At 40.0% G+C, this 72,089-nt stretch overlaps 2 protein-coding genes across 2 annotated transcripts; one reads left to right on the top strand and one right to left on the bottom strand.

The window, feature by feature from the left end:
* The first annotated feature begins 24,451 nt into the window (after positions 1 to 24,451).
* LOC124181996 (glucose dehydrogenase [FAD, quinone]-like) lies at positions 24,452 to 27,455 on the top strand. The gene is made up of 5 exons (XM_046568772.1): positions 24,452 to 24,517; positions 24,600 to 24,998; positions 25,543 to 26,005; positions 26,467 to 26,837; positions 27,248 to 27,455. Exons 1-5 carry the CDS (start codon positions 24,452 to 24,454, stop codon positions 27,293 to 27,295), a joined length of 1,347 nt encoding a protein of 448 aa, XP_046424728.1. The 3' UTR covers positions 27,296 to 27,455.
* Positions 27,456 to 29,149: 1,694 nt separating this feature from the next.
* Positions 29,150 to 60,861, bottom strand: LOC124182771 (pair-rule protein odd-paired-like). The gene is made up of 3 exons (XM_046570429.1): positions 58,748 to 60,861; positions 32,894 to 33,063; positions 29,150 to 30,510 (listed from the first exon to the last, which is right to left on the bottom strand). The coding sequence occupies exons 1-3, from the start codon at positions 59,628 to 59,630 to the stop codon at positions 30,199 to 30,201; spliced, it is 1,365 nt and encodes a 454-aa protein (XP_046426385.1). The 5' UTR covers positions 59,631 to 60,861; the 3' UTR covers positions 29,150 to 30,198.
* Between the last annotated feature and the right edge of the window lie 11,228 nt (positions 60,862 to 72,089).

Here is a 72,089-nt window from a genome sequence, read left to right as displayed (position 1 = left end):
TTCGCCCGAAGGCGGTATCTCAGTCTCGTCGTCAACCGCATCCTTATGTGTCCTCGTATTCGCGGCTCCCCGGACGCGATTCCGCGGTCTTTGTGCTTTATTGATGGGATCGTTAATACGTTATACCGATCAATGTTTTGCTTCGGTGTCGGGCCGACTATCCGTCGCGATCGGCGACCACCCCGCAGCGCGTCCAACTAAAGCGCGATTCTCAACTCGCGAATATTCTCTCCGATGCTGTCTATATTTATAGTTCGGAGGCATGCGATATTTCCACCTTTCCCTCGGACGTTGGGTCAAATAGCCGTTGCCTCGGCTTCGTCGTTCAAATATCTCGACCTCGAAATTTTGAACTGGGAAAAATTCGGCAGTCGCAAAGTGTTCACCGATTCTCACTTCCGCTTCGTTTACAAAAGAAACAGAAAACTTCCAAGATTGTGAGTCGTCGAGGTAATCGTATACGTGCAATCGATTGCGTTGTTGTTAAAAAATCGTTGTGACGATTAATCCTAGATCACATTGTGCAATGAAATTGACCCGTTGATACCAGTTTTTTGGATCAAGAAGTGGCGACCATCGCCACCAGAGTCAAAAACCAATGGAACGAAAACTTATTGGCGAGGCGAAATTTGGCGAAACTTTTTTTGTGAATTATATTGTGCGCGTCGCACAAGATTTTTCGCTCTGGCGCAAGTTTTTCAATCCATAATTCACATGTCCTGGATGAAATTTCAGGACACGTAATTATCATTTGGAAGGATATCTTACATGTACTAAATATTTTCGTATAAAAAAAATTAATTTTCAGGAAAATATTTACATCGCACAAGATTTGATTTTGCTGCTAAATTTCGGTTTTCGTCTGTTGTTTAACATAAGATTGACGCTAATTACTTTGGCTTACAAATCACACAACTTGATATTTTCATCCGTTCATTTCACGATATACCGCGCAACACAATTTTAATTGCAAAATATCTATCAATCACATGGTAATTTCTGCATCGCACAAAATTCAGGAAAGGTTAAACATCTTTCGATTCGCTTCTTTGCCTAATCACTGATACCTGTGATCGATAATGAGTCTTCGGAAAAGTGCTTCCAGGTTCTGGAGTACAAAAACTCTGCTCAACTTGCACAAGAATTTTTTCAATACCAAAACGTTACGCTTCAACGTATAACTTTTTTTTCAAAATTCACATTCTTTCATTGGCAATTTGTAGAAACGAGTTTTGGTATTTGGCTTTCGGTAAATACGTTCGTCGGACTGTTTTTCCGTCACCTCGAACTTCCGAGGGCAGATTTTATCCCCGATCGACTCGCGTTGATCCAGAGTATCCGCGGATTGGCAGACGCTGTTATACATATTGCATGGCGGCCGGGACATATTTATTGGCATCTCTATACACCGGAGCTAAAACATGATTCCCTCTTCCTCGCATGTATTAAGTATTTTGCCGTTTTTGCGCCATCTGCCAAGGATCGCTGCGTACGTACGCGGATCCGGGACCGTCAAATCCGCGAGTGACTATATAATGCGGCCTCTCCCGTCTCTCCGTCTTCTTCTTTATAGTTTTCGAATGACTAACGGCAGAATTATGACGGAGTTTGCCCTCGCGGTTTATTATACTTTTACCAAAGTGTAACTTTTTCTATTCCCCTCCTACTCGTTCGCCTTCCTTCGTCCTCTTTCACTCTCTCTACCGGCCAAAAACGGCAGTCCGGATCCTCGCGGATATTATTATGTGCCAAAGTTATGTGCCCTTCGCTCGGACCTAGGGATCATTAATTTATCTACTAGTCCGTTATACGGCCCCCCCCCCCCCCCCATCTCTGTATAAGCTCGACGAAACCGGGGTGAAAGAAAAGTTGGGCGCTTCTTTTCCCCATCCTCAAAGGCTAAACTGCTTCCTGAAAAAATATGATACAGAAAAAGTGTGCAACAAGAAGAAGCCGGAGGAAGAAACTCGCAAAATTTGACCCTATACCGCATCCGGAAAACTTTTCCCTTTCCGCGTTCATAAATTAATATATTATACACGTTGTTCTACCTCGGGATAATATTTTTTTTTTTTTCTCACGATCTCTCACAATTATTTTTCACCATAATCCGTCGAGCTTTAACAAAAAGAGATCCTCGATATAAACTGATCAAAAATCTTGTCACAATTTTTGAAATCTTGAAAAATCACGTGAATTTTCATCGATATTTTCGTATAAGTTATTTGGCAATATCGAGGGAAACGTGTTTCGTTATGCGTGACATAATTCACGAGCCTTTGCAATCGAGGGAAAAAATTGTACAAATTTTTACAAATCAACGTGACAGTTTTTCCATATTTTTTTTGAAAACTTTGACATGCGAGAGAATCATAGAAACGAAGAGCAAAATCATGCCACAATTTGCACATTTCGGTGATAATGATTTCAAAAATTTTCAAATTTTCAATTACTTGAAATTCAAAAAAATCTATTCATTATATTTATGAGCACTTTGAAATCCACGGAAATGTGTAATTAAAATCGAGTGCAATTTGCTGAAAATCTTGGCAAATTTAGTTGAAGTTCTGATAAACTTATCAAGTTCTACTCGAGTTGTAGAAAAATTTTCTAGATGGTGAGGTTTGCTGGCCGTATATATTTCAGTTACAGCCGAGTACCGAAATTTACGAACCGTATACGAGGTTAATCAAGTAGCCCCTCTTCGTAGCGAGCAGGCACAAACAAGCCCAGACATAATTTGAAGCCCTCCTCTCAGGGATTCCCCGATCGTTTAGCCGCCATTACGGTGTCATATTCCGAAAAAATAAGTGATAAGGAAGTAAAGATGTCCATTTATCAGTTTTGGTTGTACGAAGTTTTGCCAAAATTTTATAAATCTTAGGTTCATCAATGGCGAGTGAACCGAACTCGGAAATCGGTGTGAAATATTCGAATAAAGTTTTTCCGTGTCGTACGAATATAGAATTCAAATTATTGTATATTTAAAAAAGTAACAAAGTACTTCTTTCATTTTACGAAATCCTTATGATCAATTTTGACACCAACTGCGCTTCACGTAGGTTTTTGGCTAATTTTACAACAATCGTATGAGAATTGCGCGTAACTTTAAACGAAGTTCGCAAATGATGACAAATTTTGTACCACCCAAGATAATCTCAAAATATTTCGAATCAACTGAGATGAATAAAAATTTCTTGCTGTGAAAAAATCAACAGCAAGCAATATGGAAAAATTGAGCGAAAGCACTGAGAAAAATTTCATTTGTTATAGTAACTAGAAAAATTCAGTAAAACAGGTTTGAATATTGTTGGGATTACGAAAAACGAGGTACATGCAGCCATTTTGGGCTGTTGTCAATCCTTTTTTGGTAATTGCAACGCAAAATCAGTTTTTTCGGTTTACTCGACTTTTTTTTAGTTAAATTAAGCTTTAACATCAATTTATTGTTGCGCAAGCATTAAATTTTCGCAACAGTTACAAGAAAATATAGCAACAGTGATCGTAATGAAAAAGAATAGTAACGGATACTAGACTTTCCGGTAACAGCTAGAAAACTAATTTTCATTTCGTACCTGGAACTAAATATTTTTCGATTGTGGTAAAAAATGAAAATAGTTAAGGACTGAGCGGTAACCGGAACTGAAAATTCTCTCACCGTGTGATGAATTTTTTCGTCACAATATTGCAAGCGTTTTTGAAAAAGATATTGTTTATATATTTTCAAACGACTCTGTTCAGTGTTTTTTCTTCTGTTTCAGAAACAGTACAAAACGAAATTCGTTTTCTATTTCATTTATCGTTTTCTATTTCTATTACAACCGTTCGAGCCGAGATGAAATAAGTATATATCAATAATAAATCGAGCTTGTATTTAAAAAAATCGACTTACCGGAAATTCGGGACCTGGATGAAGGCTTCCATACTATTAATATTCCGGGACCGGCAGGATCGGGCGTTTTGGGCGATGAAAGGTGCGCATGCCTGGAGGAGCTGGATGGGGGCGACGTTACATCCTGGAGGATAATTAATTTGGTCCTCCGACCAAGTTGGCTTGCTGCGGTTGAGCTGGGTGGATTTTCCTCGTCCAGTCCGCGTCTTCCAAACAGCTCGCGTCGTAGACATGGGAACATTCTTCGCATACCAGAATCAACGGCACCCGCTCCATTGTCTTCCGAATCTTTATAACGCCCAGCTCAGGCTGCATCTCCGTTATTATTTCACCCACGATTCGCCTCGGAACAACCGAGAAATATCGGATGGTACAGAGAAGGAGGAAAAATTTTTCAAAACAGAAAAATCGTAACCAACCTCGATGCAAATAAAACATAAATAAATGCTGTGAATTATGAATCACACGATTAGTTACTTATGAAATAGATTCCTTCCAGAACTCGTCAAACAGGAATTTTTATTTTATTTTTTTTGTCACAAATCAAACGTTATTCGTACGTTGAAAAATATGAATATATGTAGTAACGATTTTGAGATCGAATTTCATAATGACGATAATTGTGGTCAGAAAAAAGGAAAGCGTACGTCGACTTTAATTTGCAAATTGTAGCTAAAATTTTTAGAAACTAGGCATTTTTTCCGGATAATATTAGTAGCAAAAGAAAACCTTTGAAATTTTTTCTACTGAAAGAAACTGATGAAATTTGTAACCAACTTCAGGAGAAACCAAATTTTTCATTTTGATAGATTAAATTCGATCAAATGACTTTAGAAATTTTTACAAAACGTCACGAGTTAAAGTTCTTCACTGATTTTGACTGAGATTTAAGTAATTTGTTTAGATCACAGTGTACAATCCAGAGACGAGAAAGAATTACACAAACGTTGCAATTTACCAGTGCAAAACGAACACTTTCACAATACTTCAAAAACGTTCTTTCTTATTTAAACGCTTCGGCACGTATTTACTGTTCGGTTAAATTGTCACCGAATCGTCACTCCGAATGAATTGTCGGCCGATTGCACGAATCCAAAATCGTAAACACTGTACAAGTAAGAAGCTCGTAGATTTACAGCATGCACTGCGCTGTTTGTCAACACCACAAAATTGAAATTCGTACCTGAGCAGTTACTTTCACCACCTTGGTCTGACAAACACTGAACAATCCTCGTGACTTTCGATGTTGTCACGTGGTCGGAATTTCCGCGTGCGTTAAAAAAAAAAAAAATGGTCGCGAATATCATCGAAATACAAAATTTCTTTCATTAACAATCAATTTCTGTTTACTATGAGCAAAAAAATTATGTTCCAAGTGTATAAAATTCTGCGCATTTCGAATAGTTTTTTTTTTTTTCTTCTTTCTTAATGACAACAAATAATATCTCAATTTGTTTAAACAGACTGCAGAAGGTTGGGTTTAAATGAACTTTACTTGAATTTGGAAAATGTCTTCGCACGGCAATGAATCTGTAAACATTGACGGGATAAAATAAGTCGTTTCAACGTTGACGGCGTAGGTAAAAAAAAAAAAAAAAAAAACGCAACGTAAATCGGGGTGCACGTTTTATACAACCGTATAATGTACGTATGTAGTAAATAATCACCAAATACATTAATATACCACAAAGAAAACCTACGAAGAAGAAGCTATAATGAATAGTGTTCATTTTTGTAAAATACAAAATGTTTAAATAAGTTGGAGTATTAGCCAAATGTTTACTAATTAATTAGTTGAATGATTTTTCTCCGATACGTAACGCGAATATTTTTTCAATTCATAAAATATTTACATAATTATATTGTCTGTTAAATTGCTTGTGTAAGATTATTAATTCGTTAAGTGATCTGCCGAAGAAAAGTCATCCGAAAACTTGTTCACAAATGTGCATTGCAAATTAACGAGTCTTGAACGCAGAATATTGTCTGAATTCTTTCTTTACAGTTTCGATATTTTGTAGAAAATTCATGTGTAATCTTCGGTGTAAGACTCGGATTTGACTTTGAATAATTTTTTTGTTTTTTTTTTTTTGTACAATCTTACAAGAGATAGAATTTTCTAAAAAAGCTTTCAGGCCTTTATAGCATTTTTCGCATCAGGGTCGAACAGAAAATATTTCAATGATCTTTGGTAAATTTTGTTAGTTTATGGAGTACGATATTCGATCAATTCAGATCACGGAGGCGTCGATTAAAATAAATTTATCGGATTAAAGTCAACTTGACTTTGAAAAAAAAAAAAAAGAAAAAAAAGAGACAAAAACTTGCGTTTCACAATTTCCCAAATGTTTATCGCTATCGACCCTTGGCGTTAAGGGGCTTTCCGATAAATCGCACAATTTAAAGGTGCCAAAATAGAAACATCGAAAAAAATATCGAAAATTTCATCCAGCGGTTTGCTTCAATTCACGTTGCTGCGTTTTTCTTATCGGGATACAGTTTCAGCCTGTTACCGGGATCCTCAAGGGCGAGTATAAATTCTGATGTCGCCATTATCGTTCTGCTTGGACCGAAAGGGGCCGCCGACGGGGATTGGGGATGGATACAGTGGATGTTCACGGAGGTCGACCGTGACGCGATTCTGTCGAGGACAGCGCGGTGCCGCCCTCACGATTACAGGGTAGCGGATGGGGCCGAGGACATCCGACCGTCTCTGCATCTGACAGGACCTCACCTTACTTATATGTGTATCCTGCCCCGAGCATCACTGCAGTCGTTTTCGTTTCGAGGGTGCAGAGGCTTCTCGATGTGTCTGAAAATGGAAGAAAGTCGGCATTTGGCGTTCGCTTCTTCCTTTCTCTTCGTTTCATAGAGACAAATTTTACTACATGGGCGCGATACGTTCTGGTTTTTTTTTTTTTTTTTTTTTATTTTTCGTCTTCGATCTTGGACCCTTGAATTTTCAGATGGAGAAAATTCTCTCGTATTTTTTTTTTTTTTTTTCTTGAGAAATGCAAGCTTCTCGCGAGGCTTCGTCGTCAGCCAACAATAAGCATGTCAAATCTCAATTCTTACGCTCTCACCGAGATTTGAAAAAAAAATAATCGAAACAGTGGACCTAATCTTATTTTATTTAATTTATAGTCAGTTAAAAACAGGTTTTTTCCAATTTTTATCATATTTTTTATTATCATCTCTACGTCCAGGATTTTCAGTTCGGATGAAACATTTCGAAAGGGTTGGCTTTCATCGTACGCACACTGTTTACGTGAACTACTATCGATTATTTTTACGCAATGTGGAGATGATTTTTTTTATTAAATTACAATTTAAATTACAATTTATAAAATAAGACTACTCAGTTCTGCGTAAGAACTCGAAATACTTTGAGTCTCTAACTTGCTCAAGTTGATCTTATTTCATTGCTTAGTTCTTTTTCTGGAACATCATATTCATATGGTTCACACCATTAATAAACACACAGGATAGTCTGAAACTTTGATTAGTTTGAATTTAAATCATCAGCCCTCTCAAAATCAGAACTAATACCTGCAAAGGGTTGTAATTTAGTTGATAATGTTTCGTACATTTCTCAACGAAATTTAAAGTACAGGTGCATCGAATTCGGTATGAGCTTTTTCAAAAACTTCGGAATTGCGCGTGTAAAGTTTGTAAAGTGTGTAAAGATTGAGAGCTAGCTGAAAATCGGTGATAATTTTTTCTCGAAAGCTGTTACAGGAGAAAAGAAGTCGAGGGTGATTTCGTCTAAGCTTGTAGACGCTTTTTTTGACGTATAATGGTAAGCGTAAAGAAAAATACTCGTAGAATGTGGATACGGAGCAGTGTTTGAGAATAATATACCGACTATATCGGGGATCAGGAAATTAAGATGACAATTATTATTCGGACCTGATGAATATATTTCTCAAGACGGGGGCGCCGCGCGGGGAACCGGCGGGCAGTATTTCAGCCGGCGTGTATACACGCGCGTGTATCTCGTGGCAGGCGTGTGTTGGTGGGTAAAGGTTGGCGGGGGGTCCAAGCCGAACATTTGTTCGCTGGTGAACCAGGGCTGCAGGGAGGACCACATTAACATTCCACCACCGAGAAAATTATTTATCGCTTCATTCGAGATCTTGAAATGTAAATCAGACATTCCTCTAATTTGGTATCGCGGCCTAGTAGGTACCCACCAATGCGCTGTAACTTTGGCCCACGCAGTCGAATTCCCACTCCCACCTTACTTTTCATCCTCGTGACAACGGTAAAGTATCTGATAGACGTCCGGTAAATAGGGGGGGATGAGGGGATGAAGTGGAAATGGAAAATAATGGATCGGAAGATTTTTGTGGTATTTGAGACGAAGGTGAATTTATGAACCAGAAGAAGAATCGACGTTCAATCAGTTTGTGAAGAACTTGAAGAACAAAAATAAGAATCGAAGTTGATGGAGTTTCAAAAGAACTTGAAGATGAAGAAGACTTCAAGTTTTACCGATTTGCAGGGAATTTGGTGAAGACGGATTGTGAATGAATAATTTTTCAAAATATGAAGAAGAAGAAGAATTAAAGCTGACGCGTGTGAGAAGACCTCAAGAAAAAAGATGAATTAAAGATTAATCAGTTTGTGAAGGACTAGAATATGAAGAAGATTTGAAGTTGAACCAGTTTGTAGGAGGGATCCTGACGAAGACAGATTAAGAAAGAACAAATTTTCATAACATGAAGAAGACGAGAATTTTAACCGTTGTAGCTGAGCAGACCTTGAAGAAAGAGAAGAATTAAAATTTAATTAAATTGGAAAGAACTTGGAGAAGAAGAATTTAGTTTAATTCAGTTTTTGAAGAACACGACAAAGAAGAAGAATAAAAAGAAAAAGACGCTAGTTTTAACCAGTACGAGAAGAACTTGTAAAGAATCAGGAAATACGCAGAATGTTAGAGTTCTAGAAAAACCTAAAAAAAGAGAAAAGGAAGATTCAAATTGCAGAATTTGACCAAACATTACGATACTAAGAAAGTCAGTAGTCAAGGAAATTGGAGAAAAGCTAACAATGAGAGTACAGAGGTTCGAAAAGAACGTGAAAAAGAATCAGAGTCGATGTCGAAGAAGTCTAAAAAGGACTCGAAGAACCTAACCAAACGTAACTCACTTTGAAGTAACTTAAACTAACAATTTCACTCGAACCGAAAGCTTCTTGACCAGAGAGTTAGAAACACAAGTGACTATTTGAAGTCAACGATATATTAAAGAACGCCACGGGAGCGATAACTTTTTGTGGAAGCGAGAAAGAAGAATCCCGCATAATCTTAAATCCTTCGGCGTAGGTACACTAGCCTTTGCGAAGGACTCGCGAGCTTGTATACCGCGTGAAAAACAAGAGAATTTTTTTCGCCCCTTCGGAGAGTGGCGTGCACGGTGGTGTAATTGGGGACCAAGATGGATGGGTACGGTATTTGCGGCTGGACGAAGGAATTAACAATCCTGGGACACGGTGCCAGCGACTCCTCGTTAATCTTTTCGGAACGGTGGAAGCCTCGCTGGTCCAAGGCTACCGTTGAACGCGCTCACTGCAGGACGTAATCGCCGGACAAACTGAGAGTACTCGAGACAATATTTCCTGACGATGAGAGCGAAGAGATTTACGCACCGCGGACGCAATCAGAACAGCAACCCTATCCTGTTCCTCTTCTTCTTCTTCTTCATCTTCGGGCTCCTCGTTCTGTCATTTCTGCCCCTCGCTTTCCGCTCCTTCCTCTTCATCTTCTCCGGACTCAACAGCGCTACCATTTCTCGGTCGGTGATTGGCTCTGCGGGGGGCAACGCGCATGTGCAGAGCCTACACTGGGCACATAACATTCCCAACCCTACAACGCGTTTCTGATGGACTTTGTACATTTTCGGTGACAGACCGCACGGTCTTGGTCTCATTTACAGCAGAACCAGTTATCAAGTCCGAAGACACCGGCGCATTGACAGTCGGTTAGTTCGTCTCTGGTTCACCTTTGCCCTTGGAAGGTGGGGACTATGATTTCGACCTTTGCGTAGAATACATTGTCTTCGACTGTCATCACTTATCTTACTGGTCTCCGACTACGGCGTTTCTGTTCACAAGTGTTCCATGCAATTCCAAATCTTTTGACCTTTTCACTACAGAAACATAGGGATGATATCGATGTTTTCATTAAGTCGATCGTCTTCGACTGTCATGAGCGATGTTGTGGATTTCAAACCATGGTGTTCTTGTTTCCGAACCTTCATGCGATTCCAAATCCCTTGATCCTCAGACTAGAGGATCATAGGAATGACCTCGATTCTCTTCAATGCGTGATGAGCAATCGCGTCAAGATTACGGTACTGTGCCGTTACAATCTCCTAGTCTCCGGACCGTTTCGCGCAGACTGATGATAATCATGCCTTGAAGCTTCATGTAAATTGGGGAATTGACAATGATGATGGAGACACCGACGGATCGACAGTTGGTTATTCCTCCTCAGGTCCTTCGTCAGCATCACTCCTTTCCAGTATATCCTTTATTCCCCGCAACACTGCGGACGGGACATGATGCATAATCGGCCGACTGACTACTCAAGAAGGAAGGTGCGCTGATGCGTCGGCATATTGGCTCCGCGGGATACTCTGCCCGATGCCCCTAATTCTGCCTTCACTGAGTCTCGGGCTCTCCGTCTCTCTCGACTGGACCCCCTTTTCTTATTCACTCTCATGAGCAGTCAGTGCAGACTGGGACCCTTGGCACAGCACCTCATGGCTCTCCTCCTCCTCCTCCTCCTCCTCCTCCTCCTACTCTCCTTCTACTTCTTCTTCTTCTTATTCTTCTTCTCTTGAACTGCAGCACGCGATCCTCCAGCAGCCCAGCGTGATTTAATACCCGCTGAACTACGCTTCTTATTTATGCTCACTCAGAAATAACTCCGTACCTTTACCTATACCTGCGCGGCACTGCAGTTCGTTCGTTCGACTCCGTTGGTTGGCGGGTACGTGTTTAGCTGTTAGCCGTACACAGCCACCTTCTCACCGTCTCCGGCTTAACCGAGTCTGCGCAGTCTGTTCTCCTCTCTGCAAACTAAGACAGCCTCGAACGAGCTTCTTCTCATAATTGCGAATCAGATTTTTCCTCAATCCGAGGACAGGACAACCGGGGTTATGCTCCCCGAAATTCGACATCTTCTACGACTAGAACCTCCAAAATACGATTAAAAAATACCATCATACAGGTTGTGATTTGTTGGAGGGTGGCTTCGCGAGACGCGCAATCTGTCGTCTGCTCGCCTGGGCTCATCTGTCTCCTCGTGCCACGACTTGGGGGAATCCCGATGCTGTTGCTGACCGTTCACCTATCCTCATCTGGTCACGATTCCAGCGGACTGCTAACAATGCGATTGGAATGCCTGTCTGCCGGATTCCTTTTAACATAAGTTGGGGCCATCTGGTCACGTCTATTAGCCGATCGCACAAATATCTCATCATTGTCAATTCCCATCTATTCAACCGTAAACAAATCACCGAACAATGATCGTGATCGGAACACTTTTGTCAAATGTTGCCTCTTCCAGTCGTTCAGAAATCACCTTGTTCGTCCACTGTTCTGTGTAACAATGCACTCGCTGGGAGTTGAACCTTCATTGATTCACCAATGTTTCATTAAATGACCACTCAGTGAAGAGTTTACAATCGATTTTATCGCTAAGCGAATAGCCGCAGCGAGTGACGTCAATGTTTTCATAGAACAGATTGTCTTCAACTTTCACGAGTGATTTTGTTAGTTTGAAATGACAGTATTCTTGTTTCCGAACGTTCACGCAATTCCAAATACCTTGACCTTTTGACTAGAAGATCATGAGAATGACTTCGATTTCATTGTTTGTGAGCCGATTACCTGCGGCTGTAATATCGTTGGTTTCACACTACGGCACCCTTCTTTCGACTAGACGAACATGGACATGACCTCGATGATTTCATTCTGCCGGTACTCTTGGACAGCGATGATTAATGCGGTTGGTTCACGCCATTCACCAAAAACTCTCATACGATTTCGAATACGTTGACCGTTTTGCGCAGACGCGATGAAGCCTGCAAGTCCCGCGTGACTTAGGGGAATTGATAATGATGATGATGATTACTTCCCATACGGGACCGTATGGCCTAGCATAACCCGAGCGTAACCTCGTGGAAGAAATGAAGAAGCTCGGAACGGAGTGCAGCGATAATACCGGACTGAAGGAATTTTAATTGCCCTTGCCTTTCTCGTGGATGGGCTGTGCAGGAGCAACACGAAGAGCTGCTGGCTGGCCTCTCCTGAGAAAGGTCTGGTAGCCAATGGGATCATATATCAACTACTGCTCCGGTAGGCAGAAACAAAATGGCGCCACTCGCGCGATTAGACATCCTCCTGCAGCCTTCAACGCCGCCACCGATTCGTGATACTACCGCGTACTCTCCTGTCTCTGTATCGTCGGCTTCTCGGCTCCGAATCGAACCACTCACCAACACCGCTCCGTTTTCATCCCGTCCCGCTTCGTTCCCTGGATTAATCGCTCCCTACTCAGAGAATTAACTCCGGTGGTGAACTAATTGCACCTTCGACGAGAAAAGAGATACGAAAGCGATTTTAAGGGCTGCTTCTTGGTGCTTTTTTAATTGCTTATCGGGATCGTGTCTCTGTAAATCAAATTGTAGTTTTATGGTTTATCGAAAGTTTTTAAATTCACTTCGGTTAAGTTTGGGACTTGTTTGTTTTACGTCAATTGTATTGTACGCTACTTTTCTTTAATTCGTCCCGACTGTCGTTTTAACCACATAAATTTTAAGATAATGAATTCTTCTGTTACAGATTTTATCAATGATGGAAGTTGGAAAAATTCGAAACCCATGATTGGCCTAAAAATATTTACATAACAGGTTCGAGATCTTGAGGAATAAACTACATCGTTTCTTCCCGAAGTCTAGACTGTTCTCCCATAATAAATAGTGATTTCTTTTTTGAATTCCTTCATCAGCTTCACATTCGATGGTTGTGGTAGACACCAACCGCTGAGATCGAAAATTCCCTGGAAAGTTTTGAAATGCTCATAAATCTATTAAATAAAATAACGTTTAATAATTAGACACAAGTTGGGGTTTGGTCTCAAGATCTCTCGAAATTGAATTGTAAGTTTCTTTTTACGTTTTCTTGAAAATCAGTACTTTCAATCCGCTGTTGAAATTTAAATTTTCGCAGCTCACAAAAACCCCAAGCATTCCAAACTTGTCTGCAAAGTAAAAATGTATCTTTGAGAAGCTTTTTTCTTAGTAGAACGCAATGCAATTCAAACTAAACACATTTCACATATCGTACTTGCCGCTTTGACTATTCTCAAAAATTATTTTACAACCATGTACTCGGAGTAAATTTGAATTTCTGTCAAGTTGTATGAAAAGTTTGAGTCATTTCGCTAGTTTGTATCAATACTTTGGATGCAGAAGACTGTGCAAAATCGATTTTCTGACTGTATCAGCTACGTATTTTATTGTTAGATAAATAAATATTTAAATATTCTGGAAAAGTTATCTGGCTATAAAAAATTTCTACTCCCGACGAGAATTATTATCAGGTACAAATTTCTTATGCTGCAACTAAACTTCTCTTTCTCTCTGAGAAAAGAAAAAAAAACAACAGAATAAATCGCTGACGAGGTTGTAATGCCTTCGGGTTCAATTAACCGGCCTGCGATAGTTTGTTCCAGGTGCGAATGCAGTTACATCCGTATTCTCAGGTTTTATTACGTCGTTGCGAACACGTCGAGGTAGGTGCAAGTGAGTTGGTCGTCCCGGGCGAGGAATACTCGCAATTAGCGATGTACGCGATGCAAATTTCGACCCGTATAGTCTGTAAAAATGTCAGATAAACATGTGCCCCGGAGAATCGTTCGGTACCGAGTTAACCGGCAGGTGAAAGACGCCACCTTCAACCGCCTCAATTTCGTACGCACAAAACGCGCGCGGAAATGGCGATAAGCCGATTCCTCGTGTAGCTATACTCGCTGTTTCCGCAACGTGTACGCGTCTTTTTTTTTCTACTATTTCACAAGATAAAAGAAACAGGAAATATTATCTGTAGAAACGTGTACGGAAATCGTACCTGAAACTTGCATTCGTTGATGGAAAGTTCACGATTTTGGGGGGAATATTTTATACAATGAGTATAAGATTGGTAAGTAAGACAAAAATTGATCAAACACCGATTTATTTCGCTGGCAACGAAAGGCGAGAAAGAAAATCGGTGATCGGTATAAACATGTTTTTTGAAACGTCGCACGATTAGAATTATTTTTTTTTTTTATGCTTTTTACATTCAATTTTTTTATCTCTGGAACTATTCCTTACGAGAAAAAATGTTTCTTATCGACGACTATGAATATTTTCAATATCTATGCGAGAGTTTCATTTTAATCACACTTGCGGCAAGAATCATCGCGGAAGAAGAATAGGAAAAAGAAGAAGATAAAGAAAGGAATCGATTCATAAATTTAAATATCTATTTGAAGAAAAAGAAACAACAAAAAACGTAACTAATGTATACACATAATATTCAAATTACAACTGCGAAACTGTAGTTGAAAAAGTTTTAATTGAAAATTCGGAAATTTGGAAGATTGCAATCGAAGCGAATGACTAGAAATTTGTTTTCTTATTCAACACCGTTATCCAAACGAGTTGTTTAAAAAAATTAAACCAAGCATCACGATCATAAAATCTAAATTGACGGTAATTCGATTTCATCTGAAACGATTGTAAGTCAAATAATTCTCAGCCAATGAATTTTTGATTCACCAGGTTATTTAAATATATATATTATATGTATATATTGATCCGACTTGTAAGAATCATCTTGAAGTAATCTGAAAAAATTGGCAATCGCCTTTGAGTCGAGGAGCAAGAAAAATAGCGTACGATTTTTGAAAAAAAAAATTAAATACAATTTCTTCAAGACCATCGAACGCAAGTGTAATAATTGTATCAGACAATGATTATTTTCAAGGGATAATAATCAGTGACGAAAGAATCCTATGCGAATAAAAATTGTAAGTAATTACTCGTCGAGGAAAAAAATCATATCGTGAGAATCGCGGCTGATCGTGAGACGCTTTTACTCGGTATCTTTTCGACGTTCCAATTGCAGCGTCTTCTACCTTGGCGTAGTCCATAACACCGTACCTGGCATACGCACCTTGCGTTGATAATGCAGGAGCTCGGTTTGTATATAACGTCAAGTTCAGTCTCTGCCCAAGTTTCCAGCCAGGCAGGCTCAGTCAGTTACTCCCGTGTGGGTGGCTCAGCTGTTCGTACACCTGCTCACCAACACTTAAACTTCCTCCTCAGGCGAGGCACGAAGTCCTTACGCTCAGCCTGCACTTTGCATACGAGCTTCTAAGCTCGTTGCGCGAAGCTGCAGGACTTTTTTCGACGAGCGGAACAAATTGACCACAGTTTTGAGATTCGAGTTTCTCTGTTGTAGAGAAAAAAGGAAGTTATTGCAATCACTTCGAATGTGAAAAGTTGAGTTTTCACTGTATCTCGATGTTCTCAAGTTTGCAGAATCGCCTCCAATCATTTTTAGATGAACGTATGTCTGTGTATGTATGGTTTGATTTTTGTCCGACGATGTCTCGAGAACTAGTGAACGGATTTCAATGATTTTGGTCTCGATCGATGCGGCTTTTCCAAACTTGGAACTAATTCGATTTTGGATTTGATCGGTTCAGTTCTCTTTCAATTATTTGAATAAAAAATTCCAAAAAATCAAATGAAAATGACGATATCTCCAGAATGGATGAATGGATTTGAGTGACAATTTGTACCATGAGGTTTTTTAGCGCGGTAATCACGAATCTGAAGTCACATTGTGAAATACAAGATGGCGATTCGACACGTTGGAAAAAAATCGTCATATTTTCATTCAGTATAGTATCCAAGAGCTTTAAAAGCCTCAATTACAGATCCGAATTTGTAGTTCGAAATTTTTTCTCTATGAACTTGGAACATGCAGTTGAGAAGGGCTGAATCATGCCAGTCTAAAGCCGATTGTTTTTACTGAAAATTACTTAGATTTTTTCCCCATATGAAGAAATTCCTTGTGAAATTTCATCCACTTGTCAAATTCTGGTTGAAAATGGTGTTGTGAGAGAATTTTCGAATTTTAAAAAATGGAAAGGTTAAATTTTTCACATTCAAATTTGTAATAACTCGTCCTTTCCTTTTTCGTCTCTTCCTCCTTGAAGGCGCAGAAGAAAAGAGAAAAAAGATCTGACGCATCCGCCCTTTTACTTTTCGCTTTGATCCAACAGCTGACCCTTTTTATCTCTGGCTGCAGGTCTCTTCTTGATATCCTACCCGGTTATTGTAACGCACTTGTTTCCCAATGTTCTATCAAAGATACGCGCTTATCGTAATTCTGAACCATTTTTAAGGCCCAAAAATTTTCTGTCCAAATATCGGTTTCGGGGAGTCTTTTTTGACTAATTGAGACCCAAGAAAATCAAAAAATATAATCAGATAATCGTCGGATCAACTGTTGAGAACATGTAACACAATTTTGTCGCTTTTCTGCCATTGTCGATTTTGAAGTAAAATCTATCGCAATAACTTAAAAGACCGCTAAGACTCGTACTTTCGTGAAAATCGTTTTCACTCACAAAATTCCGCCGATACACTGAAAATAAATAGATCGATTTTAGCAATTTTAAAAATGGCTTGAAATTTTTGCAAGAATCAAAGTAGCTGGCTACAGTCGGATTGCGGACATTGGTTTTTTTCTGAAATTTTAATCAAGTTTCGTAATTTCGGTACTAGCGTGTCGCAATGATTGTTGATAATATTAATGCTAAATAATATACGCAGTGTCATGAAAGTGTCAATAAATTAACAACGATTATTTCTCCAAAATTTGAAACAATTATAAACCTTGTTTTCTTCACAGCCTATTAAGTAATTGTTGTGAAAAGAAGAAGCAGTTGTTGCTGACCAGAAGAAGTTTTGCTGACGGATAAAAATAATCGAGAAAAACCTAAGAAAATTTCAGAAGCTCGTTGGTGTTTTCTGATGCCAAGTTTCCTAGCTTGGATAATGACGTCTATCGTACCGGTTAATTGCTTGATTGATTTCTTGATTGGCGTGGAGAGGAATTGGGAAGGAAATATTCCCCGATGCTTCGGATGGGTTCGGTGATTCGTCGAGGGTCAGAGGTCGGCTGGTACGGCGGGGCAGAGTAAACGGCATAAACATAATTAGTTCTCGAAGGTATCATTATATGGTAGCCATGCCCCTCCCACGTCAAATTATATGTTTATAAATCAGTTCGAAAAGGCGGCTAGCCAAGCCCTAGGCGGAGTGATAATAAAACAGGAGAAAACGAAACGAAGAGGAAAAAGGAAAAGGGAAAAGGAAAAGGAGGAGGGGCGGGAACCCCAGGTAGAGGAATTCTTATGCTAATGATTTTATGACCAGGGAAATGAATGCTTGTCATATTTTTAATCGGGTGTCCGACTCGAGTCCAAGCTCCAAACCGGCGAGCTCCAGTCCATGCATCAGCCGGGGTCCCGAGGGACTGACCGTGGATAATTAAATGCCCGTGATCATAATCTCTGTCTTTTCTTAATCGTTAATAAATAGCGGGTATATGTATATATACACGAATATCACCACGAATGCTGAACAAACACGAGGTGAATATTAATTATTTTTTTCTTTCATTCATACTTATCTCCTTATTTCTTTCTTTTTTCCACGATACATTTTCACATTTTACGTGATAGCTTACGGGTTTCGTTTGCTTTGGCTTCACACACTCCCGGAACAATTCGTCTGTAATCTGGATTTACGCTTGAGCCCGTGCCGTTTTTTGGCAATCGTGTTTGCACGAAATTCTTGAAATCATGAGAAGGTTGCCGACATGTTCAAAAACGGTCTTTCTTTTTGAAGTTATACTTCTTTAGGCGCGTTATGAAAAACTGATGAGAGTGAAATTTCAAGATGCGAGCGCATCACTGTAACACAAAATTAACAGGATGAAGTTGCCCACTCAACCGAATTCATTAAGTCACGAAAAATTTGTGAATATTAATGAAAAAATTGTGCTAACATACTTTTTCAAGTGCTCCAATATAATTGAGGTTAGTTATCCGTATGTATTATTTATTGATATAAATTAAAATATCATTATTTAATATAATTAATACTAAATATTATTAAATTATCAATGTTGAATATTTATTATTGGTTTTTTAATATTTACAAAATAAAGAAATAAATTTAATAGAACATTTAATAAAAAGTTCGTGACAAAAATTTAACAGATTATTTAAATATAATGTAAGACATCCGTTATTTGTTTTATTGTTTTTTAATGATGCCAAAGAAGTATAACTTCTCACGCGCGTACATAAGTACACGCACCAATTTTTTTTTTTAAACGAAGTCCCGGATTTTGGTAAACCGATAAATCGAGTGCAAATTCAACTTCGTCAATATTTCCGTGTCTTTGTATTCATATTCAGTAATTTCCAAGATATTATCATGCAGGTTTTATGACCAAAAACTACAAAAGTTGTGCACCTTGGATGTATAAATTTGAATCCAAAGAACACGTAGTGTTACTTCGTTTCACACAAATAATTAAAAATTGAACAATATCATTTCCGAAAGTTTACTGAATTGAATTTACGAAACATAGCTTGACTTTAAAAACAATTTATAAAAAAAGTACGTTTTTTCCTATGGTCCATCATAATTCCTTGACTTTTCCTGATAAATGAAATTGCGTGACTGTTACCGATCTGTCGCCACTCTGTGAATACTCAGTACTTGCTTTAAAAAAATCACAAAATGCCGTTGAGATAATTGACTGCAGGTTTTAGCAGCTAAAAACTTGATATTACGATATTTTTACAACAAAAAGCACTGGCACAAGAAAACGTTAACCTTCAGGCATATTTTTTCTTTACCTGTGGTTCAGATCTGTCTTATTGTTAGATTTGTCTTCTTGAAATTGCGATGATATTCAGACAAGTTTTCAGTGAATTGCATATAGCATTTCTTTTCCTAATTCAGAGAAAACATTATTCATCATTGCCATTATGCTTTTCGAAATTTTAATAGCAAATTCACTGTCATTATTGCGCATTCGTATTGTAGACTAGTTTCAAAATGATAAGCTATCGACGTGATTGCATAATGCGATTGGAATCCTGTTGTAAAACTTTGCGGTATGATTCGAAAAATCTAAAATTCGTCATTTCAACGTTGCGATAATGAAAAATTATCTAAACTGATCGGCAGAAAAATAACCATAACTTCTACCTCGAAAACAATTTTTCGAATTTTCGTAATAGTAAAGTCGAATCTTCTGCTTTTATATAACTTTCAGTTTAAAAAGTCCTCATTTTACGGCTTCCAGGATTTCACACATTATCCAAACTATCCGAATTTTGAATTTCTCAAACTTAATTCAGTTACGAAGCTTATGTTTCTCAAAAAAAAAAAAAAAAAACAAAAAAAAAGCAATTCAGCTCTTAATTCCGCAGATTTTGGAAACAATTATTCCTCAATATGTAATGACATGATATCAAAAACTGAACCCATGCATTCTTTTACCGATTTGATCGAGGCTGAGGAGTCCACTTTCAGGATCCAAAACTCCCAGCCCATTTGCTGTAGGACTCACAAGCGAGCTGGAGAGTAAGCTGCAGGCCAGCTATAAGCGAGCAAGCTTGAACGGTATAAGCAAGGTGAAATATTATGGCAGGGTCTCTCTATGTTAATCATTGGATTAGCATAATACCGGGTGATTTTTCAAGGATCATTTAGAAATGCAAATAAATAATTTATAATAATATTATAAGAGCCACATAGTGCTAGAGAGCGTTCACTCTCCATACATGTATCCATAACCGCGGGTATGTGATGTGGCAGACGATTTGAATATTAGTTTTAAGACGTTAATTCTTTCCTTTTTTCCTTTTAACACATCAATTATCCAGCTCTAGAGCTTATATTTGCGTTTTCAATTTTTGGGATTCTATCATATACAGATCACAAGATTTCACTCTGAAATCGTGTAACCGAATACGATATGCACGTATTTTGATGTGCGCGTTCTCGTTTCCCGATTATTTTTTACTCACGATAAAATATCTTCAACATTCACATAAAAAGTTACAATTATTCATGTACCTAAGTGAGGAACAAGCAAAGTGTCAAATAAAACCATACTCATTTTTCTTTTTTTTTCTCGCTCGTGAAAAGTGGAGATGATAGTCGATTACTCGTCGGTTTTGGGACCCAACAGCTTTAATGCCTGACTTTATGAATTTCACGTTTCCCAAGACGGGGTAATCGTCCTGCGCGCGAGCTCTACAGGTCTCTCTATGATTTTATGCCCCCTTAAATAGCTCGGAATTTACACAGACGTTTATTACGGTACGCGGGTATGGGTAATCGGACGTTTCCCTGCGTGCTCCACCTTGTACAACATATACGTAATACACACGCACGAACGTGGTTTGTCTGGAATTTTCGGCTTGTCGAAAGAAGATAGACGGAAATCCAGTGCACAAGATGTTAAGGTGCCGCTGAACTGGCTTGTCATATATATATATATATATATTTCGTGACGTCATAAGCACTACAGCGCTTCTGAGCGTTCAACGTTCAACTAAATGACAGACGAGCCAGTTCAGCGGCGCCTTAAGCTTTGCACAAGCCAGGCGCGTATCACGAGAGCTGACCGCGTTTTTTTCACAATACACATAGCTTCACAGATTTTTTTTTTGTGGGTATTGAGCTCTTCACTTGCAGCGGATATTGAGACGAATCCAACGAGCCCAAGATCGCTAAAATCGGATGAACCGTCCGTGAGATATCGCGCTTAGAGATTTTGGATCGGTAACTGCAACGAGATGTTGTGCAGCGTGAGGAACACAAGTCAGGCTATTCGCGCGCGATTAGCTTCAATCAAACTGCGATATCTCCGGAACGGTTCGTCCGATTTTAGCGAGCTTGGGCTCGTTGGATTCGTTTTGGTGAATTCTGTGTGCTGAAAAATACATGGCTACAGTTGGTAGCTATTCCGAAACAGCTCGCAGCTGTTGAAAACGTCTTCCACTTTGGCTGGATCAGTGTCTAATTTCTCTTAATGATTATAATTTGCGTGTACTTGTTCATTTAACGGTACGTGAACTTTGATAGCAAAAGATGGTAAATTATTTTTATTTTCTATATTTGTCCATGTTTGGAAGCACTGATTTCATCCGGATTGATTTGACTATTTTTGGTCAGTAATAATCGGCCCGATATGAATAGTTCTTCTCAAAAAAATATTACGGTAACTTCCGATTTTTATTCAGTAGGTTAAATTTTTTGAAGCAGTTTGCACGTTTGCATAATTATTCAATGCAGATATACAATCGAAGTGGACGTTATTGCGATTTCGCTAATCGAGTGCGTGCATGCATTCATTATGCGTGCGTGCGTGAGGAAACAAATTATTCGAGTTATCGCGTTCACCTTTAGAATCGTGACATGGCGTTATCAATAACTCTTATCCTCCATCTGAATAATAACGAGAAAAATAAAAAAATAAATAAATGAATACACAACGCGAAAAAAGAGAGAAAGAAACGTCGCAGTTGCGCGATGAACGGTGTTTAAATTGATCACATGTGCTTGTAATAACTAATATGTACTACATAGTCTGCCTAAAAAAAAAAATTTATTTTTCGTTTCGATCTCCAACTTCATGAAATCATAATTTTTGACATACTATTGAACCTCGCGAAAGAAAATCGCGGTGCAATTTTTTTAACCGTTGCCGCATCGAGATTTTCTATTCGCTATTATATTATCTTACAAGCTATGATTTCCTGAAGTGGAAAATGAAAAAGAAATACAGTTTTTTTTTTTAGGCAGTCTAATGTACGTATATTCAAGGAACGTTTTATCGCACGTTGTGTAATACGGACCTGAAATATGAACTCTCCAAAAGTTTGTACAGTAAACAGTAACACCTGCGTTCTCTGTTCGCATTGGATATTCCGGTGTTTCATTCTTATTATTAAGTGGAAGGTTAATAAATGGATTATCAAACAGAGGCCATGAAATTTTTCTTCCAACTAATTGCTGATATAATAACCAGTTGAGATAATTCCAAAACAGGAAAGGGTTAAATTGGAGCAGGTGAAAAAAATACTTGATTATATTTCATTCAAATTTTAAACAATTTAATGGATGTTGACTATTACGATTTTTACTCATACACAGACATCTGATTATGTGCATTTGCATGTTTGCATGTGCAAAATATGGCTATGACGGGATATTTGTAACGTTGTTGCATAATTTAGTACTTACTTGCCGATCGTTCTTATTTCGGTAGTGAGGCATGCAGGCGTGTTGGGCCTTGAAGGAATTAAGAATGTTAATTCATATACCAACGCACAGTTCAAACCCTGCCTCAAGAGATATCTCCAGAAATGGTGCCAAATTTCAAGTACTGTCGGATAACGTCAACTAACGTAGAGAGGCCGTTTTAGGTTTAGAAATTAATATCAAGTGACAAACGTCCCAAGCTAATGCTCTGTACGGAAAATCTAGAAAAATACGTGATTGTGTATTGTCACAAGAATTATAATTGACTGATCATTATGATTAGTAAAAATAAACGAATATCCAGATAAAAATTAACATTTTCATAGTACATACCTTGTGCATATTTGACCCTGGTTTAGTTTTACCATTTCCGGTATTGTTTTAACTCTTGCGTTCAATAAAGTTACGAAACGAAAGAAAGGTGACGCACCGAATCGATCGGTAAAATAGGACCTAAAATAGATTCGAAAAGGAAAAACGCAGGTAAATCGCGTGAAAAAGGGTTGAGCATGGTTTGATTCAGTGAAAATAAACGAAAACGAAATGAAATAAAGTACGGTCAGTAATAGAAAATGTCATCAATCACGTAATCAAGGAATCTAGGACACCTCGAGGTCGGTATCTGAAAGGATCTCGTAACTATTTCAAGCCCGACGGTAACTGTCGGTCGGTCTTTTTCTAGAAATCAATATTTGTATTATTAGATTTTGAAACGTTTAATGCGGGATTGCTTTTACGTTGATACATATATTGAATTAAAAGAAAGAAAAATTTCTCCAAGTGTAACATGCGATGCATGTACATATTTATAAATCGTGCCATATCGTCATGGGATTTTAGTATGTGACTATAATTATGTTTTACACGAAAAAATTGTTCACGCGACTCTGTTGGTTAGTACATACGTATTATGCGGTAATTTATGCAACATTGGTCATTGCTCTCAGTCATTCGAAGTCGTGTTGATAGTTGCGGTATCTCGACTCAAAATCGGTTCAAAGTCAAGAACAAGGTCTAGTAATTAAGTCTTGCAGTAACTTGCCAGTTGCAATCGCTTAACGCAGTCACGACCTCAATCACTCGCAATTCTTTAGACGACTATACGAGTGAGTGACCGTTAAAGCATCCTCAAAGGCCAGTTCTTGGTCTCGTCTCAATTCAACCCCTCCCAAAATTCCTGAGTACCCGGCCGCGTCCTCCAGCTAATCAAATCGTCCGCAGGGTTAAGCGTTTTATAGCTAGTCTAGGATCCGGATCGATTATCTCACGAGTCCATCTGCACTCGGATATCAGGATAGCAATAAAATACTCCCAGCTGATCCAGATCTTATCTCAGCTATGCTCAACGGCTTTGGGATGATTGAACTGCAGGGTTAGGCTCACAGCCATTCATCCCTCGATTTGACTGTCCCGAAAATTGAGTCATTGTGTAGCTCGAAACGTAGATAATGATTTTGGAACGTGTTCAGAGTGTGGTTCCTGCCGACTTCGGTCCTGAGAAGAGAAAACATTTGAATTTTGATAAATCTTTCTCTGGTAATACAGGAAATATCCAAATCAGATAAGAATAAGGAGAGCGGTTAGCCAAAAAGGCAATACAATTTGTAACAGCTGTTAAACTACGAAAGTTCAACGAAGACCGAGTGTTTTTTCCATCTATTATTAATCACGCATTACGTCATCCGACGATGGAAACTATTGACTTACGTGTGTAAGTCAAGCTGTGTGTACACAGCTATTCAATTACTACATCATAATTGAGCAAATAAATTGTGCCAGGAGGGGTGGAGATTTACCTGTCAGCTTTGCTTTAAAAGCTCAGCAAAAATCCTCCACTTCCACTCTGCATCGAGTCACAGACTTACAATAGTGGCATCAAATGCTAAGTGTATGTATAGCCGAAGATAAACTGAGTTAATTTATTGCAATACCTATATCCGCAAGTGTTATATTTGACGAGTCATTTATCACCATATTCAATATTTGCATATAAAAATGCGTAATTTTAAAACCGAAATAGTACTTCTGTGGTACAGAATTTTTCGCCTTTGTATTTGTAACACGTCGTAGTTTAACGAGCCGTGCCGACGACGAAGTTCACTAAACTTACCAGAATCATTTCACGCAGGTGAAATCGAATATGGATACGAAACAATTACCGAGGAGAGTGCCTGCCTCTCGACAGACGGCATCTGCACTGTTCTTGGTGCGAAAGTTCTCTACTCGGTGGAAACACGGTCCAAAACGGAATGATATATCTGCGAGGAAACCCGACCGACTAAAAGAAGCGGGTTGAGCTTGGTGCCGAAGGCTCGAGCTACGACGAGGTACTGCCGTATTTCCTCAAGGGAGAAGATAACGGGGAAATCGATGATGTTGGCACTGCGTATCACGCAACCGGTGGACCAATGTCTGTTGAACGATTCCCGTACCAACCTCCATTTGCGGCTGCGATACTTAATGCTTCTGTAGAGGCGGGTTTCGGCGTCAGCGAGGACCTCAACGGGGCCCACTTCACTGGTTTCACTATCGGTCAAGCCTCCAACAAGAAAGGCGTGAGACGCAGCAATGCTGCCGCGTATCTGCGACCGATTAGACACAGATCGAATCTTCATATTTCACTGAACACCACCGTCACCAGGGTGTTGATCGAAAATAACGCAACGTACGGAGTCGAATACTACAAGGTAATGCTGACCTGACCCCGAATTCTAGAACCAAGATATCCGTGGCACTGGTGACGCGTTCAAGGAATGGCAAGAGAAGGATGTCATAAATTGGTCGTCCGTATGTACGAATGGAATTCATTCCGTTTTGTGTGGTCATCAGTGGCTTCTAATATGATGCATATATCAGCCAAGGATTCCGTAGATATTTTTTATCGTGTAGAGTTTTGCTTTTGCTGAAACACGAGCTGAGAGTTGTAACGTGAGCACAGTATCTAACTGTTCTTCAGACATTCGTACATTGAATGTAGTACCCAATACTCGGCTATACCATCAATATTCGATAGACCGTAAGAAAAATGCTTTATACTATTCAGAGATAGATATCTCGAAACAGCGACTTCCAATACAATTTGATGTAGTTGAAAATATCAATCAACGTCACTAAAAGCATCACCCGGTAGAATCTTATTAGTATACACCAATGGCCTAGCGGACTATTTATTTTCTGCTATATTTCTTTCGAGCGTCGATCGGCAAATCACTAGTTGAATATCCTCCGCAGGACGGCGAGATGAGCACTGTCAACGTATCAAGGGAGGTAGTTCTCTCCGCAGGCGCCCTCAAGACTCCCTTCATCCTTAAGCACTCCGGAATCGTACCCAAGGAGGAGCTGGAGAACTTCGACATCACGGTTGTTAAGGACTTGCCTGGTGTTGGCGAAAACTTCCATGACCATCCGACCTTTCCTGTAAGCTTCACCTTGAACGACCTCGACGAATACGACGACAGCTGGGCTGTTGCTGCTGAGTACCTCACGTTCCGAACCGGGCCTTTGTCATCCACTGGACTGACTCAGGTTGTAGGCGTCTTGCCGAACAACGATACCACTGATGAATGGCCCAACGTACAGCTCAATCCTGCTGGTTACCAGTCAGGTTGCGCTCCTGGTGAAATCGACGCCCTTAAAAGCTCAGGAAAACGTAGCGTGAGCATATCCGTTGGATGGCAGCACCCCGTCAGCAGAGGTTCGTTCATTGTTAAAATCACTTTACCGATTCTTCAGAAGTTTCTGTTTCAAATTCCATCGAGATACGGCAAAATTAGGAATGGACGACTCAATCTGCTGGTTAGAGTTTAGACTGATGTCCGAAGGACAGAATGTCTTGCCCTTTCCAAAATACCAAGTGTTACATGGACTTCTGTCGATCACTGATTCAAATTTCGGGCTGTTTCGATGCTCCACTACAAAATTCGAATGCAATCTAACTCTCCATAACTTTTTGCACTCCAAATTCACGTTTGGACAAATTCTTATCGGCACAAAGAAGCTCTATTACTTCGTTACGCTTGAGCAAAATCCATCCTCAGCACCCGAGTACAGAAAGTTATGGAAAGTCTAGTGAGATGTGAAATCGTTCGGGAATTGTTCAAGCTATCTAGGGACTCAAGGGAACGAAGTTACCTATCATAAATTACCATTATGCAGGAAACATCACCCTGCGTTCGAGCAACGTCACTGACAAGCCCGTCTTCTGGGGAAATTTCCTGGGTGAGCAGGAAGATGTTGATGGTTTGGTCAGCGGTGTCAACTTGGCTTTGAAATTGGCTGAAACTGACGCCTTGAAGGCCTGGAATCTAACTTTGTCCACCACGACACTTTCCGGATGCGCAGACTACGATTACCCTAGTGACGAGTATTGGGCTTGCGCTGTCAAGTACGACACGGCTTTTGGACATCATTACTGTGGTACCGCCAAGATGGGCAATTCCTCCGATTCCATGGCAGTCGTCGACCCTCAGCTACGCGTTTCTGGAATCAGCGGACTTCGCCTTGCCGACGCATCTGTCATGCCACAAGTGAGTTTAGCGTCGGAGCTTTTCAAGCTTACATGTTTTGTAGGGAAAAATTGTTTATCCGGTTCTTAAAACCTGTCATTTCGAATTTGAGTCCAAAATTTTCGAGTCTTAAATTTCAGTTTCGGTACATCGATGTTGCGTGGGATTCCATTTTGGATTTCAAATTTGGAGTTCAAATACTGTTGAATTCATAATGGCGGTATCAGTGTTCTTACATAATTAACAAATACTGATTTCGATGAAAACAAACTGGTATATTTTTATCATAGTTGATTCCAAATCCTTAATCGTTAATTATTGATCTAGATTAGTTTGCCTGCTTTCTGTACACCCCAGAACATTTTTGATATCAACATCTAAAAATTAGATCTTAAACTGTGACCGCCTCTTACCTTCCTTCATCTCTCTAGGTCACATCAAACAACATTGCGGCACCCGTAATGATGATTGAAGAGTGAGCTGTCGACTTTATCAAGAAAACCTGGGCCTAGTAATTTTGGCCGTGGCATAGAGACTCTTGTGAATATTGATTATCTGTAATGAAACCATGTAAAAAAAAGTAAAATTTTAATTAAAGGCTTGTGTTCGTTACGGATCTGCGAAGTTTGCCGTTATTTTTTGATTTGAATTCCTTGAGAGAGCGTAATTGTCATAATGAGAAATATTCACTTTATTTGAAATACCCTTAAAAGAGAATGAAATATATTCTTTGTGCCCGGCAAAAATTTTTCAAAGAAGAGAAATCGAAATCATCGTAGGTCAAACATCAACTAATAACCAGCTCCTTACCAATGAAAGAAAACGTTTTCTAATTCTGCCGACTTTGATACAGCCAAATTTTTGGAATAGACCTTGAAATAAAGTAAATTTAAGTTTGTAAGCTTTTCAGAAGATCCTGACGAAAGTATTGCGAAAAACTTGATTCATTTCTTTTTCGTTTTCTCAATAAATAGATGATGATTCTGGTTCTACATAGAGCTTATTCAATGACGCATAATAACTATGTTCATAAATGTACAATATATATACTTCGAATCGTCAATATATTTGTAAGATCTTCAAAAAAAAAAACATATTTTGTTTTGCCCTAATCATTATAATAATATTAATAACGTATGGTACAATTTCGCTGGCTTCAAATTTCACTTTCTTAACATATAATATTATGCACAACAGAAAATAAGGGTAATAGTAATAATTATGATGATCGTAATAATAATAATGATGATAATAATAGTATCAATAATTATAATAATACCTAAAATATAATATTACTTCAATCGTAAATGATAGGGCTCCTATTTACAAGATATCACACATACAGCAGTCGTACAATAATATTTTACATTGAACACTTAGCTGATCAAACTTATTTAGGTATCTGCATAATATAATTTACATACACACACACACATATATATATATACATATATATACATATGCATGTATGTATAACATATTTAATGGTATTTACATTGTTAGATAGTTAACTCCATTACGCGCACGTGATTAGAAAATATTTTCTCTCTGAATTTTGTTATAATTTTGTTGCTATTATCATTTGTAATTTACTAATAATATTATTTATTTTGTTGATTTTTCAGTATTATATTCTGGTAATCGCGTCGGGAATCATATTGTGTATTTTTTGTAACGTAATAGCGTGTGCGTGTATTTTTATACATGGATAAATATGTACATAATTTATATAATCATTATTTACAATTTTTAGTTTGTGAATTTGCTGTTTTTTTTTTTCGATTCGTGCAAGCAGCGTCCAACATATTATAACGATGTGTATACTTATATATATATATATATATATATATATATATATGTATGTATATAATATATATATTTGTGTATAATTTTTGTAATATTTATTTATTCGTTTGCGTGTATATATATAGTAGATTCTCGCTTATCCGACCTTCGATTAACTAAGGTGCCGCATTATCCATCTCATTCGAACACTTCACATTAACTGAGGTGTACGATCGGATAATATAGAGAACCTCGGATAAAACGGTATAATCGGCTATGCTTGTGTAGCAAATAGTCTTGTATCGCTACTTTGTTTGAATTGGGAGCTGGAAACGCGACAGTTCTGTTTCTGGAATCAACGAGAGAATATAGCGATGGCTTGAGTTATCTACGTTTTCCGTATTATCCGAGAATTCACTTATACGAGGTAAGCTTTTTCCATATTACCTCGGATAAACGAGGTTCTACTGGATGTGTATATACACTATATATTTTATACGGAAAATTGCAGCTAGATATTTTTATTGTTATATCGATTCGTTTACGAGTTAATTCTGTTTTTCTTTTTGTTTTTTGTTTCTTTTCGTCTTTTTTTTTGTTTTTGTTTTTGATTAGCAAATTGAGGCACAAACATGGCTGAAATTGTACATCCGTTACAGGTATAGACGGGGATTAATAGCGTATTACATTTGAGTTAAAAAGAGCGAGAACATTATAAGACGGGTAGAGAATAAAAAGCGGGGGATTTATGAATTTTATTTTTCGCTTGAACTTCAGCGGGTTTTTATTAATTATGTAATCTTACAATCCCCTTCTCTTTAAAATCCTTCCATTTCCATACAATTGAGTAAGATTTAACATTCAGTTCGGACAGACGCCTTGTTCTTCCACGGTTGTTTAAAATGAGGGTAAAACCACAAATAGCATCATATCACATTATCTGCGCACGAACATCGTCAAAGCTAGGGCCCAAAAAGACTAGAGACAGAAGACCGAACTCGATGCCGATGACTGAAGCTCTGGAACTATCAGTCAATTTTTAAAACCAATCTGGACGTCAGAGTCTTTTATAATACAGAAATCTGTAGGATTATTGGTGGAGGAACGGTGCACAATAAATTTTCAAACGCGTTCTGAGAGGTTATAACATCTAAAAACCCGAAACAGATAGTAAATTGAAAAGTTAACTGGGCTAATTTTGGGCGCCTCAAAAATGTTAATGGAAACCGTCGAGATTCGATCTTGGCCAAGCTCGGTCTCCCGTGCATCGTTCGAAGTTTATTTTTGGTCTGCATCACGCTTCTCTGTCCACGCAGAGATCGCCTTCGATTATCTCGCAGCGCCGAAGGTGCTTTCGATTCGAAAACAGTTGTTATACAGAGTGAGAGTTTGTTTCCGAAGATTGAAAGCCGCCCCTCACACGATCTGCGCTCGATTCCTCTCTCCCGCATCAATTCTTCCCGGGGCCGAAATCCGCTCGGCTGCAGGACTCTGCGTCCATCTTTGGCTACTGGTCATCCTCTTCGACTGGGATGAAGCGTTTTCTGAGTTTTAGCGTCGTCGCTTTAACTCCTTGCGGCTATCAGCCAGGCCGCGGTTAATACGCAGTCGTCTGGTGGTGCATCAGCGGGTTAAAGTGATGGCTGAGATGGTGAGGCGGCGGTGGTCCCGGCAACGGGCTGTGCTGTGGCGCCACCGGCGGCTGACACACGTACCACTCCGTCAATTCCGGCCCTCTGGAGGCTGCGTGAGGCGCCGCGTTGCTCGGCGCCGTCGGAACCGCCGCCGGAGGCTGCGGTGACTCCGTGTGACCCGTCACCGAGAGGCTGCCGCCGCTGCTGCTGCTCTCTTCACCCTCGCTCTCGTAACCGCCTCCGATCTTTCCCTCTCCAAGCGTCATGCCGTGCACCTGTTGAACCAGAAACGTTTGAGGGATGAGAAGATGGATGACAATGGATGACGATTACATGGTGAGTCAACCCAATCAACTTTTGGCGGATTTCAAATCTCCGAAAACACATGATACGTAACGACTGTCGGACCGTACAGGATGTTTTCTGTGAAACTTGTCACTCAACTCCAGCGGAAAGGCAACCGAAGCTACACTTTGGGTGCGTTCCGAATCTAGTTGGTAACGCTTAAAAACTCTCTAGGACAGAACTCTCTAGTGACGAACTCGGCAGTAAAAGAGAGATAAAAAATTGATAGCATTCAGAGGTAATTATAGCGAACGCACCCTTTATATTGATACGTATTCAAAGTGCGGCTCGCGTGTCTATATATTTGATAGTGTTGATCGGCTGGTTTCACAGAAGGCTTCCGTTATATTCATACGGAAAGAAATCCCTCAACTTTTTTTTATGGGAATTTAATATTGTTTATGAGTTAGGGTACGAATTCACCCCCAAGTCGAAGGTTTTTTTTTTTATAAGGGTAAATGGAATACACCGAAACTTGAAAAAATATCGGGTTGAAGTTAGATTGATGTAACGATGCATGCAAAAAAAAAAAAAAGAAACGCAATTTTTTTAACTTTAAGACGATTTTAAAGGAGTTGAGGTTGCAAAATATAATTTACATGCTTTGCTTTATAATGATTACATGACTTTTAAACAATTCTACAATTGCAACGTAATGATTTTTCATCGAAATGCAGAGGTTACATTAACGTTACACGTCCAGCAATATAGAAAAACAAGATTTCGAATGATCGCAATCGTAATTTACCACTTGAGCTTAAAAAAGCAATATGGCGCCCATAATTGCCATCAGCTGATGATTTTAGGTTACCTAAGCTAATATTGAGTCATTCGCAAAATCCGACAAACCTATCGGTAGTTTATTTCGATAAATCAAATCCACGAAGGTTAAAAAATACAATAAGGAATCAGTTTTCTTTTTAGATACAACTGTCTAGGATTTTTTATATTATTGTTTAACTTTTGTATCATTTCGATACTACGATTATAGAAATCAAGATAGTGGTTTTACTATCCTGAGTGGACAGAGTTTTGCGCAAAAGTGTTTCGAGAGTGTTAAATTGATATTTGAATTCTGAAGATGATCGACAATTTACCGCCTTATGATAAATTTCAAACTCAGTTATATATTGAAACGAGTGTTTCAAATTAGAAACACAGGGTAAATCTGAAATCTGTGTTCTACATTGTTTTCATAACAGTTGAAAAATATGTGATGCAACAATTGCAAGTCGCGGATTTGAAAATGAACGATCGTCTTCGGAAGTAGCAGCAGAAATAAATTGCTAAGAAATGCGCAGGCTAATATCTGGACGCTGCAATTCTGAATAAACTAAGATTTCTTTACCGTTAAGTCAAATAAATGTTTCTAATCAAATAAACGTACTTCGTCCATGTTTTCTTATAGTTCAGCGAACAAAATATCCGTCGTAAGGCTAGACAAGATCTGAGCAGGAAGAAAAAAAAGGGTAAAAAAGAGAGAATCATAATATTTTCGACTTAGCCGGCGTTTAAATCACGCGACTCGAATTCATCATGAGCGTCACACTTGTCCCAGGATTTGTGACTCGTTGTACAGTCGTAGCTTGCGCATACACCTCTCTCTCTGTCTCTCTGTATTCTTCTCTTTTCCCGCGATCTCGATCTCCGGATCTCGGACCTCTGGAGATTCTTCGGATCGAGGATGAGAGGCGTTTTCGATGCTGTCTGTGGTTCACGCGCGAATGGCTACGGAATCTTAATAGGAAATTACCCCGGAGCGGTCGGCCAAAATCAAGGTGTTCCACCGTCGTTCGTCTCCTTCTCAACGGTGGATTGACGCGCTCGTATCAAGAGAAAACGGTGAAACTTAGCAGATTAAATGTCTGACTGCGCATGCGCGCTTTGCCGTCTTTTTATGCAGGCTGGCCACCTCAAGCTTCATCTATCAGACTCGGTTTATTATGGTTATGGAGATGATGGGAATTTTTAATTTTTTTCGTCGCGTACCGATCTTAAATAGTTAATGTCGTGATTTAATGAGGCTATAAAAACTTATTTTCAAAAAAAAAGATGGCTGATGACTGCGACAATTCATCGTAAAAACGTAATATCAATTCGACACTTGATGCGGGAGAATTTGAAATCTCTTTCTCCACGTCGAGTAAGTTGGCCCCCCTGCTTTGCAATAGAATTTACTTATTTTGCGCATGCGCAGCCAGTAACTCAGTCTGCTAAGTTTCCCCGTTTTCTCTCGGTATAAATCTCGCAGTGAAGATTTTGCTCCCAATTTTTATTCTCACAGGTTTAGCAGCGATTGTTTCTTGCACGTACCTTCATGTGTTTGCGCAGAGAGCTTGGATGGGTGTATGACTTGTCGCATCCAGAAACCCGGCAGTTGTACGGCTTGTCCGAGGTGTGAACATGGCTATGTTTTTTCCGGTCACTGCTGTTCGCGAATCTCCTCTCGCACCCGGTATATTCACACTTGAATGGTTTCTCTCCTGGAAATAAACAAGAGAGTGGAAAATTTTAATTAATTATCGAAGCCGTTGCCTTTTTCAAACAAGATATTACTCGGACGTCTGACAGCTGGATCAGAATTCTCCGCAGAGTGTATTTCGAGTTTCTACAATAACCCGAAGGAAAAAAATCCTTGGCAAGGATTTATAACTGCACGCCTACTCCTAAGCTTGGAATCATAAATATTACTCCCGGGGATTCCTCCACGACACTGTGAGTATGGACTGAATTTTCCCCCGAGGAAAGGGCGGGAAATATAAAACGGCCCGAAGGATATAAGAGTAAAAGTGAGAAAAGGAAGGAAGTTGAAAAAAGAAAACTGCGGGGTAAAAAATATCGAGATTGAAGAGGCAAGTGGAAGAAGCTCGGAGAGGGTCAGAGCCACGGGTAGAGCGGGACTTTATTTATTTTCACCGGAAGTTGAGTGGAAAATATATTTCACTTGGTACAACCGCGCAAGCTTCGCGAATTTATTTTTTTTCCTTTCTCTTTAGATTTTTTCTTCTTCTTCCTTTATACAGCGAAAAATATGCATACCTAAATATGTTTCACGCGTTTCATTCACCCCGGCAAATGGTCCGTCAAGTTTTCTTCTGCAATAATTTTTTCGGTTCTGTTTCTACATGCTAATTTCTCGGATTTAGACTAAAAGATAGTCAGAACTGAACAGCGACGTTTCTATCATTAGGTTTTTTTTACTAGTATTCACCTCGCGTTTATTTAGTCGGCTATTGTCCGAGTTGCTATCAACTATCCGCTGTTTGTGTTCCCCAAGAGATACATTTGATATTTCGTGCATTTAAATGAGCTCTACAAAGTTTCAGGAATTTACTAACCCATTCCGCATTTAGAATCTATTTTCATAATTCATGAATGCAAAAATGCTTGCATGTAGCATGTAGCAACCAAAAGAAACAATGGAATTATTGAGCAGGGTTATTATAAGTGTTTCAGTCACTAGGGCCTTCAATTGCAAAAGTTTTATATACCCAAAAAATAGAGAAACAATAAAGTAATCAAGTAATTCTTTTTTCCATCTTTCAATCAAACGCAAATTGAAGCCACTGGAGAAGATCATTAGAAAATCAACGAAATTGAATTGCGTGTTAACACCCGGAATGAATTTTTTTTCTTTTATAGAAAAAGAAATACCGCGTGATAATTTTCTGTTTTGTCTCACACAAGTATAAAAATTGGATTCTTTTCTCGCCCAAAGAGCCAGTCGTAAATGTTTCGATATTACGATCATTCAGCAAGAGATTGGAATTGAGTTGAGGGTTGACTCGGAGTTGTAATCCGATGAGCGATCGAGAAAATATTCATATATCCACGAGTACACAATACGGTATACATATGCATGGGTACACATAGCAGTATATACCATATATACGCGTGTGTATACAGTTGGACAAAGGGTGTCACCGATTTAACGAGACAATTAATAACTTTTCTCAAATCTGTCCGGGGCAGAGAATAATCGGCTATATAGGGTGTATGGAGAGAGGGATCCCTCTCTCTCTCTCTCTCTCTCAATCTCTCTCTGCTCGAGGAAGCGGCGATGCGTCTGCGTGCATGTGTGAAATATATTTACACACACACGCGCACTGTTTGGCAAATAAATATAGTACGTAAATAAAAGTGTGACTATCCTTAGCTGCTTTGCTTCTATTCTCTGTCGGCCGAGGACGGCACTGCACTGTTTAGGGGCGGGGAGGGAGGGAGGGTCGGGTAGGCAGGGTCGATTGTGTGTGCAGATGGCAACAATATGCCGTGAAATATTGCAGCCGACGGCAACGACCACCGAAAGACCTGGCGTCGCGTTCTACGACGACCGCCTGCAACCCGCGCCTCTGCTGCCCCCTCAAGTTTTCTACCTGAACTACTCAAATCCACTTATGGGCCCTGATCGCCTGTCTTGTCAGAGAGATCGCGCTGGAATCAAAAAAACAATTTTGATAGCTGGATGTGGCCGGGTCTCGACCGGTGCCAAACATCGTAGAATAATTCTACACGAAAATAATATTCTACACGATTGTTTGTAATCACTAGACCGAATGATTGATTTTAATCAATTGTTTCTCAAGCGGAAAGTTAGTCCAAACGTCAATTAGTGCCATTATTCATTCGTTAATGAGTATGCCGAATGAAAATTATTCCGGTAATTATTGTTCTCTACAAAATGTCAGTATAAAGATAATGCAAAGTACGATTTTCTGCAGAACAACAGAGTGTGGAATACGATGGATGCGCTGAATAGAATTCATGTAACATGCATGTGAATTTAAAAGGCGGGGAGTAATGTTTCGTACGCAAGAACAGAGGTGCGTATAGAATAATAAGTACGATGAAGAGAATAATTATTTTGCCCTACATTTACCGTGAGTTTTATTCGCAGAACAATTACAACGGATAACTTCGCGCAAGTAAATTCTAATCGAGAATGAAGAAAAATCCCTTGCTTTACAATATAATTGTAATAACCTATGTAGAATAACAATCTTTCTTTAACGCAGGACAATTTTCGGTGTATGTAATCAACGATTCCTTCTAGAATAATACAGTGTCGGTATAAATTTTTTACAAACAGGCAATCGAATCTGGGAAGATAACGAAAGGAACAGTTTTCGTGTAGAATTATCGCGACATTTTGAGAAGTGACTTGAATGCCAGAGTATTACGCACAAATATTAAAACTGTTTACAGTGTTCGGATTCAGCGCAATGTTGTATTTCTTGCACGCTGTAAACCGAATTCGAAACTTGTCAAATTCGGATTCCAGCACACCGGGTGTGCAACCCATAAGTTTACCCGAAGTCTCGGGGCCCGCGTGCCCGGAGCAATGCGCCGCAGTGTTATGACTCTCAGAATGGGGAACACAATGGCCCAGATCAGCGCGGGATAAAATAGTTATTATAATCGTTTTAGCCCCGGCCCGGCGTGCCGTTCCTCGCAGCGAAGCGCGCAGCCCGCCGTCGGATTGGACGGTATGAATCAGAGGTTCCCGGGCTGAATATGGGGACCAAGACGCGTGTATGGGTGCCTATATACCGGGGCACAAATGACTGGATTAGAAAAATGTAGATCACTATCTCGTTTGGCAGACAGAATAAGAAAAGGTCGCTCAGTTTGTTCCGTTTGCTCGTTCCTGATCCGTCCGATGGCCGGCTTAATGGGCCCGATTCTTTTATGACTCGTGTTGTTCCGTAATGACCGCATGTATACACCGCGAATTTTGTTAATGAGTGATCGAATAACGCCTTGTTGTTTTCGAAATTGCTTTCGGAGCGTATCGATGATTATCGCGCGACTCTTTCTTGCTTCGAGTATTGTTTTTTAATTTTTTTTCTTTCTTTACGCGTATCTTTTAAAAAGGGTGCTTTCAAAACCTGTCATTTGAGACATTCATATATTTGGAACACTTATTGAAGAACCAAAATCCTGGCCCGTTACACGATGGCGTGATCTTCAGCAACGGGATAACTCGAGATTATTAATGATTCTAGTGATTGATACTCTTCTGTTTCCTTGCAGACAGTAGGAAGAGAGGATTTCTCGGTACATTAACAAATTTTTTTTTTTTTTTTTGTTTTTGCTGTGAGACTCGAAATCAGGCGTTCAGAAGCTCACGACCTCAAAAATATAATATGGTTGTAAAGTTCGGTAAAGCACGAGTGAATTTGCAATTTTTATGTGATGGCAGTAAATTATATTGTTAGTCGGAAAGTTTTAGAAGTATGTAATTTAAACAGAGCTGCAATTGACGGAAATGGTCTGTGGAATTGAAGAAATTCATTAAAATTTACCTAAATCTTGTCATTGGTTGTGTTTGAAATTACGCAAATTCGTAGCTTGGAGTAATGGTGCAATCCAAATTAACCGACATCATAGTTTATCATCAACGGTAAGCTGACGATGAGTTGTTACGTCTCGAGTGTGTAATTCAATTTGAATGAAAAAAGAATATCGCCTTTTGAATATCCGTAGGTACTTACCAGGAACTTGATTTGATTTGAATAAAGGTACCGTACGAGTCGACGGTGTAATAAAAACCGAGCGAAGTCACGGTTTGGGTTTAAAATCGAGCAAAGTGGTATTTGATTCCGTATCTTGACCTGGCTCAACTCTGGATTCATAGGTTGACGGTGTGGTTCAACCGAAGTCGTGTTTGCATTTTTTGCCGGATAGATTCGAAGGTCCGACTTCGAGACGAACTGGTTCCGAGTACCTAATTGTAATAGTGCCCGGTACCGTCTGACTCCGTGTAGTTTTTGCGAAGAGAATGCAGGGACGGTAATTCTCAGGCAGGGTTTTCTCTTTTTCCGAGAAATCTTAAGAAGAGAAGAAACGGATAGTCGGGCTGCAGCTAGAGGGAAAATAGAGAAGGCCGAGACGCCGCGCGCCGCTGCCAATGTGCCGAGGGTATTTTCATGCCAGTGAGAAGGCGAGTGGCTCTCTCGGCTCGTTGAAGAAGAGGATTTTTGGAAACCCGCGCCGAATGATATATGGGCGTTGGGCATTGTCCGGCGGGCTGCAGCGTACCGAACCGGCATAATGGATGATTTTCGCAACTATTGTGCACCGAGGACACTGCAGGGCCACGGAAACATTGTTGCCAACCTTGCAGCCACGCTAGTCCGACCCCCTCCCCCATTGACAGAGGTTCTCGAGTGGATAATCTTCCCGTTATTCGTTCGGCATTAGCTATCCCAGATCCTCATCGCGTATCTCGAGCCGTCTGAGATAAAATTGTAAACACAGACACAGGGCTAATTCCTACAGGACCCCTAATCCCGGCTGACTGACTACTTGCGCCAGTTCCGACACCTCCAGTGACGCGAGGATCGAGTTTAGATCGGTTTTAGATAACCCAGAAGTTCGAGATCCTTGACGATATCCGTCGGCACAGTCCACGAATTTTTACCCACCAGAGATATTGGGTCAAGATAAATTGACTATTTGTAAATTGTCCAGATATTGACTCCAGATTACAAACCGAGATACTGAGAATGCCACTTTTTTCATCTCTCAGAACCACCGGCGCATCTGGCTCACAATCAGTACAGTTTCTCTCAGAGGCCAGAAGTTCCTGTCACAAAACTCCAGGCTTGTGAGAGGTTTGGAACGATGCACAGAAAAGAAGATTCACACCTTGGGTGAAATTTTGACTAATTCGTTCCGAATCTAATTGAATAACATTTCAACGGTATCGATATCGATGATAATAAAGTGTCCTAAATCGACAAGATCAAAACTTAAAACAACCGAAAATAAGCAGTTGATCACTTTATCACTTTTTCCGGTCCAGACATTAACCGGTAGGACGAGGAAACCTTTTTACCTCACTTGGACTCTCTCTCCGTCTCTTTCTTTCCCTGATATTCCCTGGGTGCGCACCGAAGAAGCTTACACGCATGTGTTGATACGGATCGAATGTGTATGTTTGTATACACGCAGGTATGCACCTTGAATAGCTCCGAAAGAGCGAGAGGGCGAGAGGAGGGGCGGCGAGTTCATCGCATTGGAAGGAACAGACAAACACTCGAATTACCACACCAGAAACCATCTGCCGATCGCGCACTCCCATTCATAGCCAACATGGCGGAATGATCGGGGCACGAAGAGCGACGGTAGTCCACAAAACACGCACACTACACCTAGTTGCATTGCGGTTCTTTTTCATCCCAGTTTTCTTCCTCCCTGTTGCCGTTTCTCCCTTTTTCTCACTTCCTCAAGCCGCAAACCGCGCGTGGTTTGGTGAAAATCAAGTATACCTGGCTTTTCAACAACCTCAAAAAGCGCTAACCCCGATCATGCCTGATGACATCATTCTCTTATCATCAGAGTTTGGATCCTTCGAACAAATTATACCTCAAACGAAGGTCACCGGTTGTTTGCTTCGCGACCCCCCGCGCAGCGGCGAGCAATTGAATTCAATAAAAGTACCCCGGGTGGTTTTGTAATCCGTTGCGATTACCGCGGACTCTCTCTTCGTCTCTCCGACGGGGCGCACTTACGAGTATCCTTTTCAACCACGCGGCTCCGCCTCATACTCGTCCTTCTCAATCCTCTCCTACTACAGTCTCAGTCCTGACCTTACATCGACCATCCAAAGCTCAAGGTCAATCTTGATTCACAATCGATTAAACTCCGTCGCTTGTAACTCAAAGTGGCGTTAAGACGCACGGCAACAATTTGAGGAGTAGAAAAATGTCTCGGAAATTCGTTAAGGATGTTCAATTGTGTTTTCTTCATCTGGCATTCCGTGTTTAATCAAATATGATCAACAATGTCAACTTGGAAGGAATACCGTTTCAGTGACCAGTTTCACTTTGGTTCAGGACATTCGCATTAAGATTACGAAGATTAGTAATATTTGTAAAAATTCCCAAAAAGAGTTCCAGCAAATTTGCACCGATATTCAGTATTTTCTTGGTCCGGTGTTTCGAATTCGATGGACCGCGATTACAGTGCCAACTCGGAAAAACCGTTTCATTATAAACCGTGATTCCTGTTCAGAACTCGAAGGTCTTTTATAATATCCTGCCTCTTGATGTTCTTTAAAAAGCGCAGCACTGAAACAGCGACTCAATCCAGTCCTTCTTGTTTGCCGAGACCCGATCCGAACCCCGGTTGCGACGATTCGTCCGAAATCGGGTTCCATCTCAATTCCGGAAAGCCGGTAGCACCGGGTCAACGCAGGATGAGTTTGGCCGTGAAACGAGTCCCGGCTACCGTAAAGCAAGCCTGACTATGAGGGGCACGCATGCATGTAAATGCTTGCACAGGGATCCACCGACAATCAGTCAGTTTTTCTCTTTCAGCGTTCGCGTGAGCTTTTGGTCTTCTGGATCCAGACCGAGTGCCACCGAGCCGAGATCAGAGTTTGAGATTTTTGAAACTACCTCCATAAAAGATGGGGGTGCCACCGGAACGGTATGCGGACCGCGTATCTCGAGTTACCAGGGCCGGGATCAGGGCCAGTTGGAAAAATTCTGGTAAAGCAGTGAGAGCGTCAAGAACGTGACCCACTGATGAAAACGGGCCCTCAAAGTCCGGATTCTTGGGTGTCGATTTCCGGAAAATCTTGACCTCGGTGTAGTTGGTCTTCACGGGCCCCCTCCTCCATTCTCGCATTAAAAAAATTCTCGTAAATCTGCTCAACAGAGGCGACAAGCGGATCACCTTTTACGACTTAACAACGACGCCTCGTCTCGTCGTCTTGCCAGCTTGCCCCTTAAAGCACATACCGCGCTGCTGCTGCACAACTGACACGCAAAACGGAGCTGGTGTAGCTATAAATTTAAACACGTATACGGTGTCAAGATTTCTTCCTCCCATCGCTACTTGTCCAAGTGTATATAGTTGTCACGGTGTCTCGCGTATCCGTCGGGGAATCAGAGATGATTGTATATCTCTTAAGCGGACGCGAATTTTCAGCCAGCTCTTCAAGCTTACATTATTTCGTCAGAAAATTCCTCACAGAGATTCCAAAGAACATAGATTCTCTAATTTTCAGCAAAAGTAACAACAAATTTCAGGTTAGATCAGGAAAAAGCACTTGTTTCAAGGCTAGCGGTTTTCAGAATATCATAGGCTAGGTTAGGAAAAAACTTCCGCTTCAAGCTCACGAATCTTTTAACCATTACTTCAGGTTAGACTGAATTAGGAGAAAACGTACCTTCTTACGTCAAAATTTTTCAAACCCATTGAATCAAGCTCAACAACTTTTTAAACTTTGTTCTAGATTCAATTGTATTAGGAAGAAACCTGTTTTCTTAGGTTACGAATTTTCACAGACATCAAAATTAGGTTAGAATGGGGAAAAAACTTCTATTTTAACCTCAAGAATTTTCCAAACATCAGATTAGGTTAGGTTAGGATAGGTTGAAAAATTTAATAAACTATGAAGATCCTTAATAGATCGACATGGGGGGAAAAAAAAGGATAAATTGTATACACCCCGAGCAAATCACTATGACGGATGTGATTTCAAAAGTCAAAATAATTGAGAGCGAGCAGTGTAATAATAAACGAAGCCCGGAAGCACCCTTGACGTAAGAAACGAGGCCAGAGCAGTAAGAGTTCGGGGCGAGGGTAAGTGTTTGCAAATAGTATTGAATGGGCTAATTTTCGGTAGGGTCCTTGGCGCATGCGGCGGTCCTCGACACAGAATGAGCTTCGGTGGCCGGGGTATAAAAGCTAATACCCGAAGTGCTTGAGAGATGCGGAGTTTGCACGGCGTTTCATGCGCTATACCTACCGCCCCTTGAGGAGAGTCCGTAAGCTCGGGGTTTTCGCACACCCTGGATCATTGAAGAGAGTGTCTGTATCGCTGCCGCACAAAGTATTTTCCGAGCATTATAACCGCGTGCGGAGAGAAAAGAGTGTTTGCTTGCTACCCGATGCACGCACCTTCCCCTTTTCACCTCCTGCCAAACGTTAAGATGCCGACGAGGGAAAGGAGCTTCCTGCTTGTTAGCAAGCCATTGTCAAGCTCCGGGCTGGGCTAGGTATTTAGAAAAGATTTACTCTGTGTACCTTACAGTGCCGTCAGCTACAGTAGCCGGTCAGTATTTGGTCGAGTGATCATCCGAGATTAACCCACCCGGGGAAATGAATGTGTATACCTCGGACGAAAAATATACCTGACACTACCGAATATCACATGTTTTTCATACCGTGACGAGTTCTGGTAGCTCGGACAGAATTTTTTCTCACCAGAATGATGAATAAAACGATTATTTCTTATTTACATAACTCAGTCAAGGCCTTAACAGATCCCCGATAAATCCCGGTCACTATTATCGTCTAGAGTATCTTTCGTGCTTGTCTAATTGGAAATTTATTTACATACATACGTACGTACAGGGTTGTTTATTGCCTAGTGTTATTTTCCGTGCACTGGAGAATTAGCGTCGATATTTCTAGGAGGAATTGAATAAACCGAAAATCATAAAATAAGTGTGAAAATGCCGAGAACAGTTCGATCAATTTGGATTGCGATGTATCTGCACTTTTCGAAAAATCCATTTAATCAAGACATCAGATAAAGGAAAGCTGTAATCCATTATTGTGGTAGCCGTAATTATTTCCGATGAAAAGCTCGACATTTTACGAATATTCCCAAACTTTCGCTTGTCTCTGTATTCCGGTAACGTTGAAATAGAAAAAGAGTGAAAATGATTCGTCGGATAAAATTGTTTTCAGAGATAAATCGTAGTGAAATTTTTTTTTTTTCACGGTGAATTTAACACATTTTACACACGGCGCGCGCTATCAAGACGGGGCTCGGTTGTCTTCGCGCGAGTCTGGGAAATAAATAAACGGTGTATACGAAATGGAGAAAAATAAAAAGAAGAAAACAAAAAAAAAAAAAAAGAAAGAAAAACAAAACGTAAGATAAGAAAAGAAAGGAAAAGGAGAAAAACAAATGAGTAAAAACAAGAAATAATAAAAGACAAAAAAACAATATCGCAGCTAGCCACGGTGGATGATTTAGGGGGCGCAGGTCGGGGTCGCGGGTCGCGGGTCGGGCCCGTAGCAGGAATGCTGCAGGGCCCAAGAAGTCCCTTTCTCTCTCTCTCTCTCTCTCTCTCTCTCTCTCCTCCGCTGTCACGCTCTCTCCTCTCGTTCCCCGTATACCTCTTGTGGGAGTAGGATAAAATGATAAGAGAGAAGGACAAACGCATAGAACATTTACATAGGTCGTTAGTATGGCCCACTGCTTATGCAGTTCAGCCTGTACCAGGTCCGCTGCTTCAGTCTCCGAGAACCAGCACGAGGCGAACCGTACGTAGGTACCGCCGAATTCCCGTTTTCACAACCAGCCGTAAGGAGAAGAAGAAGAAGGGAAAAAGAGACTCGCGGAGAGAGAAGAAAGAAAGAAAAAGAAAAAGAGAAAGAGAGAGAGAGAGAGAGAGAGAAACATGGAAACAAAAATTTTATTCCCATACTCGGAAGGTCTGATCGAAATTGCGTTTCCGAAAATGTATGACACTTTGAAAAGAAACTTGGTGTGGACTTCTACAAACTATATAGAATTTGGTATTAAATAACACTATCTGCAACTGATGTCGAATTTTGGAATTCACCAGACAAATTGTTTTAATATACTCCACATCGGCTAATTTCGATCAATTTTTAACACCGTCATTTTTTACAGTCTACCGGTTACACGGTCACCTTAGTGCTATTAATCCAATTGTGGTCATATTCATTTGAGACGAGTAGTCAGAGGTCACGGCCAAACAGTGGTACGGATTGGTGTTTTGACGTAGATGAAAAATAATTTTCGAACAATAAAGTATACCTGGTTTATCAAAAGCTTCTGTCCGAAATTTGCTTAAAGTTGGATTTAAGTCACGAATTGAATATGTAGTTGAAGAGATTGGAGGTCGAGTCGATGAATGAAGAATATTACGAAGTTGATCACAAATGGTGGAAAAGTTTCTCAATCTTGGAAATATATTTCTTCCCGGAAAATAAGAACCTTTGCGGCGACTGTTGGTCCGGAAAACAAAAGAACAATTCCTGGGCCTTGGGTCAAGTGTCCCAAAACTGTGCGTGAAACTGGACAAAAGGCTGACTTGAGGGGTGCTGCAACGGTTGCGGCCTCCACCTTAACGATGAGAAAGTATGAAAATGAAAGAGAGGGAGAGAGAGAGAGAGAGAGAGAAGTGAAATGCACGAATCCCGGGGGACGCAGCACCGCGTCAAATTCATTGGATGCTTGGAGGTTTGACGCCGAGGGCACCAGGACTCGCATCGTAATTTAATTTCGTAACCTGATATCCAGCTTTTGTGCGTACCGTCGTGTGGTTATTAAGACCCGTAGGACGTTATAATTTTCTTACGGAATTCACGGCGCTAGGCTGGCTAATATATACGTATATAATACAGCGATCATCCTTGTCTCAGGAAAGAAATTCTTTCGCCTCATTCAGAAGCTCCAACGATTCTTTTGTCTCAAATTATCCAACGTCGGTATCTTGGGAAGTAAAATCGCGCTCATGCGCACCAAAATCATCTCGAGTTACAAAAAAAATTTCGTCCACACGGTACAAATTGACTTCACAAATTTGGATTCCGGATGTTTTTGGATTTGGATTAGGATCCCAAAGTTTGCGAAGTTTGTTGAACGAACACGAATGCTGCTGTTTTTTTTTGTTTGACGTCATTGAGCGTTTGGAAAACATTTAAATTTTACCAGGTTGAAGTTAGTAGCGTTGACGTAACGAAACATTGCATGAAAAAATCACTATTTCGCAATTTTATAGTGACTTTAAAGTAGTCAAGTTCTCGAAGTGTGAGCTGTTTTGATTTTTTGCGGTTTACTGAATTTCAGACATTCCTAACATCACGAAATAACGATTTTTTTAAAACGTGATTCGTTACAATATAACGTTAACAATTTCAGCCTCATTCAATTTCACCACTATCGATGAAGCGAAACTTGCAATACCGGACCGCATAAAATCGTAGGTACGTGGATCATGAAAAACTGTTCAGCGGTTGAAGAAAAACAACTCCGGTAAATTACGATTTAGACAATCGAAAAGATTTCATTAAGAGAAAAAACGTCACGCGCGGATCACGAGTAAAAGGGTGAGAATACGAACAAGTGAGTAAGAATCCGTAGAGCAATTGAGCGTCGTGATCGAGGATAAAAAATCGTAGGCAGTTAGGTTCGGTCGGATGTGGCGGGGGGGGGGGGGGGGGGGGGGGGGGGAAAGGGATGAGGAGGAATAAGAAAAACGATAAAACGAACGAGCGGTCCGGAGGATTCGCTGTCCGCTATATTTATGAAGACTGTTTCTCTAATGGTTTCGATGCGCTCGCACGCTCGCACGCTCGATGGTACGAGAGAGGCTCGAGGATCGAGCTCTCGGAGGTTGGAGCTCGCGTGAATTATGCTTCATGCGAGATGTCAAATTGCTCGGTATATCGTAAAATATATAAAACTCCGCACGACCGCCTCTGTGGGAACCCTTATCCGAATGTACGTGCATGCGCCGACTTCTCTCTGCGTCATATCCACACTTCGAAAATACCCCCTTCGAGATCGTATTGTCGATTTGCCAAAGATTATAAACATGTCCCTCGCCACTCGGCCTGTAACCCACCATTTCATCTTGGTGAAAAGAAAAAACCGAATCCAACCTATCCTCGTTCAATTTTTTATCCAATAGGCCGAAAGAGTGATTTGGGAACATTTGGTTGACTGAGATGTTCGTTCCGGTGCGAGTTGTACGCCTTTTTATTCATGTTTCGTAAAACTGTCGGATCGATCGTGTTCGCGAATTGAAAACAATGACCGAGATCGTATTGTCTTACTTTTCTTCTTTTCTTTTTATGCCGCAGTGCTATCTTCTTTCGGGATAATTATGCAAAAATCGTACCGTCAATTTGCCAAAGATCAACATGTCATCTTTGTGCTTACCGAAAGAGAAGAAAGGAATAGAGGAAAACCCGAACGAATATTGGACAGACTTCAAGTCAGTCAGTCGAAAGTTACCCTTCAACGTTTGTCAGTAAAAGCAGACTACTTGCAGTTTTCACAACGAATCGCGTTGATGGATTCCTATTTTGGAGTATGCGCTGAGAGAAATTTTTAATTCAGGTTACCGCTCAGTCCTTAATTATTTTCATATTTCACCAGAATCGAAAAATATAGTTCTAGGTACAAAATGAAAATTAGTTTTCTAGCTGTTACCGGAAAGTCTAGTATCCGTTACTATTCTTTCTCATTACCATCACTGTTACTATATTTTCTTGTATAACTGTTGCGAAAATTTACTGAATTTTTCTAGTCACTATGACGAATGAAATTTTTCTCAGTGTGGTTGAGGCGGGAGATTAAGATCAGGTTAGGTTAAGTTATGAAAATTATATGATACAGAAGTGAAAAATATCGAACTCTGCAGAGGCTACGAACCCATCAAACAGATTGGAAAATCTGGGAATTCATTCAACGGAGGAGCTCGAAAAACGTAGTGTTCGGGGACTCGCATTTGTACGTGTAGATTGTGCATGTATAAACGCGCGTTTAAATAGCATAAAAGTATAATGTTTCAGGACACTTGATATTTTCTCAATGATCGTCATTGTGCGACGACTCCTGGCACAGGACGACAGCTACCGACAAGCTACCGTTCTCCGCAGGCTCCCAGCGAATTCCTCTACCCCTCTGCAACTTCAAGTGGGTATGATTTACCCCCCTCTAGATATATCAAGTTACCTCACCACCGCCACAGCCATTGTGCACCATGGAAAATGTTTATCCATGGTAATAAACGTGCGCTTAGGTGTTGGGTATACTATACATTCACGGTTTCAAGTTTTTCAATTCCCATTACTTCCGATTTTACCACGTCGAACTTACCTTCTCTGGATCCTTTTCTCTGTGGGTTTTTAAATTTTATCCCATTAAGTAGAATTTGTATAATTAATACCGATTCAACAGTAACCGATTTTTCCTACCGGATTCGACAGTTTTCAAACGATTTTCTTTTTTTTCACAACCAGGACACATACATTTCTGAGGAATTTTAATCAATACCGATTTAATTGTAACCGGTTTTCACCGATTTCGAGTCCCGCGATCGCATTTTTTTTCTTGTTTCAACTATGGGACTAACGAAATTTTCCAGTGCTATCGAACATGCCGATTTACTGTCAACCGGTTTTACTCGATTTTTAATTTTTTCAATCGATCCTTTCTCTTCTATCGTTGTTAGCCAATCTCGTAGAATTTTGCACAAAATTGAAATCAATGACCTAGCCACTTTAACATAATCGGTTTCAATCGATTTCTTTTTCGATTTTTCCTCACGACTGCACAAACGGATTGAATCTTGATAAGATACCAATCGGTATCACTAATAGCTTGCTATATTTTCAACATTTTTTCGTCCGTGGTTCAGAGAACTTGTGAATAGAACTTTGGACATTTTTTTCCCAGCATTCAGAATCGCATGTAAAAAATGGAACTAAAAGATTTCCACATGCGGGAGAGAAATGTAGGCTCGAGGAATCATGTATACGCACAAAAAGAGTCCAAACAATGATCGAAGCTTTAAACGCGTTTTAGTCACGGTTAATTTGGTTAGTCGACGTTTAGCCGTTAATAGTCTGGAGACGGGGTTCGAATCGATTGGTATTTATTGAGCCCGCGTGACTCGGCACCTTGGGTCGACCAAAAATTCCATCCCCCACCCAAAAGAGGACGAAAAATAGAGAAAAACAACCCGGTGTCTGCGGGACTCGGCGTCACTGTCTCCGCTCTGTTTTCCTCGTGCCTTTGACTCACACATAGACACACACGCAGACGCATGCGCAGAGAATATGTCCATGATAATTATTGTACCGTTTTCTCCTGTGTGGTCAGTTCCAGCTTATTAATCACTCCTCGCAACCTCCGATCATCTAATGATCTACCGGAGGCGTGGCTGTGAGATTGCTAAATTAGATACTCAGTCCACAAACAAGATGGATTCCTGCCCAAGACCAAGAACACGAGAAAAAATTCGATTCGAATCAGAACGGTTCCATCGATGCCTTCCTCTTTATCAGTTACGCTTCTGCATCAAAAGAAAACTATATTTTTACTCTGAAAGTCAACCGAATTTGATCTCAAAATTTTTGAGAAATCGAATGACTCGTGTGGAAAGCTTTCAGAAGTTGAAAACCGATTAAAAAAGTTCCGCATTGGAGGATAATCCCATCGGGCATTCTGAAATCTTTTCTTAAAAAGTAAAAAGAAACGATACATCAAAGGGCAAAAAAAATTTCGAGTCGATTAGTAAATGTGTTTAAAAAAATGTTAAGCTTCGTCTCGCGCCGTGAGTTTATACTCGGAAAATTTCCTTAGGTACCTCAATTGCTGAAATAGTAAGCTGTAACGGAGATGCAAGATTTTTTTTCAACGAATCAGCGGTGACGCGGGTCTCGGTCCGCGTGTGTATAAATACCTACAGAGCTCTTAGCCAGTCGGGAAAGCTCGGAAAAATACTGGCAACTAAAAAACCAAACATTTCTGGTTATTATCCGGTGAACGAGATCTCGCCGCGGTTGAAACCACGACCGCTTATAATATCTACGCTGGGTACAGCTCGTCACTTTCAAGTAAACTATCTCTCCTGTCAGTTTACGTCTCTACGTAGTTACCGCAAGTTACGCTTCAAGTACACATACAAACACCTATACCGAGATACTTCTAAGACCCTGAGTGCCGCACCTTAACACCGTTGAGATCCGAAAATTGCATGGAATTTTCAACACAGGTTTGAATTATTTTTTTCAAATATTCACCTGTTTACTACACCGGTCCGAGAAATTCTCTGCTAATCTTTCGGTGAATAATTTTATACAAAAATTTGTCAAGCGCGGTGTTAAAAACGGTTAACTAAATACAACGTCCCAGCAGGTCATCCACTTCATATTTGTGTTATTTGTTACATTTCTGTTAGTGAATATGACTCACATTTTTGTCATTTTAACACTTAAATTGCCGTATCAACGTTTAATTTGTAATTTCAACTTTTTCTCACCTAGCGATACATTGAAAAGTAATGAAATCAACCTATTTTTTTCAAAAACCTCGCGTCGCGCCACATTGAAAGAAAATTATTTTTCCCGACCCGACAAGTTTTTCTTGGATTCGTTTATCACCAAAAAAAAAAGAATAAAGAACATTTTCCAAACGGTTGTTCAACTAGTATCACAAATTGACAAATTTGTTAAAATTGAAAACAACAACTGAAAATCATCAGAATTGCCAGCGCTTATTTCGTTTAATTTTCAACCTTTCTTACACGCTTTATTTTCTCATTCTATTCTCCAACGAAGCAGTTTGACTTTCGGCTGTTATCACAGTCTCACGTTTCAGCGTTAAGTCGGGGTTTCCAACCGATTTTATACCGCATCGACGGGTTGTTGCGTCAACGCGATTGTGCAGTCAGCCAACAACCCAGCTGTCACAGACTGTCAGTTCATTGACGGTAAACGTGACGCGCCATTAACTGTATCAACACCTCATTTCCGGAACCCTATATGTGTATGCATACGCCGTGTATAAGTATGCGTGTGCAACGTACGCTCGTACGTGCGTGATAAAAAGCCGCGATGCAAGAACTTGGTCCTCCTTTTCTTTTCTTTTCTTTTTTTTTCGCCTTCTATTCTAATTATCATTTAAAAATATTTGACTACTTGAATAAAACTATAATTACCATGTTTTTATTTTCTCGTATTTATTTTTGATCACGTTTTATTTATACACCTTCAGCTATTTCTCCCTCGTCTAGTTTGTTTATTTTTTTCATCTTGTTCTTAGGTAAGTTTTTTCACTCACGTCTTCGAACTGACAGCGCATTTACGGCATAATTAGAGTACGAAACACGACAGCTTTGCTTTTACTACTTATTATGGTGAAGTATAAACTTGGAAAATTTTTTCAGGATCGAAGTATCACAGAGAGAGAATTGAAAGACTGATTGGAAACGCATAAACTTGTGATAATAAGTTCTTTAGGTGTAATATTTTGATAGAGAAAGATGTGAGCTCGGATTTAAAACTCTTTTAAATCAAATTTATTTTCACAATACTAATTTTTTTGAGCTTGGATACTAGAAAATATTTTAGTGATACTATATATTGAAGTAATTTAGCCGACCTGCTGAAAAACCTGAATGGTCAACTGATACTGAATTTTTTTTATACTTTGATACTAGAAAAAGTGGTAAATGCTCGGGTTGATTTATTCAGATATACCAGATACTCGAATGCTTCGATGCTTGAAAACAACAGTGAATTTTTTTATTCCTGATTCTCAAGGAAATTCATCGTAAGGAAGGCCTGATAATCTATAAAATTATGAGAAAATCAATGTGTAGAAAAATTGAGAAATACCGATATAATAATTAAGTATTTTCAACCAAAGCGGGTGAAAACAAAGCCACAGCAATTCATTATTCTCCCTTTACTCTACAGTCTAGTTCCCCCCCTCCCTCATTTTTTTTTCCTTATTACGTTTTCCTCTCCCGTCTTAAAGTCGAGAAATTAGTTGAAACCCTTCCGGGGTTTTTCTAGCTCAGGGAGCGAGCGAGTATCGTGATGTAATTAAATTGGACTTGGACTGCGGTCCTAATTGGGACTCGATGAAGATGTCGAAGCCCTACGGGGTCAGTGTAGCACGGTATCTCGGCTCGGAGTCTCTTTTAACCCGAATAGAAATGCTGCAACCTTGTATATCCAAGGGCCTCAAACATTCGGCTGGGGCTTCCCGTCCCACAACGAGTTTGCGTTAGTATTTCGCCTCGGGCACCATTTTAGTAGACAGCCTGACGCCTACCAGATATAAGCAGAGACGAATACATATGTAGATGTATGTACGCACATAACTCTGCAGCAAAGATTCTGTGATACACCTATAAGAATATATAAATTTTACCCCTGTTCAAAGCATCTGCGAAAGTTGAAAATACTCGACAGAATGTCAAACAGAAATATAAACAAGTTAGATTGAAATTACGCAGTCATTAACGGAGTCGGAATTTGATTTTTTCATTCTCGCTTCGATACATTATAACGGATGGTTGATTTTTTATTATCGTTACCGCAGCCGTAAGAATACGGATATGCTGGCAGCATTTGCGTAGGCGTTGGTTGTACGTGAAAAATAATTTACGACGGCGGTGCGGCGGTGATTTTTAATGCCTACTGGAAGTGCAACAGAGCGCGCAGTGGAGCAAAAATGCAGCGCGAAAACGATCTGGTAGCGTGGAGACGTTATAAACCTATAACGTGGTTATAAAAATGTATGCATCGATCGTACCTGTACCTACACGTATTTTATATATCCGCCTACCTTGAAATACCTCTTCGATACTCTGCGAATTAAGAGAATTTTAGCGTCTATTCCCATTCGACAGATTCCAAAATAAGAAACCTCGGCGATGCATGATCGGATGAAAATAATTGTTCCACAGTTTTGCGCTCCTGTATTGCTAAAATAAAGAACAAATGGAATTTAGAATTCTACATGCACTCGTCGACTGGCTCGACACTGAAATATTTTTACGAATTTTCTAATAATCCGCGTAAAGTATACGATTAGCACTGTCGTTATTGTTATATTTTCCCTTTTCTCAACCCCCTGAAACTCGTCTTGAGAGTAAAAACCGCGCACTTGGCACCCCGCGGTGAACACAAGCCTCCACTCAGCCTCATGATATTGCGCGTTCAAATATCTTAGGTGCGTACTGTACACACACACACACACACACATATATATATATACCGGTTACGACGTACGCGACGGTAATGGCACTTCGGCGAGGTTAAAGGTTATAGGTATTCGCTACGGGGAAAAAATGTAGCGGGAATCTCAAGCTAAATTTTCAGCTTTGTTTTGAGCGTCTAGCATACTCCGTTACCGAGTCGTCGTTCAATAAAAAATGCTCGATAATTGGAGCGAAAATTCATTACCAGCATATTTTGATTGTAAGTAATTTCAGAATGTAATGAGCTATATAGAGACTTAAAACCATGCTCGGAACGAAGGATACGATTTACGCAATATTTTAAATTTTTTTTCTAGACTCTAGCTCGCTTCATTCCGCAGTTACGAACAATCAAGAGATGCTTGAAATATATTTCGGGTTCGATTATCTAGCATTTTTTGATAAACCGTAACTCGGGAACGGAGTGAGCTAGAGACTTTGAACAAAGCTTAAAATACAAGGTGCGATTCGTGCTCCATTCGAAGTCTCGCTTCGAGTGAAGAGGAAAAGTTACAAAGCCTGGGAGAGATTCATTCACGAAGAAAACCAGCGATGCTAGATATGTTTTACGGCGATATTCGAACTTCGCATTGAAAAATTATAAAAATATTCCTACACTCAATGTTTCGCAATTAGAAAGAACCTTTTTTCCGTCAATTTGTGCAATCTGCTGATATTGCGAGAGAAAAAGGAAGACAAAAATTGACACATCAACAATGCTGTACAATCAATCGAAGCTCTCGCGCCATTTCGATGAAAACGGAACACTCTGTGCTCGACCGTAGAATGAAGCATAAAAATCGTCCCTCTCTCCGGCTCCCTCTTTAAGGATGATCCGGGATCGGCGTGCCCGTTGACGGGGCAAAACAGTATAGCCGAGCCTCCGGTTAACGCTCATTCTCACACCCCCGTGGCCGTCGGCCCGTCGTAAGGGTGGCCGGTCTAAGGGGCCGCTCATCCCCTATCAGGATCATCTCCAGCGCAGTATTCGCTCCGGCACCCCGAGCGGAGAATCCCTGGGACCAATGGGAGACACGCTGGGGTGAATCCCATTGTCAAATCGACCAATCCCACCCCTCGTTTCCCCCCTTCGTTCGGCATATGCAGCGGATGACGTGTTGCGGCGGCACTCGACCCCCGAAATGGGGCGAAGGAAACTTTGTCGTCGTCGTCGTAGTTTTTTTTTTTTTTTTGGTGCTTTTTTGCGCCTGTGTTTCTTTCGTATGCATGTGTGCGCGCGTGTGTGTGAGTTTATGAATTTATCCGCTCACATGTGTGAGAGCCCGAGTATCACTTTGCTTTAATGGGTTGCTAGTTCTCGCGCTTGCTCCATCTATGGGGATTAGATTCGTTTGGGGGCGCGTGCAGCTTCGCCAGCACTAGAATTCTGTGCCCCTCTAAACACCGAATGGAGAGAGAGAGAGAGAGAGAGAGAATTCATTTTGAATAGAAACGTGAGATAAAGAGATAGATTGCTTATTTTCTTGTCGTTATTTATGGAATTTTTGGCATGGTCGTAAACATTTTTATCAGAAAGAACAGTAAATACGTATTTTGAATAGTTGCATGCGATAAGGAATAAACAAAAAAGAAAAAAGAATGAAACGAATATGAAAATATGAACTAAAAAAATTTATAATAATTGGATAATGTAATGAAATATAATCGAAGGTATTTTAATCTAAGAGTTGAAAGCGGCTAATTTTAATGACGGAATATATGGCTTGGATTAAAAATTGGATTGAGCGAAATAGGAATAGGAAACGCGAAACAATGCACTTGAATTTGGCAATCTTGAAAGAATAGTCCAGGTGCAAAAAACTGGATATCTTGAATCAATTGCTCAAAGCAATGATGATACTGTTTGTATTTGACATCCAAGTGACGTTTGGAGAGGACTAATTCCCTAATATATGTAGACGAAAACACAGATTACAACGCGAGGTTTTCCGAAAAATCATGCTCCACTAGCAATAAAAATCTACAAAAAAACTTTGTCACTCATTTTAGTTGACGGTACGTTTCGGAACATTATAGACTATCTTCACTTTGAATGAAAATAGATATTTCGATTTTTGTGACATTGCATGAGGTTTTGTATTGAAAATCAAAATTTCAAAATACCAGAGACGATGCAATATGAAGAAAAATGCAGAAGCTTGTTCGGGCTTTTTAAATACACTATTACGTTATTGAATCTTGAGCGTTGCGATGATTATAATCAGTATGCAATTTTTAATGATCAATTGAATAGAAGAGAATGACAAGAAGATGAGAAGGAAGAAAATGAGGCGATAAAAGAATAAACCCGATTTAACACATCCGCCTTTTTCTTCAACCTCAGCCGATCAAAAATGAGAACAAACAACTAAGAGAACTAAAAGAAAGAAAGCCTTGACAATATAACAATTAATCATATTAATCACAACCGCGTCCGTCACAGAAAAATGAGAACCGGAAGTAGGGATGTGCAAAAAGAAAAAGATAAATAATGCAATGCGTCCAACGGTACAGCAGTGTGTAATTAGGATAATGAAACATTAGGCATCACCCATACAGGTAGATTGTTTTCTAATTCCGTCAGCATATCACGGGTGATGAAGTTTTGTTTATATAACGCGACCATGTTTCACGCGTTTTTTCGTACACAAAGTATCCGTTTCTATGACGGTAGAGTCAGTCTGGGAATGCGCATGCGCCGAGTACAGAAAAGATCACTTTCAACTCCTAGGCTTGTTAAAACTAATCTTTTCTGTACTGCGCGCATGCGATGTTAAAAACTCACATTACGCGACCCTAACCTCAATTTCGTGCTTCGTGAAAAGAAGCCTGACACACTCTTGTTATGCGAAAAATCGTCAACAAAGAGACAATGGTGATTTAAAAAAGACCGAGATTGTCTCCTTGTACACTGAGAAAAATTTCATTTGTTACAGTAACTAGAAAAATTCAGTAAAACAGGTATCGTTAAAAAAAAACTGTTTGAATACCGTTGGAATTACGAAAAACAAGGTACTCGTAATCATTTTGCGCTATTGTCGATCCTTTTTTGGTAATTGCAACGCAAAATCAGTTTGTTCGGTTTACTATACTTTTTTAGCTAAACAAGGGTTTAACAGCAATTTATTGTTGCACAAGCATTAAATTTTCGCAACAGTTACAAGAAAATATAGTAACAGTGATCGTAATGAGAAAGAATAGTAACGGATACTAGAGTTTCTTGTAACAGCTGGAAAACTGATTTTCATTTTGTACCTACAACTATATTTTTCGATTGTGGTAAGAAATGAAAATATTAAGGACTGAACGGTAACCGGAACGAAAAATTTCTCTCAGTGTAAAAAAAATACTATTTCTGATCCTGTGCACCTTCCATGCCTGGGTCACGCACAGTACCTTCGGTGGGTGTTTATAACCTCGCCCTGTTCGATGCCTCACGATCCAGAATTTAGGGGGTGGATTTATGCAGGGGGCGCAGTGATCGAGGGCTGCGCAACATCGTGCGACGGGGCGGTAAAAAAGGAGAGAAGAAAACGCAGGACAACGAACGAAATGAGTATGTGCATGTATATATGCTATACGTACACCCGAATTGAGATTCATAAACAACCCTCGATACTCACGAATCGATTCACCCCTTGTTCCATGCTGCAAGGCTCGATGCTCGGCGATTAGCCACTCCCCAAAAACCCGTTATTTGTGTGCGTGTGCTGTGCCTATTTTCTTGTTTATTTATTTTCCAGGTAAACAGCCGCTCACTCAAGCGACTTGAAATCGTACACAGACGATATGTAAATAATTCTTGTGTTTTCAAACAAATCATCGCATATTAAGGGCTCAAACGTCTCCAGGGCTGCTTATTTCAAATCGATAAGTTGAAGTTTGAATTCAAACTTCGTTTAGTACATGTAAACAAAGAATTGTTCAAAAATATTTCAAAGCATACAGACTCTTTTTCACAGTTTTTTACTCATTATCATATGCTGTATGCCGATGTGTGTTTTTTTTTTTTTTTTTTTATTCTGCGACAAATAAACTGTCAAATTAAATAACGCAATAAAGAAATTCATCAACTAATTGACGAGAAGTAAAAACTACACAATATCAGATAGCGCAATCTTTGGCGAGAAATTCGTCGATTTCCAGGCATGATTTATATTACAAAATAAATATAGCAGCGGCGGTATTGAAATTTCTGTAAAACATTCGGCTCGATATATGTATATTATAATAGCTTTTAGAGAAAAACGATAACGAAAGATGACACTATTATAAAAAAAAATGGTAGTAGCTTTTAGGTCACATGATTAATTGTACTTCGCATTCTGAATTCAAGAGTTATAATTATCCAGTTTTAATTACTTCCTCCGTCGAATTAACCGTTGAAAAGTATCTAATGTCAACACCTGAAAAGAGTTCTGCGTAATATATTTCTCACGGCGTTTACTCATCCATATAAATCCGGATCAGCATGACTGAAGTAGATTAATACAATCACACAAACGAATAATCGGTACCGATGTTTATTTTCATTTCAAACTGACTTTTGAATTATAATGCCACATCGACTGATGTATACAAGAGTCATGCTGGCAGTTTTCTTTTCAACAACAAGCCTGTTGAAGCGTTCAACCTTTCAGTTAACAGTTGATAAAGTAAGCAAATAGTGCCAAGAACATTCGGTCCAAATCGCAAGTCGATGAGAATGAAGATAAGAGAGTCAAGAAAACTGGCATTAATTTCCAAGAAATTTCATTCAAGCGAATCAGCATCGAAGTGGTAAAAAAAAGGCCAGTTTCATTTGGCAAATGTAAAACGTGCACATTTTTTTACTGTGTGTTCGTACGTAATTACGAAATTTTTTGTACGACTTTTAAAAGATTCTTGTGACTCGATGGCTTTGCGAAAAAGTCTAAAAGCGACAGGAAGAACGATTTCAAAAAAACCTGCATCATTTTATTCTTACTTCACGAATGTTCAACCGCAACGAAGAGTAACTCAAACCTTGTGGAACTATCATCGCGAAGCAGATACCTGAACAACATCGCTAGTCACCCGACGGAACGGAGAAAAGGAGAGTCGAAATATCCACGCACGGCGATGTTAATTTTTCGGTTAGAAAAATAAATGAAGATCCCCGTAATTTTTGCTTCGGCATTAATTATCTTGAAATCGTGATTCACGTAGTTTGAAACCGGTGTTCAAATTTTTCGTGATTAAAACATTAACGTCCGTTTCAATCTGGCGATGAAAGATAATGTTTTTCGGTTATAATACCAGGTGATACTTAGAATTCTTTGACTGTCGAGCGAATTATTATTATGATTATCACCTTTTCTTTTCATTTTTATTAGATATGTAATGCTTAAACATGAATATTAATTAATCAGAGATCAACGCGAAAAATTGTGTGAGCCTTTCGCAAGGTTAGGCACTTATTTCAAATATTAATTCCTCAGCCGTTTTTGTTTTAATCATTTTTGCTCCATAATATACCCTGGAAGTTTTAGACACGGGCTGCTGGAAGTGAGATGCTTCATCATTTATGCGTTTGATAATTATATTGCGCAACTCTTCAAAGTTTCGCTATCGATAAAAAACATTCTATCCGAATACGTACAATTGAAACAAAAAATCGGAGGACTATATGACCAAATTGTATCAAAGGATAGAAAGTTTTTCGATTTTTGATTTTTGAGAAAGGCCCTCGAAATAGCTCGCATAAGTTTTGTATCTTTGGCGTGGCTTAAATATGTAAATACAATGTCCCAAGGAAGATGCGACGTGCAGGTTTGTAGTAGTTCAGAGGACATAAAACTCGAGGATATACGGCCACGTAATTTCTTAATTGCCGACCAAAAGAGGCGAGGATCGTGACGAACGAAAAGCTGGCCGCGATCAAAAAACGTCTAAAAATTCTTGTCATCGTAAAGCGAATGGGCTGGACGGACCCGAAGGCGGCGGATCGTTTGAATTTCGAACTGAAGAAGGACAAAAACAACGATTTCAATCGTGCCAGTGTCAACATTGGCGAAGTTTCCGAAAGTTCAAAATTACCCCGAAGGCGTTTAACGTGTGCAAAATTTTAATGTACCAATGGCTTGATTAAAAACTCAAATTTGCACTAACGCTGCATGAGTTGCGATGACAAAAAAACCGATTAGAAGTCAATGCAATGTTCTATAATATAGCCTCAGGCTAACTTCCTTCTGAAGTAGGTACTTGTTATCAAGATTCCCAATTAGTTTTGCGGCAATTTCAAAGTTTCCGATCAAACTTGACGAATCAAAATTTTGACACAAGAATGTAGTACGTTAAACATTTATACTGAGATCGAAGTCGTGCAAGTAACGTTGAAATCACAAAATATTGACACAGAAATCACTAGATATTGTTATTTTAGAATAACTTGAACGGATCTGAGTTCTCTAAATATGTATTAGTAAGTTTTACTATCTTGCGAATTATTAAATTCCAGATAATCCCATGAACTGCGAAATAACGGGTTTTCTTAGAAATGCATTCGATCGTTAAATCAAGGTAACGAATTCCGATCTCATAACGTCATTGTAACTATGTATCTTCTTAAAACTCGTCTCTTCGCGTTAGAGTTGCTTGAAATTCGGTAACTCACGTAACACAGCATGCATATAGTATTCACATTTCGTAAACTCTGCTCTTTCAAAGTTATGATCAATGTTGAAAATAAATGATTTATTTTCTCAACTTACGTTTGCGGTTATGTAAATTTTGAACACTAGGTTGAAGTTAATATAAACGTTAAGGTAACGAAACATCCCTGAAAACTTCAAATGACCGAAAGAGTTTCGATTTTGAAAAATACAAGTGAAACGTTTACTCCACGACGATGTTACTGAATTTTGGCAAGTAGTACGTCATGATGTCAACGCGTAAAAATTATCCCTGGAAACTGAACGTTGCGCGAACTTCGACCTGGCTAACTTTCAGACCAACATGTTACTCTACAAAAACCATAACAAACTATAGTTTTATAGATTCGGAAATTTAGTTATAAGATACAGGTAGGTGGAATATAGGTAAGCGTTGAACAGACACGGTATTACGAAGGAGCTACGTGTAAGATCCATTGAAATAATACTGCCAGTGTTCATACGAAAAAAAACCTGCGCGCAGTTCACACGTGGTAGAAGTGAAACCTTCGGTAACTAAACTGCGAGAAAATAAGGAGAATGCAGTGTCGGGAGTGGAATAATTACTCGTTTCATTTCGTTTCGTCGAGTTTCAAATCACTCCCGTGCTGAAGAAGTTTTCACTTGAAATAAAAAATAAAAAATAAATAAAATGACCCTCGCGACGGAGCAGTTTCCTAAAAATGTAATCCGAAATAGCGTCGTCGCGAACTTACCGGTGTGCGTGCGTTTGTGTATCTTGAGATTCTCGGACCTCGCGAACACCTTGCCGCATCCAGGAAAGGGGCAAGAGAACGGTTTCTCACCGGTGTGAACCCTGATGTGGTTGACGAGCTTGTACTTGGCCTTGAAGGCCCTCCCGTTTCGAGAGCATCCCTGCCAGAAGCAGGCGTGGGTGGTGCACTCGGGTCCCCCGACGTGTTCGACGGTAAGGTGGGTGACGATGTCGTGCAGGGAGTTGAAGAGCTTGCCGCAGAGCTTTCGGGGCCCGGGTGCGTCCTGGTCCACCCACATGCACGACATCTCCTGCCGTTGGGTGGCGCCACCGCGCATATACCTCAGGAAGGCACCGTGGGGGTGTACGGTGTGCGCTACCGGATGTTGTTGGTGGTGGATAGCGGGGGGAAGATGAGGCCCACCGAGATACTGGTGGTGCGGGGCCAGTCGCGAGTCCTGGGGGTAGTGCGAGGCGTAGTGCCCGCCGGCCAGGGGGTGCTGGGAGTGGGGGTGGGGGAACTGCTGCATCGCCGGGGCCCCGGCGTCGTGATGCAGCGGCGGAAAGAGGCCCAGACCCGCGCCTTCCGGCGTCGGCGGGTTCGTCGCGCCGCCGAAGGCGTCGTGATCCCGCCGCAGGAGGAAATCCCGGGCCGCGTACCCCGCGTGACCCATGTGATGCCCCATGTGGGGGCCCATGTGACCAGGCCCCCCGTGACCGTGGTGACCGTAGCTCTGGGGGTGGAAGTGCTGTTGCTGCGGCGCCTCGCCCGCCGCCGGCTGAACCCCCGAACCGTCGGACGTTCCGCCCGGCGAAAGTTTTATGCCGAGATTCGCCAGGTGGTGAGGGTGCGACGGCACACCCTCGAGGAACGCGTTCATCATCTTCGCGATTTGTTTCTTCAGCCTCGCTGGGTCCTCGGCACTAAATTATCGAACTAATTGGCATTGTTGGCGAACGGGAATGTTCCTGTTGTTCGAAATGCGGGCTTTCACTTTTCGGCATCCGATCAGTTATTCGCGCATTGTTGATCGCGCACTTTGATACTGTCTCTTCACTTGTCTTTATACTCTTCACAGATTGTTCTTCCGGGGTCGACGTGTATCCAAAATTTTACTCGACACGGTGTTTATAACTCTAAAGAAATTACTCACAATCTTCTTCGGGGCGAGAATTTACTCAATATTTTTTAGCACTTCTTCGATATTTGATCCGTTCACTTCTCTTCACTTCTCTCACAGCTTCCTCTTCAGGGTCCAAATCTGTCCAAAACTTATACTCAGCACAGTGTTTGTAAATCTTCGGGTATTATACCGTCACTTTTCCTCGGAGTAAAAATTGATTCTGCACTCCATTAACATCTGGCATTGCAAACCGCGTGAATTGCCAAACACGATTGTTTATTCACAATGTCGCCCTGCGGAGGCTTCTTCGGCAATTGTCAGTACCGGTCTTCGGGGTAAGAATCGACTCTAATTCAGCATTCGATCGTCAACCTGACGCTGAGAATTGTCTAAATTACCGAACACGATGTTTATTCACCAACTTGTAACGCTGCAAAAGCCTCTTGAGCAATTACCGTCACTGTTCTCCGAGATAAACTCATTAACTCGGCACTCAAAACCGTGCGTCAATTGCTGAAACCGATATTAGTTTACTCTCGCTGAGCTTAAGGGTGAAAATTGACTCGTTGTCCGTAAGCCGACATTGAAACCGATTCACCGCGTTCCCCGAGATCGTCGATCGCAGTTCTTCAAGATCGATTAATCACCGAAAATTTCTGAACCTAATAATCGTCGAATGATTCTTCGAATCACTCGAGTTGTACTACGCATAAATTGAACTTATCCTAAAATTCAGTACGAACAGTGTTCTTCGGGGTCTAAAATCCAGGGAGATCTTCAAGAAGCGTTTGAGAAAATCTACGGAACCGAATCGAAAGAGCGACGCAACTCGTTACGCACAATCACAGAGGGGGCTTCGCGACACTGACGACAGGCACACGACTACTCGGATAAAAGAAACAAAAATAAACAACCGAACGGGGGTGGCAGGTCGTACTGAGGTCGAACGGGCCAAGCGAACGAGGAAGGCAGAAGGAGTCTGGTGTGTTCCTTGCTGCGTTCACAGCGGGACTGAGTCGCCGTTCCCGACGGGGCGACCGTTCAAATTCAGGCTTCCGTCCCTCGGGCGTTCGGAGACGCCCGTTTTTCCCCCGCCGCCTCGCCCCGCTGCGCGGAAGACGAAGAGTTCGAGCGGCGTGCCGGTTTCCCCGGATACCAGAGTCCCATTGGAGGCCAGAGACGCCTGGCCATTGGGGGCCGGGAGCCTTGGGACCGCCAATCCGGGGGCGGAATGGAAGTGATGACGCTCCGCGCATGACACGGAGCCGCCTTCTGGAACGCCCTTTGGGATCAGTCTGCGGGTCGCTGATGGATAGATTTTTGGAGACTCTGACTGCCGAAGATGAAGATGAAGATCGTGAGATGTTGGACGATTGGTATTCGATTTTGACGAGAAAACTTTGCCGCATTGACGGGTTTTGGAAAGGAACGAGTTTTATCATGCTCCGGATTTTGTTGGCGGTGGCGAGGGTTTTTATATCGCATTTCGTGTTACGATTAGTATTGATTTGACGATATTGATGATGGAAATGGAGATGAAGATCGTATGAGGATTCGATGTTATAGTCGAGGAAACAATGCTGGGTTTGTGCTCTTTGAATATACTGAATTTTGCGCTTTCAGATTCCAGATTTTACCAGACTCTTGTTTTCACAGATGAGAATTTTTTCATCGCAATTTATACGAAAATGAGCATTGATTGATTCGACGATATTGATGCCGAATATGCATTGATACAATTTTCGAAAATCCTTTTCTCTCCATTCTTGGAACCGAATTTATTATCATATAACATCATTTTCGGGACGAAAATTTCACTCGCTTCTTACCTGCATTTTTCTTTCGTTCCCTTTTGTATTCTTGCTCTATCCTTCTGTCACTCTGTCATTTATTGCTCTATAACTGGATGTATACTTATCAGCAATAACATTTCAAACTTGAACGATTTCCGCTTTTACAGTGCAAAAAATTAATGCAAATCAACGAATTGTGTTATCAGTATACGCAGCGATGAGTCTGCAGGGTTCGTACCGTCATAAAATGAGGATTAATAAAATTGAGTATCGTAAAAGCAAACAAACCCAAGTGTAGAAACGCAGTCAAGTATAACGTAATAAAACCACTAATTTAAGCTGAGGGAAACTCAATACATTTTATACGTCTATGACAGAGAGAAAGGGAAAATACTTCTGTGAACCGTCGAAGCTCCGTAAGCGAGCGACTAATTAGCCGAGTCTCCGTGAGCTCCGGAGAATGACCGAGTCTTACGGTTAGCCGCGTGTTTACTTCTCATCGTCAAGGAACAACTCACTTACGGCACTTCACTGATCACCGCCGACTTCATCTGCAGGTACTCTTCGTTAATTGCCGTATATGTCCGCTCGCCTCGGGCTTGATGCATAAATCTATACATCTAATTATTGTAGGTACAAGCGTAGCTTAGAAAAGTCCAAGGAGCGTCTTGGCGCCTGGGATACGAATCAAAACTCAGGATCAGTGATCCTTATCTCGCTCGGATATCAGTCATTATATGTTGTACATACCTACTGTACCTATAATATATATGTATAATATGTAATGTTATTATCTGCCTGCTAGAGATTCAATATTCAATACATATCTCGACGCACCCACACTGAGAAATTTTTTGTTCCAGTTACCGCTCAGTCCTTAACTATTTTCATTTTTTACCACAATATAACTGTTGCGAAAATTTAATGCTTGTGCAAGAATAAATTGACGTTAAAGCCTTGTTTAACTAAAAAAGTAGAGTAAACCTAACAAAGTGATTTTGCGTTGCAATTACCAAAAAAGGATCGACAATAGCGCAAAATTGTTACGCGTACCTCGTTTTTCGCAATTCCAACAATATTCAAACAGTTTTTTTAACGATACCTGTTTTACTGAATTTTTCTAGTTACCGTAACAAACGAAATTTTTCTCAGTGCAGAGAAAAGAGAACTCAAACAGGGCTTATCAAATTATTGATCCCTCAGAAAATTCACCTCTCCATCATCATTCCGTACCAAATGAATTACGGTTGTACGATTATAATCCATATAATGGAGTAAAAAATCGCAGTCATCTGATTAAACTTGACCTATATTTCCTTCTCGTCATTATTTTTCTATTGAACGAATATGTTCAAGCATGCCAGCGTGAATGTACTATATGAGTGAGTATACTGGTATGCGAAAATTGTAAATAGCAGTTAAGGTCGAGACAATTTCAATAATCCATGCAGAAAAACATGCGTAAACAGGATGTCGTCGCGATAAGAGACGACACAGTTCGTCGCTAGACGAGAACGTAATCTTCTTCTACAGCATACAGATCGGAGCAAATTAACAAGGGTAAGCAACTCCTTGACGCGAATAAAGATGTTTTAATCGTTATGTTTTAAATCAAACGTTTACGCTTATTATCCAGTAACCCGAGTGATCTGAACCTCTTCGCTATATAACACACATTAATTATCTATGTTCTATGTTCATGCGTGTTGCGAAGGCGCATGTACAGAATACATGAATTTTAACTTAGTTTTTCACTAAGGGAAAACCGTTTTAACATACGGTTTTCTTAAACGCTTTTCTCATATCAGCTAATTGAATAGAATTTTCAATTTTCAATTTTTTCGGAACTGATATCAGAATCTAACTATGCGAATGAAAAAAAAAAAAATCGACAATGTATCAAATCCAACGATCCAAATAATGTTTCGAGACCGAGTTTTCGGTTACACTAAAATATTTCCGACCGATTAATCCTTTGGTGTATGAAATGGTCTAATAAAATGAACGCACAATGATCGTACACAGTGAATAATCGTTGTACAGTCTGTATATTATGTACACAATACTTACCTACCTACAGGTATATGCCTGAAAGCGCACAAATGTTGTTCGGAGCAATTCATAGAACGGTTTATTGCGAACAAGTTAAAGATAATGCGCAAACAATGTTCAAGAGGTACAAAGAAAATTTCGCATTGGTCGTAGGCAGGTAGACAGCCGTAAAGTAACAACGGTTAAAAGGTCAGGCAAGAATTGTCAATTATACCTGTCGGATATGTTCGAACACGCGTTTGTGAGTATCACAGGGCTAATAACTACGAAGTAACAGGGATTTTGGTATACCTCGTTCTCTGAGTGCTTAGTTTTACATCCTCAGGGACGGTTCGTCAAGTAAGTTCGTCAATCTTCGACCTACGCGTAGAACTGTTATTATAGACCCTGAGGCTTTCCGGTATAGAATTACTTTCTGTAAATTCATGCGTTGCAAGAACATTTGCGCCAAAGTTATAGAGTAACGAATAAACGGGTAAATAACGTAAATGTTACTCATAGAACTTTCGTGGAATCTGTAATGTTTTCTTCTCGTTTTAACGATTTATTCTTCTACCGTCTTGTATTGTTTATAATTATCAGGAAGAATCGGTCGACGTATTTAATATCTTTGGTCAAAAAACAGCTGCATCAGAATTATTATAAATGACTCTTTGATTTTTGCTTTATTTTATTTTTTGAATGCAAAACAACAACGACAGCAAGATAGGCAATATTAAAATAACTGCAACTACAAAATATAATCTGAAAATACCTGCAACTTTGTCTAATTATGTCTTAAAGTTTTTTTGATTATACTAATGCTCCAGTTTTTGCTTGTTAAATTTTTGTGTCTTAAATTTTCAGATGAATTTTTCTCACATGTTTCAAATGAGACAAGATTCTATACGTACTAATAAAGCGAAACCGTGATATTATACAATCGAATGAATTGATCAACCAAAATCGTAAAAATTTAAATCAATTCCATTTGAATTATCGTAACTTCATTGATTATTGATCTGTTGGTGCTAATTGAAAATTGATTTATTTTCCCTAGGCATATTAATTCGCAAATGAGTTTTCACGTGAAAATTTATTGTAGGTATGCAGTATTTAGCCATTTACCATAATCGAAACATACAATTCCGGGCTTGAAATGAAAGTGAGTCTTGTAACGGTAACTGAAAGATCTAATACCTACTTATCTACCGCTATTATTCCCATTCGTACTTAATTTTTGGCAAACTGTCCCGATAATTCGATGCTGTCACAACGTTAAATTAATGTATATTATAGTCACAAAGTCTGTACAGCAAAAGAATAACAGTCGTCAGAACGATATCCGAATGACGTCTTACGATAAAAATTTTGATATCCAAGAGTATTTCGTAAAAGATATCTCTTGTTTATAAAGCCAAAGAAAACTGCTGCCATTTTGTCAATTTTAAGAATTTCGGAACGAGGTGGGGCTCAAAATCACGTAAAAAGTTACAACTTTAAGATTAACGTAAAAATCAAAGATCAATTTTTTTTTTTTGCCTTTTTTTTTCAGTTTTGTATACCTAAAAAGTGAACTTTTCTTCTTCAAATGCAAAAGCGGATCGAGCTGTGCACCGGGACTCGAGGTTCACGGCTCGGGAGGTTATAAATCGCGCGGTCGAGCATCGCTGGATGATTAATTAAATATAATGACCCGAACGCGGGTCGAAATGGAAGACAGTGAACTGACCGAAGCGCATCGAGTTTGAGCGATGACCCGGCCGAGACAATGACCGACTCTGTGTTCCCGAAACGTTATTAAATGGACGTATAAATATCCGTCTGTGTGTTCCGACGTTGATCATCGTCATCGTTGGTAGTATGAAAAACTACACACACACGCACGTGGTCCACTCGATCGCAACGATCAAGCGCCATCAGGCAGACGCTGAGTGAAAACACTCCGCGCCGAAACCAGCCGGTGCCTCACGTGGAGACACGTGATATCCTTGCCCATTATTGGTAATGATTGTCATTTTCGTCACGACAATGCACTTTGTTATACTCCTTAATGCCGTATCGCATTCACTAATAAATGCGCTACATTAATTTATCGGTACATGACCGGCTCTTCTGTCCGAGAGAATATATTATGCTAATTATAACGTTTGGCTTGTGTGACGTTTTTATTATTATCATTTTTCTTTTGACTATTGTTTCTTCCTCGTTGTCACAGATGGTGGGACGCCGGATAATTAATTCATGTCGACTTCGCGCGCGATGCAATTTGCTCGAAATTCTGACGCTGGTTCTTCACATTTCGATTTCTGCTCTGTCAGCTAACACGGGAAGTTGTTTATATACGGGCGAACTTTGTCTCTAAGAAACAAAATTAAGCGATCCGAAACGAAGAATCAGTACCTGTAAGCTGTTGTTTATGATTTTGGTACGTTTTTCTTCTTGCGTCGTGAAGAAAAGCATTAAAATCATTGATTTTCAAGGGCCTGATAGAATGGTTACGGTATCAAATTTTCCTAGAGACGAAAATGTATTTCATGGATTTTTAAAATATAGAAAACCGAAATACAAAAATATGAAAATGTAGAATAGTAGGCAAAAGTATAGAAGATAAGAATAAAATTAGATGTAGCCTCTGAAGTGGAAAAAGTATAAATAATACCTAAAAGAAGGTAAAGTCTGATAGAAATCAACATTTTGACGTATATCGTACACCCTGCACTTTTATGCTTTGAAATTCTATAAATAAAATTTCATTATATAGTCATTCTACTTTTTGACCTCCACCCGATTTTCAAATCACAAACCCGATCGAACGATAAAAATATAAAGATGGCGTGTGGCTTCGGATGTGAAAATATTACAAACGAAACCTGTAAGGAGTTCGGATCTCACCGAAATTTAATTTCTCTGGTCTCAGAAATTGATCTGCGGATTTTTGACCGATTAATCGGTATCACTTTGACCTTGAAGTACGTACAAAAATATTGGCGACAGAAGTGACCAGGTGGCGAGCCGGAGAGATGAAGGAAGATCGGCAAGGCCCCCCGGGTCTGAAAACAAAGTTGACGACACGCCTGAAACAAAAGACCGGCAGATAAAGCTGGCCGATCCTAGAATTTGGGATCTACGGCCGATCCCTGGATCTCGGGGACTGATAATCACCGCGAAACCCGACATAATTACGAATGTTTCGAGTCTTTACGACCCCTCACCGAGTCTGATCCAAGCAGAAGTTGCGGCCTCGGCTGAGGCACACTAAAATCGGTTATACGGTCCGAAACTGACTCGCTAAATGCGTTTGTCATTCGGCGGAGGCGAAGATGAAGAAACGACAGAAGGTCGAGAGGATACCGCCGCGAAAATCTCTCGCTATGCAAGCCCGAAGACTCGACTATCTCTTCTCAGATTTCGGACCGATAGACACGCGGCCTCGACCGAGATCTTGTCTCTCCGAGTCATTAGAGAAATGACGATCTCTCTGGAGGCTCCGGAAGCCCCGGGAGGCCGTCGGACCCCAAAGACGTCTTGGACCATTCTCGATTATCGCATTTGCTCTTTAGATCGTTATTAGATTTTATACGGACCGCGAATCCGAAGAAAATCGACGTCAGATTATCGGTCGATCGATCGGGTTCGATTACAAGACTATTTTTTCGAAACAAGAAAATCTTATGCGTTATTAATAATACTTCAGAGTAAGAGATCGGCGACGAAAATCGGTTGCAATTGATTTTTCTCATTTCTTAATAAATTCTATTGATTTTTTTTTTCATAGTTCATAATGAAAAATTAAATGCAAGTGATAATTCATTACTATAAAAAGATCGTGCTACTGATTGGGAACGGTTGAAATTTTGATGATGACAAACGATTTTCACTGATTGATACGTTTCGTTGCGAATTTTGTTACATTTATTCGGTAACTGGGTTGTCTGTGAAGACCATCAACTTATATTCCCCAATAGAATGAAGATTCTGAAGTATTTTTTTCAATTCTGTTGTATCTACTGTGTAACGTGCATTTAAATAGGTGAAAATACTGACAATTAAGATTTTGAAATAGATTTTAGGAGGTTTTATTATTTCTTTACTCTCTATACTATAATAGAATTGGTCACAATGTAATAGAACTTATAGTTAGATGAATTCGAAGTGAAAAACGATCGTTATTGGAAAAATTAAACCGTTATAACATGATATTTTAACGTTTATATTTCTTATCCGACGAAGGGAAAATTGGTGTTCTTAGTATGAAAATCGATTTAGGAAAATTTGTTATTTTACTAGACACAAGTAAACGAAGGCCAAGCAAAAGTCCATAATTTCTGTTTCATATAAATTGAAAAGGAAAGGGGGACCTAAAAACATGGGAAAAAATGAGGCAATTCTTGCAAAGATCAAAGAAGAGCCTTATAAAATTGGTTAAATGGAAATTGATTTCCCGGCCAAAAAAATATTAAAAGAAACGAGCCATATCGTGGCAAGGCTGAGTACCCGTATGTTTTCAATAAATTAGAAAGTGAAAGGGGATGAGCAGAAATATGTAATAGAAGTGAGAGACGAATGAAAGTAGAGGCTTTTTAAGAACTGTGCAAACCAAAATTGATTTTCTTATCAAAAAAGAAAATAAAATCAGTAAGAAACACAAAGCCTTTGTCATGTAACGTTAAGTATATATATACTGTAAACAAGAGTGTCAAAAACGAATAGTGAATTTCGTCCGTTAGTTTCCTCTCTCTCTTTCCCTCCATTTTTCTGTGCGTCGGGTGAGAGAAAGAGATCAATTGCGAAGGGTTGGGGGATGGAGGGAGGATCGGGCCCGACCGCGGTGTTGGCCTAAGAGATAAGATTGCCGGTACACGAGAGATCAGTTGTATAAGATAATAATCGAAGGCTGAAGAAAGCCGCCGACAAAATACGACCACAGTGACCAAGGGGGGTTGACCGAGGGGGTCGAGGGTTGAAGATGCATCATCCGGCGGGGCGAGGGGTGAAAATACGCGCAGGTATAAGCCGCGCGTCGATGGAACTTCAGCGCCCCCTGAGCCAGGAAAAGTGGCGGCACGCGGCCGGAGAAGCGAGTCGGGATGGAATGAAAAATCCCCGGAATATGATAATAAAATTTTCGGCCCCGCGCTCTCGGAGAAGCGGTCATTCGATTTGAATAGTCGAAGGAGCGAGCTGCTTCGCCTGCCGGACCCTGGATGGCGCGCTCCTCGTTCTGCCTCCTCCACCGGCACCAAAACCCGCGGGGACAATGAAATATGAACAGCTCGTGTTCTACGGACAGGGATAAAAAATACAGCTAGCCAAGGAAAATATGCTACGCGTCTTGATTTATGCCACCTAGAAACCCACCTCAGCATATTGCCTCGGACGTTAGGTTAGGGTATATGAATCTATCTCTGTGTTTAGCTGTGTGTGTGTGTGTGTGTGTGTGTGTGTGTATGGATCTGTACACACTATACTTTATTATTATTCCCATGTGTAGTGGACTGTGTATACAGGTATATATATGCACGTCGTACACGCATCTTACTTTATTCTTGTGCCGGACCTGCGCCACGAACCGACAAAATTCCCCCCCCCCCCCTCCCCCCCCCCCAACCACCATCGCGTAAAACATCGTCAGCTATCACGCGACTTATAGGTTATGTGCCTGTTTAATTACTAATGTCAGAATTATACCGTCTATTATATTCATTTTATAACATCGTATAAAAGCGTATAATCTTATAAACGATGTGTGATGCGTATGTTTTATGTGTACATGTGGTTTTTCTTCATGTTACATACACAATACATATGTAGGAAAAAGGTACATCCGTGATTGTTAATATTCTTTTATACACAACTGAATACTTCCGAAACTAGAAAAGTTCGAGGAAGGAGTCTTTTAAAAAATTTTCATAGTATTATGATTTTATTGCTATAACCTCACATAACCTAAACGATTTTTTTTATTTTTCAGCTTACAGCTAACGTCAAGACAAATCTAACAAGCCGCAGCGTCGATACTTTATTGTCCGTAGCTTGCGAGATATTGCGAATGACAATTGTAAAGAAAATTTCAAAATCTGAAAAAGTTTGGGAAAAAAGTGTCGAGGAACGAAAAATCTAGTCACAGGTGTAATTTGTCCATTATCAGATATTTCGACACCCGCAGTGATTTTTTTAACCCGCTTTGACCCACTTTTCGTTTAACATGTATCTATCTACGCTTCTGTTTCTTTTTGCTACATCTTTCACGATGTTTAGATAGTTACGGTTCAAATTGATTGCGGAAATTCAGCTGAAAAGTGCAAGAGAGCATCTCACGTTCTACTAAACACATACAAATTCATATTCTGTACAAAATCCGCTCTTTGTGATGTTGTTATTGAGGTTAACTCTGTAGGTGTTATGGAACCGAATGGAACGGTGAATTAATATTTGCGGAGTTTGCGCATGCGCTTGAAGTGGAACGGCGAGATCGAGAATCGAACTCTCAGACAGATCGTTCAGTTATTATCAGAGCGATCTGTTGGAAACAGGTTAATTACAGCACCGCGTGTGATGAGTGAGTGAGCAGAAGTGCCGAGTGTTGTCATAAATATCTCTTGCAGTTGCTTAACGGTTTGTTGTGATTCCTTAGTGCTTTGAAAAGTGATTAGAAGCGTCCAGAAATCTATGTTTTCTTCAGCCGAAGACGAGCGCAACTCAACGGCGTCGCTCGTCATTGGCAGATTACGTCATCAATGACAAGCGGACGTGAGCTCCACGCTTGCGAGATGAATCACGGTCATAACCTCTTCATTTTTCGAGATCCACGGTTCGCCCTGACAAGGTTAGAACAGAATGTTTGACGTACAAAACTTCCGTGTGTTGTGTAAAATTTTCATGACCAGTATCATACTTGTCAATACCAAAAAGCAACGACTCGGCGTTTTGCGAGTGAAGCCGTAAGATAAATCTACGCCGATATTAGGTGGCATTACGTGTTTTTATATTCAAATCCTCAGGGAATTTTTCAATGCCTTTTTTCTTTCTGCACAGCTGTGTCGTTTGCTTGTTTATTTTCTACACTCCTCTGAACTCGGAGGTGAAATTCGAGGCCGAATATAAAAGACACGTCAGGTTGTGTATAATAATAGGCGCGGCCGCAGTGCCAATACGCACTTCGCCTCTTTATACCCTCGGCATTATGTATATTTCCAAACTGCGGCAGGACCGAGTCACGTTGTGATTTACGAGTTGGTAGAGAAACGGCGTTTCCTTGTTTATTTTTATCTCAACTTTTTTTTTTTTTTTTTTTCAAACTTGTAACGCACGTTTTTCTTTCCTTCCTCTTTTTAGTATTCTCAAACCGTTAATATTTATTGTTTCGCGCACCCTGCGGGTCAGCGAAATTTTTACGACGGATTTTACAGCTATAAAAAGGCTTCGAGGCTGTAAGGCTAAGGTTGTTCGGTGGTCACAGATATGTGTTCCACGGATGCTTTACGACGCATTAGTCACTCTCGGGGATCTAAATTCAAATCGGAATACCGATCGTGCCTTCTGTCGCCCCTACCTGTCACCACAAACGTTTATAATCGCACGCGCTTCTCACTTGTGAACATATTTACATATCTTTATATAATAATAGGTAGGTCAGTGGGCTGCGGGCATTTATTGTAATATCCAAGATGCTAATTTGGGTGTCTAAATCAAGGCAATTATTCTATTTACATACAATGTTTTATCAAATTTGTTGCTTTTTTCACATTATTACATTTTCTGTAAATGTCCTTTCTTGTGTAAACGTTCCAATCGTTAAATCAACAGCATACAAATCAGTAACAAATTTTGCTAATTTGCTAGATTTTTCATTTGATATCCATTACTAAGGATTACTTGTTTACGTATTATGAATTTTGTCATCCACTCAGTTTTTTTATTACATGTTAATTTTTTTCTATTTTTTCGCATTCCGTTGACAACTTTTAAATCGTTATTTTTTACCGAGTCATTCTATTTACAATATATTCCGTTATTTCGTAATTTTGTAATGCTGTCGCATAAACCTTTCATCAATCGCGATTTTCTTCTCTTTTTTTTCTTACATTCCGAATTAGCTATATCACTATTTTTTGTTTCTGCTAGTTTCTGTCTTGTGACGTTCTTACGTTCTATTCGCTGTTCATTCTGTGTTATTCACACGCGTAATTGGGCATCGTGATATAATGAATCTTGACAAGATTTTTTTGGCAAAGCGCGACGGGAGTTGATGGTGAGTCAGTGAATACATTAAAATCCACACATTTTTTTAGAATAATTTTTTGTAACCTGCTTCAGCAGATTCATCCATTCATTAGTAAACATATTCATTAAGTCGATAAAGAAAACATCTTCGGCATATTTTTATTAGTAC

This window comes from Neodiprion fabricii, chromosome 5 (assembly GCF_021155785.1).
Source record: "Neodiprion fabricii isolate iyNeoFabr1 chromosome 5, iyNeoFabr1.1, whole genome shotgun sequence".
Lineage (NCBI taxonomy): Eukaryota > Metazoa > Arthropoda > Insecta > Hymenoptera > Diprionidae > Neodiprion > Neodiprion fabricii.
The sequence above is the reverse complement of the archived record's forward strand: the minus strand, read 5'-3'. Positions and strand labels throughout refer to the sequence as shown.

Coding starts and splice junctions, on each gene's coding strand:
- LOC124181996 (XM_046568772.1), top strand. CDS start 24,452: ATGGATACGAAACAATTACCGAGGAGAGTGCCTGCCTCTCGACAGACG. Junction 24,518..24,599: donor CGGCATCTGCACTGTTCTTG/GTGCGAAAGTTC, acceptor GACTAAAAGAAG/CGGGTTGAGCTTGGTGCCGA. Junction 26,006..26,466: donor GCAGCACCCCGTCAGCAGAG/GTTCGTTCATTG, acceptor ACCATTATGCAG/GAAACATCACCCTGCGTTCG.
- LOC124182771 (XM_046570429.1), bottom strand. CDS start 59,630: ATGATGAACGCGTTCCTCGAGGGTGTGCCGTCGCACCCTCACCACCTG. Junction 33,064..58,747: donor ACACAAACGCACGCACACCG/GTAAGTTCGCGA, acceptor GTTTATTTCCAG/GAGAGAAACCATTCAAGTGT. Junction 30,511..32,893: donor CTCTGCGCAAACACATGAAG/GTACGTGCAAGA, acceptor CTGGTTCAACAG/GTGCACGGCATGACGCTTGG.